The 72089-nt window shown below is 37.8% G+C and overlaps 2 protein-coding genes and 1 pseudogene across 6 annotated transcripts in view; 1 reads left to right on the top strand and 2 right to left on the bottom strand.

Moving 5' to 3' along the window:
• LOC132623516 (uncharacterized) overlaps positions 1-1000 on the bottom strand; it is a 3696-nt gene extending 2696 nt beyond the window's left edge. Inside the window, exon 1 of one of the 4 annotated variants that reach the window (XM_060338291.1) lies at positions 847-1000. The gene's annotated coding sequence lies outside the window, so the exon portion shown is untranslated. The other 3 variants (XM_060338290.1, XM_060338292.1, XM_060338289.1) reach the window with 3 other exon arrangements.
• Positions 1001-13174: 12174 nt separating this feature from the next.
• Positions 13175-19887, bottom strand: LOC132622071 (putative F-box/LRR-repeat protein At4g15060). 2 transcript variants are annotated; one of them, XM_060336591.1, is made up of 5 exons: positions 19732-19887; positions 19450-19622; positions 18026-18946; positions 17796-17939; positions 13175-13703 (listed from the first exon to the last, which is right to left on the bottom strand). In XM_060336591.1, the coding sequence occupies exons 1-5, from the start codon at positions 19757-19759 to the stop codon at positions 13386-13388; spliced, it is 1584 nt and encodes a 527-aa protein (XP_060192574.1). In that variant the 5' UTR covers positions 19760-19887; the 3' UTR covers positions 13175-13385. The 2 variants fall into 2 exon arrangements, with proteins under 2 accessions (XP_060192574.1, XP_060192575.1); XM_060336592.1 differs by having other exon boundaries at positions 17802-17939.
• A 3919-nt stretch (positions 19888-23806) lies between these two features.
• LOC132624706 (probable amino-acid acetyltransferase NAGS1, chloroplastic) lies at positions 23807-40149 on the top strand (annotated as a pseudogene).
• The last annotated feature ends 31940 nt before the right edge of the window (positions 40150-72089 follow it).

The raw sequence follows: 72089 nt of genomic DNA, 5'->3' as shown, positions 1-72089 counted from the left end.
AAGGAGATTCTTTATGCTAATTGCTTTTCCGACAAATTTCTCCGAATTCCTAAAGCTAAATAACATGATTAACTTGTGAATGCAAAAGAGAATATAGAATAAATGGGAAAAAAGAAGAGTAATGCGATTTTAAATCCAATTATACTTACTGGTCCGGTGACAAAGCTATGAGGAAAAAATTACCTTCTAACCAAATATTGAAGCATACAATATTCATGCACTTCAGCAGTTCAACAAAACTTGGAGCATTGTGCAAACGCTGTATATATGTACATATTTTACTCTCCGTAGCTAATCTATATAGTAATATATAGCTCTGATTCACCTCTATCTGCTTAGCGTAGATTAATCATCTCTGAAAACATCTTTACGACTGTTCTAAAATTTGAGGATATGTAGTCGATATCAGTACAATCAATGTTTCCATTACACTAATTCACCTTAATTACAAATTGAAACAAATTCACAGCTCAGGTTTTGCAAAAAATGGATAATGAATCACAAAATTTTCTCGGTTACCAGTACAATTGATGTCTCAATTACACAAATTCATCAAAACTACAAGTTCACAGCTCAGGTTTTGCGGAAAATGGATAATGCATCACAAAATTTCCTCGATTAAACATTTCGCACCTGGATATCAATACAATCAATGTCTCAATACACAAATTCAACGAAATTATAAGTTCGCAGCTCAGTTTTTGCGGGAAATGGATAATGAATCACAAATTATTGTAGATTATACACTTCACACTTGAATAACAGTAAATTCAACGAAATTATGAGGAAATAACAAAATTATGGTAGATTATACACTTCACAGTTGGTATGAAAGAGAGATTATACCAGAATTCACAGCTCAGGTTTTGTGAAAAATGGAATATCCATGCGCTTGAATTTTGGAGTGAAAGAGAGATCACAAATACTGGGTGGGAAATAATAAACCCTTCCCGCTTAAAGTGGGTTTAATGTAGAAGACAATGTTGCAAGGGTATTTTTGGTAATATCCTTCTCAGGAAGATATTTAAATCATCTTTGAGAAAATGTGTTTAGTTGGAAAATTGTTTTTAAGGAACTATGAGAAAAAAGAAGCAAATATTGTCCTCCTCTTTTCTAATCTAACCTCAAAAAAATGGGTATCTTTTTTTTCTTTTTTGTAATTTTAAACACTACAAGCATTCGTATAAACAAAGTAGGAGGATCACATGGTATATTTATATACGGACAGAATATCATTAAATACTGATTATTGCTTCAAGCTCAACACAATTCATTTCTTAAAATTTTAAAAAGCGCTTTTAAATCCTTTATGATACTTACATGATATATATCACATATTGATAAAGTATCATAAAGGCTTGTTTCAATTTTTCAAAATAAGAAGGAAAAGTCACACAAATACAACTTTTAAAAATGGTAATTAAAAAAATTACAACTACACTCTAAAAATTACATAAATACAACTTATTCAAAATTTTAAATTTTAAATTACAAGAATTTAACTTCTACCTTCCTAAAATATCTATAATACCTAATTTTAGAAGCTACTACCATTGATGCATATTCACTTTTTACTTTTTTTTTTTCTTTCAGAACCATCCAATGTAATTTTCCAAATAAACAAAACAAAAATCCCATATTCCATTTTAAAAAAGAATATTTTCTTTCGTTCCCTCCGCTTTATTCTTCTTTTTTATTTTCACTTGATGACTGATGCAATTTTTTTCTTGTGACTGAAAAATATTATTTGAATTTATTAATATTAAAAAAACTACATCAAAAGATATGGTATATGGTATATGGTAAGAGAAGTACATGAAAATATACCTAAAAAGTATAAAGTATATAACAAATCATATTATATGTATATATAGTCTATAACAGTGCAAGATACGTAAAATATAAACACAATAATAGGCAAAAGTCATAGATAGCCCCCTAAACTTTGCCACATTTTCCTCTGAGCCACCTAAACTGAGGGTTGTACCTATTGGGTACCTAAACCAGTCTAAATTGATCCTATTGGGTACCTTTTGCCTATGTGGCGCCTACGTGGCGCAGCAATTGATTCCACTTTTTCTTGGGCGCGTGGACAACCCTTTCATCCTTAAATTTTTTTTTTTTTTTAAGTTTTACCTCTTTTAAATAAAATTTAATAGATAAATTAATAAAAAATTAACCCACCTGTCCAACCCCCACCTCCGCCCGTCTGACCCCACCCCACCCCACCCCCGCCCGTCTGACCCCACCCCACCCCTCTCCTTTTTCCCGTCTGTCACAATCCCTCCTCTTTCTCCACTGTTACGTTCTGTTCAATTCTTCTTCTTTTTTTTTTTTTTTTTTTTTTTTCTCTTCTTCTTCATTGCGTTCAGTTCTCTTCATCTTCTTCTTCCTTTTTTTTTTTTTTTTCTCTTCTTCCTCTTCATTATAACAATTCATTTCTTTTAATTCTTTATATAAAATTAATTTGTGAATTGGATGTTATTTCTTACCATCATTTTTTTTGTCCTTTTTAGATCTGAAAAGTAACATTACCATCTTGTTCACCGGAAAAAATGGAGATTTACCATTACTATGACTCTTTTTTTTCATCTCACCTTTCATTAAAGATTGGTGGGTCTTATAAAGACATTGATAGACCTAAATAAGAGAAGAAAAAGGAAATAAATTATTGGTGGGGTGGGGGGACGGCAGTTAGGGGTGGTGGTGTGGCGTCCAGTGATGGGGGAGCGGCAACTGGTTGCAGTTGAGGGGGGACGAGGTTGGTTGCAGTTCGGGAGGGGGGGGGGGGGGCAGCGAAGGGGATGAAAATTGGGGGGGTGGTTGTATAATTTATTTTTTAATTATTATGATGGACCCCCCCGCCGCCATGTGTCATATTTTCATTTGACAAAGTTGCCACGTCACGGAGAGTGTAATACACTCTCCTAATTTTACTGATTATTGTGAAAAAAGTACCCAATATGATCGAATTTGGACTGATCTAGGTACTCAATAGGTACAACCCTCGGTTTAGGTATCTCAGAGGAAAATGTGGCAAAATTTAGGGGGCTATCTATGACTTTTGCCACAATAATATATATACTTGTTCAAAGAATTGTCGTATAATATACATCATATAAATGGTATACTTGTTTATTGATTAGAACTAGAACGCTAGTTGAGTATGTTGGAGATTTTCAAAAATGTATTTAATGTGTTTTGATATATATTTAATTTCATTAGATCGAATTCTTGAAACTCCTTAGTTTTAGCCTTTTATTAATAGCAACATTTTTCATTTATGGACAATTGGTGAGGAGTGTGCTACAAACACTATTATTGCCTTGAACCTTGAGGACAAGGTTCTTACTGAGGATGGGAGTATTGTTATGAATCAGTCACGGGTCACACTAACAACTATTGACCCGCGAAGAAACAATAGGGTCAAAAGGCTTTCACAAAGGCTGAGTTGGGATGCAGACCCATTTAGCAACTAGATAAAAAAGAACGAGGAGTTAGAAAGAGTTGTTATGCGTATAATGATGTTCAGTATTCTCTCTTGTCTATGCTTTGTATCTCTGAGTTCTCATCCCCTTCTGTATCAATATTCTTCTCGTCTCCTTCTTATTGTGTCTTAGTTACTATTCTATTGCTATTTCTATTCTTGTAATCGACTTTCAGTAGTTAATCAAAGGCTATTGAATGTTCTATGTTTGTTTTTGAGTTAAGCATTTGTTATACGAATTCTCCAATTCAGGCCGTGCAAGGGGTTGATTCGGGTAATTATTTAGCGCCTAAAACGTATTAGTGTATTAGTTTTAGTGGGGGCATCAAAGGATAATATTTTGGATTTTGTGGGTATTTTGTTTTGTTTTCAAAAAATGTACCCTTTTTCCGTAGAAGACCAACTTATTCGGCAATTTGTTATTTTAAGGGAAAAGGGTCAAATATGTCGTTCTACTTTAGTTTATTGGCTAACTTTGTCTTCCGTTAGCAAAAGTAGTCAAATATACCCCTCCGTTAGTCAAAGTACACAGATATACCTCTGAATGGATGGAAAATTCCAAATCAACCAAAATTACCAATTTAACTAAAATTACTCATGCCTCATCACTTAAACCCAACCTGATTCACAAAATTATCTACCCCCACCCACCCTAATATACCTCTCTACGCGAATTGGAAATGCTAAATTGTGCAATAAAGGGTGTGTTCGGTATGGAGGAAAATGTTTTCCAAGGAAAATGGTTTCCTAGAAAATAAGTGAATTTCCACTTATTTTCTCATGTTCGTTTGGGTAGTGAAAAATAAGTGAATTTCTTACTTATTTTCTCAGGTTCGTTTGGTTGATAGAAAACGCTTTCCAAAAAATACTCATTCAAGCCTCACCAACTCCAACCCAACCCCATACCCCCACCCACACCCACACCCCACTCCCACCCACCTACCTATGCCCCCACCCCCCTTAAAAAAAAATTCTTTTGATTTTTTTATTTTGTTTTTTGCACCCCCAACCCTCACCAACTCCAACCCAACCCTATACCCCCACCCCCCACACCTCACTCCCACCAACTCCACGCCCCCACCCCCCTCAATTTTTTTTTTTGATTTTTTTTTTTTGCACCTCCACCCCCAACCACTCCCGTAACCCATACACCACCCCTCCCCCCGCACCGTACCCCACCCCCCACCCACCCTCCCCCACAACATTTTTTTTGAAGTTTTTAATTTTTTTTCTGAATTTTGTACACGACCACATCCCCCATCAGCCCCCTCCCCCCTTGCGTGGAACCCATACCACACCAACAATCCCCTCCCCCCCCCCCCCCCAACCCCAACATTTTTTTTTGAAGTTTTTTATTGTCTTTTGCGGGTTTCTACACCCTCTACCCCAAAAAAAAATCTTTTCACCACCCACCCCCCAATACCCCATCACCCCCTCCAAAAGTTTTAATTTTTAACCACGCAAACATTTAATTTTTATAATTGTCATCTTTTTTTCAATTTTTTTTGGAGGGGGAGTGGGGTGGGGTGGGTGCAAAAAACCAAAACAAATGTCAAAACTTTTTTTTAAAAAAAATATATATTTTTGGGGGGTGGGGGTAGGGTGAGGGGTGAGTGGGGTTGGGGGTGGCAAAAACCAAAAAAAAAAATGTCAAAACTTTTTTTTCAAAAATATTAATTTTTTTGCCCCCAGGGTGGGGGTGGGGGGGGGGGGGTTGGGTGCGGGGTGGCGTGCAAAAAATCAAAACAAATGTCAAAACTTTTTATTAAAAAAAAAAAAATTTTGGGACGGCGGGGGGAGGGGGGGTAGTGTGCGGGGTAAGGTGGAGGTGGGGTGGGGGGTGCAAAAAACCAAAACAAAATGTTAAAACTTTTTTTTTCAAAAATATTAAATTTTTTTTGCGCGGGAGGGTGGGGGTTAGGGGTGCGGGGTGGGGTGCAGAAAACCAAAACAAATGTCAAAACTTTTTATTCAAGAAAAATATTTTGGGAGGGGGTAGGGTGCGGCGTGGGGGTGCAAAAAACCAAAAAAAATGTCAAAACGTTTTTTCCAAAAATATTAATTTTTTTTTTGCGCCAGGGGGGAGGGGTGAGGAGTGGGGTGGGGTGGGGGTAGGGTGCGGGAGTGGGGTGCAAAAAACCAAAACAAATGTCAAAACTTTTTATTCAAAAAAAATATTTTGAGGGGGGGGAGGTAGGGTGCGGGGTAGGGTGGGGGTAGGGGTGCGGGAGTGGCGGAGGGGTAGGGTGCGGGGTGCAAAAAAAAATCAAAACTTTTTTTTTCAAAAAAAATAATTTTTTTGTGTGTGTTTGTGGGGGGGGGGGGGGGGTAGGGTGCGGGGTTTGGGTGGGGGATGCAAAAAATCAAAAATAATGTCAAAACTTTTTTTCCAAAAAAAAATTATTTTTGAGCGGGGTGGGGTGAGGGATGGGGTGGGGTGGTGCGTGGGGGTGGCGTGGGTGGGGGGTTGGGAGTGGTTGGGGTTTGGTGGTTTGTGGAATGAACCTGTGAACTTGTTTTCCCTATTTTTATTAGGGAAGTCATTTTTCCTGATTTTGAGGAAAAAATGTTTTCCAAAATTTTTGACCGAACGAACATAAGAAAATTGAAAAATATTTTCTGGAAAATGTTTTCGTCCATACCGAACACACCCAAAATGAAACAACATCTTCTACTAAGCTGAATTGGAAATGCCTGAAGAAAGAATAGTTGAAATGGATGTGACTGGAGAATACAACTCGAATGAATGAGGTAAAGAAAAGAGCTTATCCTTTTAGAAAAAATCTTTCTGGAATCATAAGGTTTTAGCAAATGTATTGTGGACATTTGCTTGAACGAATGAGTTAAAAAATCTTTTTCTTCTTGTTATTATTACCACTAAAATAATCTTATCATCGTCTGTGCACAGAATAAATTGTTGAACTTTTGATTAAACAACAGGAATTACACACGTCTAATTTGACAACATTGAGTTGTACAATGTTACCGGCATCGAATTGGCAAAATGGTGTGCAAGTGTCAAAATTAATAAGATATTGTAAGAACAAGAAAAACCTGCAGATGTCAAAATTATATTTGTCATTTTCTTGAACATTCAAGTATGTATCCTATGTTCAAGAAAATTATATTTGGAAGACGTGCAGATGTCAAAATCATAAGAATTCACAAAGAATTTTGTGGTGGGGGAATAAATTTTTGGGTCTGGTCGAATCGGGTCTAAGCGGTAGGGCATGAGTAATTTTAGTTAAATGGGTAATTTTAACTGATTTTGGGATTTTCCATCCATTCAGGGTATATTTGTGTAACGGAGGGGTATATTTGACTACTTTGACTAACGGAAAGTAAAGTTAACCAATAAACTAAATTAGAGGGGTATATTTGACCCTTTTCCCTTAATTTAATTATTGTCTTTCAATTTTTTGCGCGGATTGTCCTTCTTTTGAGGTGGTCTTTAATTTTTGGCCTCAAGTTGCTGGTCTTTAATTTTTGTCCTTCGTTTAAAAAGGTGGCCGAAAATATTCCGAGGTTCTGGTTCAAACCCCCGCTCAGTATAAAAAAAAAAAAAAAAAAAAACTTTTGCAAACAGTCTGCCTTATGCGGCAGACTACGCCTTAAGGCATAACTAAAAGTCTGTCGTCTCAAGCATAGATTCTATGTAACTGTCACGCCCCGAACCATGGCCTGGGCGTAACACGGCACTCGGTGCCTGACTGCATGTGACCGAGCGAACCACATGGCTTACTGAATCATCATGAGGCATACATGAGCGGAAATATAACGTGAAGTGCATGATGAGCTTTTATAAAACATAGTAAGTAATAATATTAAACATAAGTACTTGATTAAGTCATGAATGCCGACAATATCATAAATGAGCCAAACCGGCTAACCAACTCTGGAAGTCTAACATGACACTTGTCTTGTCTATGAAACCTCTAACATGAGTCTGAAACACGTAACATACTTGCTGGGACAAGGCCCTCAGCATACCTTTAGATGCAAAACTAAATAAGAAAGACAATGCCTAAACCCCGAATGAGATGGGGCTCACCAATAAGCTGGTACGTGCAGATCCTAATGAGCAGAGGCGTCGTCCTGTAAATCCGTACCTGCATCGTGAAATGCAGGCCCCCGGGCAATAAAAGGGGACGTCAGCACATTGAATGTACTGGTATGTAAAGCAACTGAAAGAATTAACATGGAACATGAAAATAACATAACAGAGACTGAGCTGAAACATGATCATGAACACGAGTACATATACATATATAACATATGTAAAGTATCGTGAGGAGGGAGAGCAGTAAATATAACCGACAACATGGTCTGGTACTTGCGTCCTACCAGCAGAACACTCATACCTTGCCAGGGACATGAGATTTAATAATATTATGAAAGAATCCAGTCATTATGAGAGATTGTTCTAAGCATAGGTGGAGCAATCCTCATCCTGCGGCGGCTATGTAGTTTCACGCTGTTTGAAGCCTTCTCGGTAATTAATGCAACTCCCAAAAACATAAACATGTGAAATAAGTGGTACTTGCTACCCATGGTTTTCATGAATATAACTTGCTTGTACATGGATATCATGAAATAACTTGTAAACGTGGTTTCATGAAATAACTTGTATTTAGCATTTATGTATCTTGTATCATAGCATGAAAGTAATTATATAATATAGTTGGATGAAAACTTGTAGACATATAGGATATTCATGAAATAATCATTTTAGCTAAAACATGCATGCAAGAACCCATGGAATACAAGATATGGGTTTTCATGGATTACGGACTGATTTTCAATAATCATAAGGAGTTATTAAGAACACAATGATAGAATAATAGCAATCCATGCATAATATAATCATGGACATGGGCCTAGGGTTATCATGAGCATTAGGGGTGGGCGTTCGGTTCTTCGGTTCAGTTTTATCGAACTTCGGTTCGGCTATTTCGGTTTCGATTTTTTGAAGATGGACACCGAACACCGAACCAAACTAGTTCGGTTCGGTTCTTTCGGTTTTGATTTTTTGAAGTTTGGTTCGGTTCGGTTTCGATTTTTTCAATTCGATTTTTTTGATATGATATTAGAAGCGATTCCATTTACACTAATTCATATTCTCAAAAGCAACAAAATATAAAACTGACAAATTAAAATCAAAATCAAACAAACAGGATACACAAGAATAGAAAACCATAACAATAATATATGATTATTAGGTGTTATATACATACAGTAAGAATAATTAAGAAAACACATAAAGGACATACATTAATCCTAAAGACACATCCTAGTCACATTTCTTTGTTAAAGATATTTGATTTTCTCAATTGAAGTGGAAAATTAGAGATACAAAAGCAAAAGAGGGTTTGTTACAATTGGGTTTTTTTTGGCTTAAACTTAATGGGCGTGGACTATTTTAATTTTTTTAGGTAATGTATTAAATTTCAATTCTTCGGTTCGATTTTGTCAAAGTTCGGTTTGGCTATTTCGGTTTCGATTTTTTGAAGGTAGACACCGAACACCGAACCAAAATAATTCGGTTCGGTTTCGATTTCTTGAAATTCGGTTCAGTTCTGTTCGATTTTTCAGTTTTCGGTATTTATGCCCAGCCCTAATGAGCATGGTATAGAAACCCTAGTTTTAATAGAAAATCATAATTTATGGATTTTGAGGCGTGGGGAAGAACAATGATGTTCCCACACGTAGATAGTAACTCTACATACCTGGTAATGCTCCAAACTTGAATTAAAGATTTTAACTTTGAAGAAGATTTCCAAAATCTTGAATTCTTGAACCTTGAGATGAGTTTTCTTGAAAACCCTAGTTTATGAACAATGATTTCTTGCTTAGATTCTTAGAGTATACGTTAGAATTAAGTTGGAAGGATTTGGATTGACTTACCTTGATGTTTTGGATTGTTGCTAGGGCTTGGAATTGTGAATAATGAAATAAAAGAACTCAAGGCTTGAATTTATACAAAAGTGAGGCGGAAGTTATATGGACATATTATACGGCCCGTATAAAGTTATACGATCCGTATAATATGACCATATTTTATCATAGCTGAAAACAGAACGTCGATTTGAAGCTTCATGAAGTACGGACGAGTTATACGGTCCGTATAAAATTATATGGGCCATATAACAAGTTCGTATAACATTATCAGTGAACGGACGGCGCTGTAATCCTTCAGTAAAATGGCCATAACTTTTTGTACAGATGTCCCCTTGACCCCCCTAATATACTGTTGGCAAGGTATTTCAAAGGAATACAACTTTCATTTAGGAAGTTTTCCCAAATTTTTTAATTAATAAAGGGGTTATGGTCGTTGGAAGTACGACCTTCTACAAACTCACTTGCAAACATGCCCTGTAGAGTGGCTTCCAACTTTGCTTTGCCCAAAGACATTTTTTATGACTTGATTAGTTTTCAAAACACTTCCTATAACCCTCATATTGGTTCCATTATATTATCATCTTATGAGTCAAACCTTCACCCGAAGCTACGAGGTGTTACAGTAACATCTAGAAACCTACGTCGAAATTATTATTATTATTTCGATTCTGCTGGGTTTAGAATCTGAAACCTCGAGATATTTTCGGATACCTTTTTAAGCGAAGGAGAAAAATTAAAGACCAACGAATTGAGGGACAAAAATTAAAGACCTGTCTGTATGAAGGACAATCAGACAAATTGCCCATTGTCTTTTCCTTTTCTTGGGCCTTTTAATGCTGTTACAAAATGAACACAATCAATGTACCATATATATGGACCACTTCAGGATCTTATTTGGGCTCTGGCCCAACAGTGTTTGGGTTTTAAGGTCATTTGCACAATTGGCTTCAAAGGCACTGGTCTTTAATTTTCTGTCCTTCAAATTGGTGATCTTTAATTTATGTCCTTCGCCTAATATCATAAGTTTTGGATTTGAAATTTGGCTCAGTAAAAAAAAATCGCAAGGTAAAGTTTTGTAGTAAAGTTAGGCTGCAAGGTAGAGTTTTGCAAAAATTTAACTGAATTAAAAAAAAAATGTTGGACTTAATGCAAACTTCTACCTTGCCATCAGGCATGGCAAAACTCTGTCTTGCGAATTTAAACTCTACCATGCGATTTTTTATTTTATTTTGAATAAGCGGGGGTTCGAACCTGAAACCAAGGGTTTTTTAGCGAAGGTTAAAAATTAAAGATCACCAATTTGAGGGACAAAAATTAAGTGAAGGCACTAATTTGACTTTCTCTATCACATCTAGTATTAGTTCATACTAATTTTTAGAAGATTTCTGTTGAAACATCAGACTTACATAATAATCTTTCTAATTTTTTTTTTTGTGTGGCAATTGTACTTTCACCCTGAATCAGACAAAAATTAATAATATTTGGCCTTTGTAACTCCCTTACTTTCTTTCCAGAATTTGTCATCCTGAAAACTGCACCTTATACGCAAGTGTCGGTAAGGTGGCTGAACTACAAATTGACTAGCTCGTAAACTTTGAACTTCAGGACAGGGCCTTGTAATGATTATTGCATTTTACATTGAAGACTGCACTTTCCATTGAGATACCTTGGTACTTTCGAGTTTAGTCATCGACGGCCGCTTTAATCCTCAAGATTTACAATTTCAATTTTAATGTCACAAGTTCAAATTCATAGCCTAATGGTCACTGCTACAAAACTAGACTTCACTACCCCCTCAATTTACTTGTAATTAAAGAAAGAAAATACATTTGTTCTCAAATTATTAGAATGCAAAAGCAAATTCTGGATGGCATCCTAGTTCAAGTCCAAATAGAAGTAAGGACAAAGTCCAAATTCAAACGAAGGGATGGAAGGAACCAGCATCACTGAAGTTCTCTCCAATTATCTTTGCAGAATCTCACTCTGCTTAAGAAATTGCTTTCATGGGGTTGGTTGATCCATCTGTGACTTATCCAAGAAACACAAAGGGTTAATCACAGCGCACTTTCCGGAGATGGCGGGTGCCTGCTTTTGGATGGAAAAATGCTTTCTTTATTACTCAGCACAACAGTATCTAAACCTGAAAGTCTTTAATTTCTCACTATCGAGAAGAATGAAGCACGTATATTCGAAGAAGTTGTCTGTCCGGATCTCGATATTCATTTTAGATTTTGTGACTTAGATCCACTTTTTGTGTGTTTTGGCGACTGTTGAGCTGAACCCAACCATTTTGCTGCTATATCGATGTCGAATTTGAACAGTAAATTTTGACCATCTTTGAACAAGTTTTAAGCAAATTTTAAAATCCATATCTGAAGTCTGTTGATCAAATCATTTGACTACTGTTTCAAAGTGGTGAAAATTAATTCATTGACTCGGGTATGGAGTTTGGGATCAAATAGATCTCGTTTGAATTGGATAGTAACCAAATTTCTGAAGCTGCATCCGAGGGAGACAAGATGCAAAATCTGGGTTCATCGTCCAAAAGTCGCCTCCCGGATTTAGCTGAACTCGTTTCAGATGGGCTCAAACGTATTTATGAATGTCAATAATCTTTGTGAATGCCTAAGAACTGCAATTTTCTCCTAGGCTCGTCTTAGACTTTCGCACATTTCAAAGTGGCATATCCGTTTGACCATGAGAATTTTTCCACTTCTTTCCGGAATATCTTTTCACTTTATTTGAAATGAAAATCAATGTTTGGCCATGAAAATTCAACACCTAAAACCGTTTTTTTTTTATGACAACCTAAAACCATTTTTTCACTCTTTTTTTTTTTTTTTTACTTTCATTACATTCAAACGACCAAATATTCTTTCCAAAAACTATAACAAATTTCAAAATTTCAAATAAAGTGAAATATTTGGTTTTCATGGTCAAACGCTTACTTAGAAAAAGGAGAGAAACACCTCTTTGCCCTTGGAAGCAGAAGGGCAGGCGTTTTATATTATAGTCTATAGAACACTGCGTACAACTGTCAGAAATTTTGTTGAGATGCCCTGTTCATCCCAACTTTACAGTATATATTGTGTCGCTGCTTGCACAATCTTTTGAAGAGTGTTTGCCCTCAGTTTTTTTTTTTTTTTTTTTGTTCTACTAGTCTGTCAGACAACCATTAGACCATCCTCGGCTTGTTCACTTCTAAACATAATATATAATATAAAAGTAAATATGGTGATTTCAGTTGAACCCATAACTCAGAAACCCTCAGCCACTAGATGCAGCCATCTCAGTAAAGGCTTGACAATGTAAGTTGCAGTGTAGCAGTAGCATTTAACAATCTCTTTCTCCCTAAAAGCTAGAATAATAACACTATCAAGTCTTGACGTCACTCATAAAACTAGCACATTGCAACCAGAACAACAATTCTATGAATTTTCAGTTAATGCTAAAGAAAATCAACTCAATGGAAAAAACAGCTATCATGATTAAAAAATAAAAAAGGAGATATACAATTGTTCTTAATATCAACCGAAAGCCACGTGTACTATATGCCTCTAAGCAATAGGGTAATCTGCCAGCACCCAAATAATATTTGACATGTCAAACGGCGAAGGATAGAATGCATCAAAATGGTCTTCAAAACTAGGAGAGGAAGTTACTTATGATACCATGTGCAAAAACACCAAAGGAGAACTTAATACTATTCAAATGAAGAATAAAAAATGAGTGAAACTGTGCATGTGCAGTGGAAGAATAATAGCCTGTTGTCACAAAATTGCACGAGCATTAAGGCCAACTATCCATTCTAAGGGGACAAAAGAAAATGCAATACAAGCAGGCAATGCCTCCTCATTAAAGCATGAGTCTGCTACCATTGAAAAATCATAAAACATAGTCTTTGTTTAGCAATAACAAATAAATAGGTAATTCCATAACCTCTTTAAGTTCACATACCACTGATGACAATGGAGAGCTGATATAGTATTTGTACAAGAACCTATTGGATGATCACCACAGCATTCCTAGAGATAGCTTGGCCATGCAGTTCTTGTTCGATTGAGTTACGTTCTCTTTCAGCTAGCAAAAAATGATGCTCTATCTCCCATGTAAAACTACCAGAGTAACATGTAAAACATGGGCTGAGAAACATTTGTTCAAGTACCATTGCACTTCTTAGAATATAAAGAGCAAATTCGATCTCTGCTCTGGTTCCATAAAATCCCCCGAATGTCACTTCTTTTAGCTCAGTGTGATATATAGGAGATAAAGGAGGCCTTATGCAACTTTCTCTTACGCTCCTTTCTGTCCTCGCTTGCTGAGATCACAATAAGAATGAGATCAACATATTGTTAACTGAATACAGCTACGACTTTTGTATTTAAGCAAAGCTGAAATGCAAACATTTGACTGAACCAAGACTGCTTACTAAAGCAGCACATTATTGGACAGTAAGGAATACACTAAGTAGTTCATTATGTTGTGGATCACAAAAATAGACCTTTTCTAGCACACAGCAAGGCATAACATCTCCCTAGCTATAATGAATGAATGATGGCATATAGTTCTCTAATATATGCAAGACCTCAACGACTTGTGGTTCGCCAACTAAACTTATGTGGCACTTTGTGATCAAATATCAGCATTAACAAGGTGTCAGCACAAATCAGTGATTCCAAGAATATTTAAAAAAAAATAAAAAAATCAAAAGAATCGCACCATCTAAAAATAACTTTTTGTTTGTTGAGAAGGTAAAGTAACTTTATAGATAAACTAGCACAAAGGGTGTGCTATTACAAATATGCCGCTTTTAATCTTTTATGGCTTCTAACATCACTAAGACTGATTCGGTATCTTTTACATGTTCCAATCTACATATTGAGCCGAACAAATTATACAGTTAGATTTTTATCTTCATGATAGAGTTAGCAGTGTCTTCAAAACATCTTTTGTTTCTTCCAATCCATATAGTCCGGCATGAAGCAAAACAATAGATATTTGGAATCCAATTTTAGAGAAATGTGAGAAGAATCTGTCCAGATGGAGATCACAATACTTATCATTAGGAGGTAGAGTTGCTTTGATTAATTCTGTCTTAGATGCTCTTTCAACTTATATGATGTCCCTGTTTCATATGCCTCAGTCAGTTGTTCAAAGGCTGGATAAAATCAGGAGAACTTTTCTGAGGCAACGTAATAAGGAGAAAAAAAGCTACCACTTAGTCAACTGGAAGAACATTATAAGAAGCAAAAGTCAAGGAGGGTTAGGCATCAAAAACCAAAGAACCAAAGCAAAGCTCTTAAGGTGAAATGACTATGGAAATATAGACAAGAACCTCATGCTCTTTGGAGCAATGTCATCAAAACCAAATATGGGGAGATGGACAATTGGGTAACTAGAGAAGTCACTACTCCTTATGGTGTTAGCCTTTGGAGAACCATCAGGTTCTTCTGTCCATTCCTCAAAAGTCCGTCAAATATCAAGGTCCACAATGGTAAAAAGACTCGTTTCTGGAAAGACAAGTGGATGGGTTCTGACAGCTTACAGGGTACTTTACTGATACTTATGCTCAGGCCCAGCACCAACACAATACAGTAGCTGAAATGTGGACACAACAAGGATGGGATTTGGTACTTAGAAGACATCTGAATGACTGGGAGATTCCGAGAGTGGTTGAATAGTACAAGTATCTGGAAAGTTTCCATGGAGTACAGAGTGAAGACGACTGCTTATGGTGGAATGGAAATACCGTTTGGTATATATAAGGTGAAGTAAACAAGGCAAATCAAGTTGAACCTCAGATTACTAACTGTCCTTGGAAACATATTTGGAGAGTTAAAGTGCCCCATAAAGTGGCATGTTTCACTTGGCTCCCACTGTTCTAGCTCTTGACAATCTGGCAAAGAAGGGAATCCCCTTATGCAATAGGTGTTTCTTATGTGGTAGGGATGCTGAGACAGTTAAGACACCTTTTCCTACACTGCAAAGTAACTGACCAACTGTGGCAGATTTTTATCAATCTCAGAGGCATCTCATGGACAATGCCGAGTAAGATTGGTGACACTCTTTTCAGTTGGGAGGAAGCTGGATTTGGTGCTAGAAACAGAGATAGATGGAGGATCATTCCTGCTTGCATTTGGTGGACCACATGAAAGGAAAGCAATGACAGATGTTTGAAAATAGGAGTAGCCGTCCAGGAGATTAAGCTTAACTGTATTTTGTTGTTCTGCTTTTGGTGTCCAAAAGTTTCCCCCAATGAGACTGAGACAATTCTAGATGCTTTAGGTTCTATCTAGTATTGTAGGCTCAGTTTTGGAATTCTTTCTTCCTTTTTATAAATATGGTTTCTCCAGTACCACCTAAGTACTGAATTCAATACAAATATTACCAGTTCCCCGGGGTCGAGTATTTTCTTGGTCCTCTGCTGGTACTTCTGGATTCAAAGGTACGAGAAGAGGAATACCGTTTGCTGTTCAAACCGCAGCAGCAAATGCTATCCGTACCTAAAAAAAAAAAAAAAGGGGGTGGGGTGGGGTGGTGGGGAATATCCCCCGTCTATCTAAAGAAAGATAATATAAAGCTATGCTCTTCCACTTACACAATCTGAGTACTTTTGAAAAGACCAAGTGGTAGAGATGACTCTCTGTAGTTATTCAAAGTCGTATTATTCTAGGATTAGAAGTCAAAAGATTTAACATAAAAAGTTGTACATCGATGTAGCAATTCACAAAAGAATTTAGCAAAGTAACCGTTATACCTAGTCTACCATCGGGTAGTACTTCTTTATTGGTGTAAACATGACTTGACTAGAGCGAACCGGTGATATACTTATCATATTATCTCTCTTCATTAATTCATGTGGACATACCAACCTATGGTAGACAAGCCATTTTCAACACTAAGTTAGCAATCTACAACTCATTCCTTGTCTAACTGATCATCAAGGGCATTTTTTAAAAGTAAACATGACAATGAATAGCGACTAAGTTTAAAAACTTAAGTGCCTATTTATGTGGACATCAAAATAAGGGGACCAGAAATTCACTACATTAGAATTTAGATACCTAGATCTTCATTGTTACCAGTATCAAAAAAGATATCTACATCTTCATTCATTGTTACTAATCATTCATTTCTCTTGGAATAAGCATGCATAATTGAGTTACTTAATCCTTGACTAGTCATTTTATAAACTATTTAGAGTTGAAACCAGCTGTTAGCACTTTTTGACTTATTTTGGTGTTTCGTGACCTTAAAAAGTGCTTTTAAGCCAAAGCAAGCCAAAAGTCATAACTCATAAGCTAGGCAACTTACGGCTTTTTAGCTTAAAAGCTATTTGGTTTGGACCAAGTATTTTACTTTTTTATCCCTTCTAACATTTTATCCAAAAATATCCTTCACAAGAAAAGCCCTAATTCTACTCATTTCTTTATCTTTCTTCTTTCATCACGCTATTCCTCCATCTCTGTCTCTCATACACAGTGCTTTGTTCAAATAAGGTCAACTGTTTACACTCAAATGTGAAGAAACCATTCTCTGCAACTAATCATAAATGTTGGTAAACCATTTTTCTCATTCTTCACAGAAACTTTAACCTGCCAAGGGAATACATGCTGAGATCTTTCAGAGCAGTCCGATATGAACAATTCTAAAATGCGATTCTCAATACAATGATAATTCCTGGCAAAAGTGTCTCAACATCGTTTCCTGTTGTTCTGGTCAAGGGAAACAGTTGCAGTTTCTTCTTTACTATTCTATTTTAAAGATACAGGAAGCCACGTTCTGTAATCTTAAAATTATGCTGTTAAATTATATGTGCACATAAATCATAATACCAAATTTTGCCCATCCAAAATTAATTAATTTGTATTTGAATCACATTACAATTAGAAATCTTTTGGTAATCAACTCTCTTATAGTGTTAGCAGATTTAAGGATATTTTGGTCCTATTAACAGAAAAAGCACTCTTTTACCAAACACATCAATAACTTATTTTCAGCTTCCACACTTCTATACAAACACATAACTATTACAAAACTAACTCCAGCACTTAAAAAAGTGTTTTTCAGCAATTGGTGCTTAAAAGCTATTTAAATTCAGCTAATCCTAACGGTCGACTAGTTCCTAGACTAACTAGATAGTGAAGGTTGTTTTGCCTCATGCAACAAACTAAACACACCAATAGATGAGGGTTATTGACAATTATAATGTTCCCTTTATAAATTGTTTTTGACAGAAAATGCAGGGTGACACATAAACACAAGGAGAATTACCAGTACATCATGCCCGTGGGGGGAGGAGTGTGCACTTATAAATTCAATAAATGATGAAGTCATCAACATATAAGATCAAGCAAAGACTATCCAGAAATTCCAAAAAAGACAAAAAAGATGAATATGGATAACTCACTATTACATGCACATAGCGAAGAAGAGGACAGGCGCCTAAGATAGGGGAAATTTTGACTATGTCAAACTCGTATGTGAACACAAGTACCAAGGTTAGCTCCCTAAGGTTTCTGAACATCTTTATCTCTGTTGGGAAGCAGTTTATCTGAAATAAAGAATGCTTCAAGTGATCAGGGTACTCAGAAACACAAAGATTGAAGGAAATTGAGAAGACAAGACATCATCAAATACCTGAGACCGGTCAGCTTTGACTGTTAAAGATTTAACCTGAGCAGGTAAATCGCTTGCAAAATCACCAAATATGTATGGCATTGCAGTGGCTCCTCTAAAATTAATCATTACATTTTCCAACATGGGAACACAAGAAAAATAAAATCTTACCTTGCTAAAAAATATACACTCAAACAAACGAAGATTTTTAGCCCGAAGGTCAATCTCTTCCAATCCGCCACAAACAAAGAAAACAATGGATGTTACTGTACCAGAGATTTGTAGCTTATCAGGAAGTCTGCAATAGTCTAGCATTAACCGGTTAAGATTCGAACAAGAGGAAAAGATACCCTCAAGCTGTCCTCTTTCTAACAGAACACCCGATAAACTAAGGGTCCTGACGGAGTTAAGATGGACTCCAGTCCTTGGTTGGACAACACAATTTTTCAAAAGCAAATATGTCAATGAGGATGCCGGAGAGAGAAGCTCAAGAGAAAATTTGAACAACTTGTTGGGGTCGCGGATGGGATTGGAGTCGTAGATGGGGTGATTAGTTCCACAATCAAAAGAAAGACATAGTCTTTCAACACCTAATCTTGAAATAGAATGCATCCATTGGTCAAATTCACTAGAAAACTCTCTCCCCAAGCAAAAGGTCATCTCAACATTAGCCACTTTACGACCCAAATAAAGTTGTAATAACTGATTTACTCCTTTCAATAATTTTTGCTGATAATAAGGGCAACGACTGTGTCCGCTAGGGCCAATCCCAAACATGTTAAGGCATCTGAATTCCAATGTAGGCATAGAGGCAAAGAGATATTTCCACCTTTTAGATAAAACGCTCGTCCTAACAGCCTCTGTAACTGTCAAATGTGCGAGAATGGAAGACAAAACATCATCGGGAAGTTGACTGAAGTGATCCTCCTTTGCGTCATGAACCTAATTCCATACAAGTGGCAGCAAGAACTTTTAAGGAGAAATTTTATAGAAGTCATGTTTACTACTAGTATTTTGATTATTGGACAGAAGTTATGTAGCAAAATCCATATAACATGCTTGATACTCCTCAATAACAAGCTTAGTCCTTTAATTTTCTGCCATGTTTCGGTTTAATTTTTGTTTTTGTTTTCAGAAAAACTTAAAATAAGAAAAAGGCATTGATAACTAGTTTCGATTATCATGACATTTTTTTATAATCTTGCCAATTTGTTATCATAAGACACCATCAAAATCAGATCTTGCACATACCTCTGATAAAGCTTTCTCTTTTTCAGTGTTAATTCATCTTGTTCACTTTATTAAAAAAGTCTATGATAACTAATTTCAATTAACTAGATTCGAAGATTCTTTTCACTGGAGATTCAAGGATTACTATGACTCTTTTTTATGATCTTGCCAATGTGTTTTCATGAGACACCATTAAAATCAGACCTTGCACATACCTCTGATAAAGCTTTCTCTTTTTCTTCGTACAAAGGTACCGAATACTTTTCGATAAGTCGACCAGCTCCTGAGCAGAATTGAACTTTACTTCTTGGTCTTTTACCCAAAAATCCGTAGTAACTCATCCAAAGAGCAATCCCGCCCAATGTAATCAGCGGCAGAATTATTCGTCCTAGCAACAGGAAAAGAGAGAAGAATTTGCAATAACAAAACACAAAAGGAATGAACTTTCGTCATCCCAACTTCAACTATCGAGGTGCTAAAAGGAAGAGAGTGTTTACCTGGAAGATCTCCATCAGCAAGCGCCATATCTGTAGAATCTTTTAACCAGCAAATATAAGTACATGTATCAGCAGGGCCGGCTCAAACTTCACAGGGACACCTAAATTTATACAAGTACTGTAGTAAAAGACGTCATATATATTTCGGAAAGGTCAAAAATTACTTTTAACTATTAAAATTGGCTAAAATATTTTCCTTTTCACATTGGGTTAAATTTGGCCCCCCTGCATTTACCCGAAGCAGATGCAGAATATATGAAATATTTTTTAATTAAATATAGGGTAGTATTATTTTTATTGGTCTATGTATATGTATAATTAGACTCAAATTCATTTACAAGTAACTTAGTAACCCAACTTCATAATTCAAAGACCCAACACGTTTTTTCTCTTCAAACAACACGCTATGATCCTCATGGAAAGAAATTAGGTCGTAGGATGTATCATGTTTGATGTGCTACTTATATTTAAAGCTTGTTTTGGTCTGCCTACCTAAACTGGGAAAAGAGCTATCATGAAAGTGTAATGCTGATTTATGAAGGCCTTCGTTATGATGCTTTGGTTGTATCTCTCTTACACATGCACCTTCTTGATCATTCTATTTCTGTTCGGGAAGAACTACAAAAGGAGTGATTCAGCTTTGTGAAGATTTTTAGATCTTGCGAGTAGAAAATTGTAGGCACAATTAGGGGTGCTAGTTTGGAGGTGAGTTACGCTGGTATTAAAATTTTTCATAAGTAATATCAGTTTGATAACTGGTTAGGAGGCAAGTTAGTCATATGTAACATTAAAATACGGTATTTAGTTTGCGATTTAGAAACACGCATAACCAATACATGTATAAATTCATGAGGAAATAACTCATATCTACAACTCACATATCTAGTTTGCAGTTATGTAGCCCATTGTATTGTCGTTGTATAAGTAATGTATAAATTACTCAACTTTTTGTTTGCAACTTTACGTATACATCCTAATACACTATTATACATTTCATATATATTGCATATACATTCTTATGCGCTGTATAATATATATGCTTTGTATAACAATGTATACCCTTGGGGAATCAAAAATTGATTAACCTAGGCGATCGGAGGTAGTCTTGTATAATACAAATTAAACTTTGGAAGCTAAACGTAGAAGTGACAAGCACGTCTGTTACATAATTAGTAGTCTTCTAGGACTCTTTCTTCTTGTGTATAATACACATGTTTGTACTGTTTATTTCACTTAAGAGAAAGCTTTAAGCTATTCACTGTGTCCTTATTTTCTTCATACACAACAACGAAAAAGAAATTTGGGTAAAGGAGAGAGAGAAGATGCAATGAAAGAGAAAAAAGAATATGGATTTGGAGGAAGTCACATGGAAGAGAGAGGAAAGAGGGGTTGGTTGAAGTGCTAAAACAAAGCTAAAGCGGGTAAAAATGTAATAGTTCGGCTAATATTGGTTAACTAAAATATACAGATGGTCATTTGGGTGAAACGCCGAATGACCCAATAAGCTTAATAAACATTTTTAACATTTTAAAAATAATTTCTTTTTGTAGTCTTTTTCAAACTACTCTGTATCAAAAAGGGCTTAAAGTCTCTTATTTTTTTCCAACGAGTCAGGTAGTGTCCTTTTACCTAAAAACAATGCCACATATTTAATTTTAAAAAAATTATATTAGACACCAGTTTATGTTAAAAGGAGCAATTTTAGACTTAAATTTAATGTTAAAGGCATCTTTAATCCAATAGGTGGAAGGAGGGTCTTTTTGAGTTATTTCTAATACGTTAGGGATTTTTTTATGGGATAATTTCAATCATACACAGTCCAGCATAGAAATAGCACATCCATGTAGCCATATTTTCTTATTAATATCCGCATAGCTAGCTTTTTATTTGCAATAATATTTGTACACACGATATATAACATTATACAACATTATGCATTTACTGTAGACATTCTATAAACTTTGTATAAAAGTGTATAATAATATATATAAGAGCCATTTTGAGTAATATTAAAAATATGGGCCGTTTCTGGTTATCTCCAAATAGACATAGAGTGTTATTTTTCGTATTTTAAACTTTTTCTCGTGTTTATTTCTATTTAAAATCTACGAGAGTTTTTATTAAAGCTCGACGAAAGTATGTAAGATTTTTTTTTCTAACTTCTACTTGTGAATCTTATACAACGTTTTAAAAAGATACAAAAATTTAAGCTAACTAGACTGATATCGAAGAAAAACTGAGATGCAGAGATGATTTCGAAAAATTTAATTGTAGTTATATAAAATTAAATAATAAATATAGTTGATATATACTCCCTCCATTTCAATTTATGTGAACCTTTGTGGAGTACGAGGGTTAAAATTTATGACTTTGAGCCTGTTTGGATGAGCTTAAAAAAAGCAGCTTATAAGCTGGAAACAACTTATAAACCAAAAAAAAAAAAAAAAGTTGGTGTAGTCCAACTTATTTTTTTTGGCTTATAAGTTGTTTTCAGCTTATAAGCTGCTTTAGATAAGTTAAGCCAAACAAACCCAATTAATTTTTTGGGCTTATTTTAAGCACAAAATGGCTTTAAGCTGCTCAGCCAAACACTCAAAAAAGCTGAAAACAGCTTATAGGCAACTTATAAGCCAATCCAAACGGGCTCTTTGACAGTAAATTTTGATATAGATATTTGAAATGTGTAGAAATAAATTTTATATATCTAGAAACAACATAAAAATATTACAAGTCATGATAATTTATAATTTAGATAATCTAATAAAATTGTAAGAAAAACATAGTAAAAAAAAAAAAAAACACCTCGTAGATACCCAAATAGTAATAAATTCACGTAAATTAAAACAGAGAGATTATAACATAACTGGTAGATTAGTGGATTGACACCACTAGTCAAACCTATAATACAATACTGGCTTCGCCTCAATTTATGTAGTGCTATTTGACTAGACACGTAATTTAATAAATAAAATATTTTTTTTTAAATTTATGATCCAAAACAAATTTTAAATATTTATGTGCCCTAGTCCCTCCATTCCAATTTATGTGTGGTTGTAGAGAGCAGGGGTATATATGGACCGGGTTAGTTCGAATTTTTTAAATATCAAACTAAACTAATTGTGTCGGGTTTTAAATTTATAAACCAAACCGAACCAATAAAACTTGGGTTTTTTGGGGTTATGCAGTTTTCTCGGATTTTTTCAGGTTATGCGATTTTCTCAGGTTTTTCGAATTGTTTTTTCAAAAAAGTCTTCATACAAAACATATAACTTTTATCTCAACTATTTCTTTAGTCCTAGTAAGATACAACTATATAATTAAGGTGTTTCTTAAGAAAATAACACAAAATATGAGATGAGTGATGACATTGTATTAAAATATTCAACAAAAAAGATAATAAAATCGGTTAAAATAAATGTTGCTAATTAATAAGCCCTAAAGAAAATGACCATAATCTACTAAGTCATGCTAAAATAAGTACGGCTAATAAGTATTAATTACATGACAAAAAAAATAAAATTTTGTCATGTATTTTCACCCTCTAAACCACTTATGCATGCAAAACTAAAAAATAGATATCCAACATTAATTATTGTCATTCCTAATGGTAGAATTGATTTTTTTTTTTGTTAGCATTAGTGTTGAATTGGTTTTGATTTGGACTTTATTTGATTACTAACATCTATAGAATATAAAACTTATTGACATTCAAAATTCTAAGTTCAAGCTTGAAATAATATGATAAAAGACAAAAAACTACTGAAAAATTTAAGAAATATTTATAAATTACATTACAAATAAATATTCTTATGTATAAAATACTTTAAAAATTGAATACATGTAATATCGGGTTATTTTGGTTCGATTTGACTTTATTTAGCTAAAACTAAAATAAAGCAATTACGGTCAATTTTTTTTTCCCAACATCAAACCAAATCAAATCACTAATCAGGTTTTTTTTTATTTGACTGATTTATCAATTTGATGCGGTTTACTTTATACACCCATAGAGCAATTATTTTTAAATTTGAATGTAAATTTTTTTTTTGACAGGCTAAAAAGAAAGCTTAAATTAATGAGGAACGGACAATCCGTACGTGGCGAGTCGTTAGTTGCCGGTTCAAGTCCCCCAACCCCCAAACAAATTCTTCAACGCCACCCCATTCAGCCACAGCCCTCCGCCGCCGAAAAGTCCACTTTCAGTATCGGAGTTCGGCCTCCAATTCCCATTAAGCAATGCCAGCAAAAGATTTTGTGTGGCAGTACTATTTGGACTCCTCATCAAGTTCCATACTGTTTCCAGTGGGGATTAACTGGTTCTAATTCGCTAAAGCTTTTACTTTTTCAAGTTAATCATGGTAATAGGTCATTGAGGTGCAAAGTTTTGGGGGAAACAGACGATGTGGGTTTTGAAATGAGTAGTGCCATTAAAGACGATTTATTTGTTGGGTTTTTCAGAGGGGCGTGGCCTTATTTTCTAGCACATCGAGGAAGCACGTTTGTTGTTTTAATTTCAGCTGAAATTGTTGATAGCCCTCATTTGGATCATCTTCTCATGGCATGTTCCCCCATTTTATTGTTTTTCTCTTGTTCCTTAATTTCATTATAATTTTCTAAGGTGTTGGTTTGTTGGATTTACTTGGATCTTTTTTGCCAAATTATTGCAGGACATGTCCCTCCTTCATTGTCTGGGAATCAAATTTGTTCTTGTACCAGGAACTCATGTTCAGATTGATCAGCTTCTTGCTGAAAGGGGTGCGTGAAATTCTGATATTTTGTTTCGTTATTTCTTCTTTCCTTTATTGGCTAAATACATAGACAACCCCTTAAACTTGCTAGCAAATTCCACTTAGACTCTCGAACTAAGGCTTGTTCCGATTGTCCATTATGTAAATAAGTTAAATACTTAAAATATGTCACCTCCTTTATTTATGTGCATTTGCCTCAACAACCCGTAAAACCTAAAGCCTATTCCAATTGAGGCTGATGTGTATACTTAAAGGAGATGACATATTTTATTTGGTTAACGTAGCTACCTAATACACATTGAGAATATGCGCAAAAGTTTTTTCAAAATTTGAACCGTAAGTATCTAATAAGACTTTTTATCTTGCTATTTTATTGTCATATTTTGCTTGTTACCATGCTTCACATCCCTGTCTCTTCTTTCAAGCCGAGGGTTTATCGGAAACAGCCTCTCTACCCCACAAAGGTAGGGGTAAAGTCTGCGTACATCCTACCCTCCCTAGACCACTCTTGTGGGACTACATTGGGTATGTTGTTGTTGTTGTAAGTGTCTAATAGGAACACATTATTATGTTTTAGGTTCTAAATTGGAACAAGCTTTAGTTCGAGTGTCAAAATGGAATTTGCTGGCAGTCTAAGGGGCTGTCCGTGTATTAGACCCTTTTTATTTTGATATTTCTTGTTCATGGCCAATGACAATGTTTTCTCTCTATTTCTGATACTGAGCAGATATTTACTATTACTGTTCGAAACAAATATGTTATTCTTCATGCTACTAACAGTTTTAGCATCATGTAGATACCTTATATATCAGAACTTACGATTACTTAACTGAAGGTTCTCTCTTGTTAGGAATTTTTGCTTTCATTCTCAAATTGTCTCAGATAGATTTTCTTTTTATAAAAATTCTAATAAAGTAGTGTTGATTAGGAAAAGTGTGGTCAATTATGTATGCACTCTATTTCTCCTTAAGACAATGGTGTATGCATCATTTGTAAAAGGCTTTAATGTTAAAAGGTTACTTTTATTTTTGACAACTATATCTTTGTTTTAAGAATTGTTGCTTGTTCTAGAAACTGACCCTACCCTTGACCCTGCTTACACGGGATGCTTTGTGCACCGGGCTGCCTCCACTGATGCTATGTATCTTCTTACAAGAATATTCTTCTTTTTAAAGGAAGTGAGGCCAAGTATGTAGGCCACTACAGAATCACAGACACTGATTCACTCGAGGCAGCTATGGATACATCTGGAAGAATCCGTCTTACGGTAGAGGCGAAGTTGTCACCTGGCCCTTCATTGACTGATGTCCACAGGAACGGAGAAAACAGTCACTGGCATGAGAGTGTTGGCGTTGCCAGTGGTAATTTTCTATCAGCGAAGGTACAATTTTGACTCCCGCTGCCTGTTTTTCTGTTCATTTTTGTATTCTTTCCAAAATCTACAATAAGTGCCACCTAGTCGCTTTACTAGATGTATAATCATTTTTGGGGTTTATGTTTTTTCATATGTCTCCCACTGAAATGGTGAGTTCATTTAAATTTGCTGGCAGAAAAGAGGAGTTGTCGAAGGAATCGATTATGCTTCAACTGGTGAAGTAAAGAAGATAGATGTCTCTCGAATTCGTGAGAGGCTTGATCAGGATTCCATTGTCCTATTGAACAATCTTGGCTATTCCAGCTCTGGAGAAGTATTAAACTGCAAGTATGCTATATGACTTTTGATAGGTATTTTAGTTGTTGTTTTGCATAATCTGGTGCTGCATCATGTTTTAACTAATTTGTTACCAGCAAATGATAAATGCAGTCAGGCAGCTAGATACTAAAGCTTAGTCATATGCTTCCACTATCTCTTTCTATCAAATTTATGTAAATTCACTTTCTTATTGCTTAATTGTTTGACAAGTACTAAAGGGATTTGTTGAAACTTGTTCACTTGTAAGATGCAAAGCTTAAAGTTCGATATTAAGATCTCTGATGATCAATGTGCATTTAGATACAATTAAAGAAATCTAGGAAGTTCACAAAGAAAGTACACTTCTAACCCTCTGCTCCATGCTTTATTCCTTCTATACAATTTAGTTGTCTTTTCCTATCTATGAATACGTATAGGGCACAGAAACTTTCATCTATTCGAAGGGTGGCATTGATAGCGTTCATTTCGTTGAAGGTTAACTTAGTTGATGACTTCAACATATTACAAAAATACACTTGATAAGAGAAAAAAAAAAACTTACTACAGAACGCTTGTCTGAAGTTGGATTAACCCATCTGGTCACTGGTCAGTTTGATGTTACTTCAACTCATGCGTCATTCACTTATATCTTGCAGAGAGATCAGATGATTCGTTATGCCATTGCGAGACGGCTTAGGTTTATACTGAATATGTAGAAAGCAATTTCTAATTGATCAGACTAAGTAGTTTTCAGTTTAAAATATAAATGCAAGTCCCTTGTTTTGTTGTTCATGCAACTGTAGTTTCTCTTCCCTTTTTTATTTTGCGGTGAGTTGTTAAGACTGATGAAATGCTCTATTCGGAATTGAAGCACACACGGAGTTGCGACAGCTTGTGCCTTGGCTCTAGGAGCAGAAAAACTAATTTGTATCATAGACGGCCCAATTCTTGATGAGTCTAGCCGTCTCATTTGTTTCTTAGCTCTTCAAGATGCTGATTTGCTGGTCCGCAAACGAGCTGAGCAAAGTGAGACTACTACTAACTATGTAAAAGCTGTTAGTCAGGAGGACTTCAATCGTTTAGGTTACAATGGTTCCAACGGATCGCTCCCTTCCCAAAATGGCAATGTTTATAGCCGAAGATATAATCCCACATTTCAAAATGGCATTGGTTTTGACAATGGAAATGGGCTTTGGTCTAGTGAACAAGGTTTTGCAATTGGAGGACAAGAGAAGCTAAGTCGGTCAAACGGTTATCTCTCAGAATTAGCCGCTGCTGCTTTTGTTTGGCGAGTAAGTAACCAAAAAACTTATGTTTTCAGTAGGTAGTAGTCGTTAAATTATTCTTTTACCATGCTTGCCGAGTAAGTAACCTCTACTTATAGTTGCAGAGGTTTTCATTGATTTACTTTCTTAATGTTTCTCCCAGGCACATTTTTCGAAGAAATGTCTTGAAGACACTTTTAGACTCCCCCCTCCATCTCCGGTGATCCCTCTGATCACCGGAAACCTTTTCTCTCTCATCTCTCTCATCTTTTCTCTCTTTCTTCTCTTTCTCCTTTTCTTTTTATTCTCTCTTGATTGCTAACAATGGATGATACTACTTTGCAATAGGTTACAAGTCTTATGATATCACAAAAACCACTGGTACGACAGGAGAATGGTACGACTGGACTGAAAGAAGCAGAAATGCTATAACAAGAACAACTTTCAACAAGAAGACTATGGAATGGATCACTATGACTCTGCGGGAAGCATCCAAGATGAAAGGGAATAGGGTGAGAAGATGGAAGAAAAAGGACAACTTCTCAGAAGTCTTTTGTGCTAGGAACTTCAACAAGTATGGGAGATATATCAGTCTGATTAATGTAAGGGGCAGAAGGAGGTCGCTCATAATTATTCCTGAATTGACATTTAATTCAGGTTGGGTATTCATTGCGGAGAAAGTTGACAGATTCATCTGCAGTCACACAGACAGGAGAATGATGGAAGAAAGCAGACTGGCTGATAGAAACATTCCTTATGCAGAAGTGATAAAGAGCAGTAAATGGATTAACAGGCAGGACAATGTCACAAAAGCAGATTCTACATTGAAGAAGGGAGAAAGAATTTGCATTAATGACAACCCAACAAACCACAGTGTAACATTAAAGAGGAGCTTAGTAGGCCTGTTCGAATTTAAAGCAGGTGAGCCACCAACTTTATCAGAGATTAGAAGATGGGCTAGCAGCTTATGGAAGCAAAGACATGGTTTGAATATATATGAAATGGGTAATGGGTCTTTTCTCTTCGAGTTTGCTTCAAGAGAGATTGCAGAGCAAGTTATTGTAGGAGAATGGGCTTGGAGAAATTTTAAGGTCAAGCTACAATGGTGGAACCCAAGAATAGGTGCAGTGGAGGAAAATAATAGACCAAGCTCAATTTGGATCAGAATAGTAGGTTTACCCTTACATTTCTGGTCTCAGAAAGTATTTAGAACCATCGGCGATCACTGTAGAGGCTGGATGGAGACAGAAGAAGAAACACAGCTAAGGAATCACCTTAAATGGGCTCGGATAAAAATCAAGGGTGATGGGTCTGACATTCCCAAGGAGATGAGTATTGAAGATGATGATTTTTGCTATACCATGCAGATTTGGACTGAAGCACCAGTAGTGGTGGTTACCGGAGCTGGAGATTCAAATCATTTTGCACATCAGTCAAAAAATAAATATCCAGTGGATAAAGAGGTGGGTGACTGCACCTTTGAACAGTTGACAGATGGAAGTGATGGGAGCCCATGTGAGAGCACGGGGGCACGTGGACAGAGAGAGAAAGCTGGTAAAAAGCAAGTGGGCATGGGATTTTTGGGTGCAGTCCCTTCACAGAAACCAAGCCCAAACTTTCTTGTGGGCCAATCATCCAAAGCCCAAGCCGATGTTTCATTTAAACCAACAGGAAAGACATGTGAGAGGCATGAGGAAGCCGTTAAAGGATTAAAAGAGATCCAAACACTGGCCTCAAAATTTCTACTGGCTTTCAATGGATGGGAAAGCACTGCTGCTCCCAACTCTTTAACTGAAACTCAGTTGAGAGAGGAAAATAAGTCACATTCCATGGAAATGGAGCAAAGAAGAGAGGAGAGAATTGATCCTGCTCCCTTACAAGAGAGTGAAGATGCCTCAGACAAAGGTGAGTGCCAAACAGAGGATTTCAACTTATAACTCCAACAAATTCATGATGCTGTACCTGTAGCAATGCATGTTCCAAATGATCAGGAAAGTAATTAAATCAAAGATACAAATTGGGTGAGAGGGGAAATTCTGGATATAAGCAGCAACTATGGAGTAACCATAGAAGGGCTGAGGGAGAAAACACAAGCCTTGCTCATGAAACTTGATGCAAGGAAGGCTGCAAGTGAAAAAGATCAAGAAAGGAGGAAGAAAATAATTGTCTCCCCAAAAAGCAGAGGAATAGGGAAAAATGAACTGAAGAACCTACAATCCAGCCTGTATGAAGAGGTAGAGGGAGTTAGAAGTAGAGGGAGAGTACTTTCCTTGTCTTTCAGATGAATGTCAAAATAATCACTTGGAATGTGAGGGGACTTAACAAGATATCCAACAGAAATTTTGTTAAGACTGCTATGCAAAAATGGAAGGCAGATGTTTATTGCTTTCAAGAAACAAAGGTGAACAAGGAGGTGGAGGCTATTGCTAAACAAGTGTGGCCTTGCAGGTGGATGAAGTGTGGTTTAATTGAAGCTATTGGTAGTAGTGGTGGGATCCTGATTATGTGGGATAGCAGGGTTTGGAGCGGGAAACATATAGAATCTGGGCAATACTCTATTTCCTATAAATTTGAATCAGTCCAGAGTGCCTTCAGTTGGCACCTAATAGGGGTTTATGCTCCACATACAAGAATGGAAAAGCTGGAATGCTGGGAAGAAATTGCAGCTGTCAGAGAGTTTTGTGAAGGGCCTTGGGTAACCTGTGGAGACTTCAACACTGTCCGATTCATGGTGGAAAGAAGAGGCTGTATCAGGATCACAAATGTGATGAATGATTTTTCCAGCTGGATAGAAAAACTAGAACGACATGATCCCCACTTAAATGGTGGGAGCTTTACTTGGTTTAGGGGAATTAATCACCGCACTGCAGTGAGAATAGACAAATTCCTAGATTCTATGGAATGGGAGGAAAGCTTCAAGAACATCAGACAGAGAATTCTGCCTAGAATTGTATCTGATCACAGTCCCATTGTCCTTGAATGTGGGAACTGGGAATAGAAGAAAGCAAGTTTCAAGTTTGAAAACTGGTGGCTAAAGGTGGAGGGATTTAATGAGTTGATCCAGAACTGGTGGAATGATTTCCTGGTAGAAGGGTGCCCTGATTATATTTTTTGTTCAAAGTTAAAGATGCTCAAACAGAAACTCAAGGACTGGAGCAAAACAACCTTTGGGGAACTCACAAACAGGAAGAACAGTCTTCTCAATGAACTAACTGAGATTGACTTGGCTCAGGACCAAAGAGAGCTGTCTGAAGATGAGATGATGATAAGGGCAACAGTTCTTGCTGAATTGGAAGAATTGGCTAAGAATGAGGAAAGCAGTTGGAGGCAGAAGTCTAGAATACAATGGCTAAAGCAGGGGGATAACAATACAATTTTTCTTCAGAGAATGGCAACTACTCACAGGAGATATGGGTGGTAAGGGGGGAGGAAATAACAGAACCAGCAGAAATTAAAATGGAAATGATAGAGTTCTACAAGAAACTTTATTCAGAAACTGAAGAATGGAGGCCATCTTTTGAACTTGTAGACTGCCCAAAGATTTCAACTGAAGAGAAAAACTGGCTCCAAAGGCCATTTACAGAAGGAGAAGTTTTGCAAATTGTAGACCACTGTGATGGTGACAAAATGGGACATCCTCTCTCCTCTCTCTAACTTTCTCTCTCCTCTCTCTCCTCTTCCCTTCACCATTAGATCTTAGATTTAGATCAGATTAGATCTGATATCTGATATTTCAGATCCTATTCCGGCCACTATCACATTCAGGTAATACCGGCGACCAGGTAACGCCGGCGACTTTTCCGGCTACATTTACTTTGCTTTCGCTTTTTCCTTTTTCTTCTCCTCTTCTTCTTCTCTTCTACTTTTTTCCCTTTTTATCTGCTGGATAGCCGCTGCTCAGTCGCCGGCGAATTTTTCCGGCAGCTTTTCTGGTTTTTTCGCTGTGAACAGTACTCCGACGTGAACAGTATTTTCCGGCGGCGAACAGGTCATTTCGACTGGAGTTGGTACCTCCAGTTCTCATATCTATGCTTTGTTCATACATTTGTAGCTACATTTGCAGACTTTAGACCTTTGACTAATTTATTAGTTCAAACGCGTTTTCGTGGCTTTGGATATTGATGGTAGACTAGGGTCATGTTCTCGTTCAGGGACGGGGACGGGGACGAGGGTTAGGAGGAGTAAGTGGGTTAAAGGAGCATCTCGACTGAGAGTAGGTTCTTGGAACATTGGGACGTTAACGGGAAAGTCCATAGAGCTAGTTAAGACCCTTAAGAGGAGGAAGATTAATATAGCTTGTGTCCAAGAGACCAAATGGGTAGGACCTAAAGCTAAGGAGGTAGACGGGTATAAGCTTTGGTTCTCTGGTAGATCGAAGTATAGGAATGGGGTAGGCATTTTAGTAGATAGTGATTTAAGGGATCAGGTGGTGGAGGTTAGGAGAGTCAACGATAGGATGATGTCGATTAAGGTAATCGTTGAAGGGACCACTTTGAACATTATTAGTGCTTATGCGCCGCAAGCGGGCTTACGCGAGGAGGAGAAGAGGCGCTTTTGGGAGGATTTGGACGAGTTAGTGGGAGGCATACCTCCTACTGAGAAACTTTTCGTGGGAGGGGATTTCAATGGGCACATCGGGTCTATTTCGGGAGGTTATGATGATGTGCATGGAGGCTTTGGCTTCGGGGACAGAAATGGAGGAGGAGTTTCACTTTTGGATTTCGCAAGAGCTTTTGGGTTGGTGATAGCCAATTCGAGTTTTCCAAAGAAGGAAGAGCACTTGGTAACCTTCCGTAGTTCGGCGGCTAAGACTCAGATAGATTTTTTACTTCTTAGGAAGGATGATAAAGGTTTGTGTAAAGATTGTAAGGTCATTCCGAGGGACAACCTTACAACCCGACATAAGCTCTTGGTGATGGATTTAGGGATCAAGATGACGAGGAAGAAGAGGGTCGGGGATGATCGACCTAGGATCAGATGGGGGAGTTTGACCACAGCTAGTGCCCTGAAGATGGAAGAGAAATTGAAGGATATGGGGGCCTGGGATAGTAGTGGGGATGCGACCAGTATGTGGGATAGGACGGCTAGTTGTATTAGGGTTGTAGCAAGGGAAGTGTTGGGAGTCTCGACAGGTAGTCGTGGTCGGCATCGAGGGGACTGGTGGAAGCAAAGAAGATGGCGTATGCGAAGCTGATAGAAAGCAAGGATGAGGTGGAGATGTGGACGAATAGGGAACTTTATAAGATAGCGAGGAAGGAGGCGAAGTCGGCGGTTTCGACGGCAAAAACGGCAGCTTTTGAACGCCTCTATGCTGAACTAGAAGAGAAAGGTGGGGATAGGAAATTGTTCAGGCTAGCCAGGGTGCGGGAGAGAAGGGCGCGCGATGTGGATCAAGTGAAGTGCATTAAAGATGAGCATGGAAAAGTATTGGTAGAGGAGACTCTCATTAAACAGAGATGGCAGTCATATTTTCACAAACTCTTGAATGAAGAAGGGGAGAGAGACATCGTGTTGGGAGATTTGGAGCATACAGGGAGGCGTCACGATTTTGGGTATTGCAGGAGTATTAAGGTCGAGGAGGTTAAGGGTGCTGTCCGTAGGATGCGCAGGGGAAGAGCGACCGGACCTGACGAGATCTCTGGGGAATTTTGGAAGAGCGCGAGCTCGGCAGGTTTGGAGTGGCTGACTAGGTTGTTTAATGTCATCTTTAAGACGGCAACAATGCCCGAAGAATGGAGGTCGAGCGTAATGATCCCTCTATACAAAAACAAAGGGGATGTCCAGAGTTGCGAAAACTATAGAGGTATCAAGCTACTAAGCCATACTATGAAAGTGTGGGAAAGAGTGGTGGAGATGAGGGTGAGGAGAGACGTGTCTATTTCAGAGAACCAGTTCGGATTTATGACGGGACGCTCAACTACAGAAGCCATTCATCTTGTGAGGAGACTGGTGGAGCAGTATAGGGAGAGGAAGAGGGACTTGCATATGGTATTCATCGACCTAGAAAAGGCTTACGATAAAGTTCCAAGAGAAATCCTATGGAGATGTTTGGAGGCTAAAGGTGTACCTGTAGCATACATTAGGGTGATCAAGGACATGTATGAGGAAGCCAAAACTAGAGTAAGGACAGTAGGAGGGGACTCAGAGCACTTTCCAGTTGTGATGGGGTTGCATCAAGGATCAGCTCTTAGTCCGTTTTTATTTGCCTTGGTGATGGATAGATTGACGCGACAAATTCAAGGTGAGGTGCCATGGTGTATGCTTTTCGCGGACGACATAGTCCTGATCGATGAGACTCGTAGCGGAGTTAACGCTAAGCTGGAGGATTGGAGACATACCTTGGAGTCTAAAGGATTTAAGCTGAGTAGGACCAAGACAGAGTACTTAGAGTGTAAGTTCAGTGAGACACCCCAGGAAGTTGGCGTGGAAGTTAGGCTTGGTGCTCAGGCCATCCAAAAGAAAAGTAGTTTCAAGTACCTTGGGTCTATCATGCAAGGCAGCGGGGAGATTGACGATGATGTCACACATCGTATTGGGGTAGGGTGGATGAAATGGAGGCTAGCTTCAGGAGTGCTATGTGACAAGAAGGTTCCACCACAACTGAAGTTCTACAGAGTGGTGGTTAGACCGGCTATGTTGTATGGGGCGGAGTGTTGGCCAGTTAAGATCTCTCACGTTCAAAAGATGAAAGTTGCCGAGATGAGAATGTTGAGATGGATGTGTGGGCACACTAGGAGCGACAGGATTAGAAATGAGGCTATTCGGGATAAGGTGGGAGTGGCCTCGGTGGAAGACAAGATGCGGGAAATGCGACTGAGATGGTTTGGGCATGTGAAGAGGAGAGACATAGATGCCCCAGTGCGGAGGTGTGAGAGGTTAGCCATGGATGGTTTCAGAAGAGGTAGGGGTAGGCCAAAGAAATATTGGGGAGAGGTGATTAGACAGGACATGACGCAGTTACAGCTTACCGAGGACATGACCTTAGATAGGAAGGTGTGGAGGACCCACATTAGGGTAGAAGGCTAGTATATAAGTCTCGTTATCTTTCCTTATTAGTAGGCGCATTAGCGCATTATAATTTCTTGTGCTTTGATTTATGTTATTATTTGCTACTTTCTGTACTTTGATTACTCTATTTTATCTGTGCCGCTTTCGTGATTTGCATTTCCATATCGCTTTGAATTCCTTGATTATCCTGTTTTACTGTGTCGCTTGCATTATTTCATTGCAATATCGTTTTAAATCTTTTAACCTTATCTGACCCCCTTTTTATGCTTCTATTGAGCCGAGGGTCTCTCGGAAACAGCCATCCTACCTTGGTAGGAGTAAGGTCTGCGTACATTATACCCTCCCCAGACCCCAAGATGTGGGATTTCACTGGGCTGTTGTTGTTGTTGTGATGGTGACAAAGTAGCTGGGCCTGATGGTTTCACTATGAGTTTCTTCAAAGCATGCTGGACAACAATAAAAGATGAACTGATGTTGACTATCCAAAACTTCCATCAGAATGAGTTTTTTGAGAAATCCCTTAATGCTACATCTATAGCTCTTATCCCCAAGAAGCATGGAGCAGAGGAACTAAAAGATTTTAGACCTATAAGTCTGATTGGGGGGGGGGGGGGGGGAGGTGTACAAAATAATCTCCAAGTTGCTTACTGAGAGGCTGAAAACAGTGATGGATAAATTGGTGGATGTCCACCAAATGGCTTTCTTGAAAGGAAGACAAATTTTGGATGCAGCTTTGCTAGCAAATGAGCTGATGGACTCTAGGGTGAGGCAGAATACTCCAGGAATTCTAGTTTAATATAGAGAAGGCTTATGACCATGTAAACTGGAGATATCTCTTGAAGATTCTCAAGGATATGGGATTTGGCAACAAGTGGTTGAATTGGATTAAATTCTGCATATCCAATGTTAAATTTTCACTTATCATCAATGGGAATACTGAAGGATTTTTTAATTCTCAAAGAGGACTGAGATAGGGAGATCCTCTCTCTCTCTTCCTCTTCATTTTAGCCATGGAGGAGCTCAATCACATGATCAAGAAAGCTAAAGACAAATGGTTGCATGAAGGGTTTCAGGGCTCTAACAAATAGGGGTCATGCCATGGAAGTAACTCATCTGCTGTATGCAGATGATGCTCTGGTCTTTTGTGAAGCCGAGGTATTACAAGTCAGGCATCTGAGGGTTATTCTTACCATTTTTGAAGGTATTTCTGGGCTGCATGTAAATTGGCACAAAAGCCATCTTTTTCCAGTGAATCAAGTTGGGAACCCACAGGAGATAGCTGAGAACTTAGGCTGCCAAGTGGGATCTCTGCCCACAAAATACCTGGGCCTGCCCTTGGGTGCTAAAAACAAAGAATTGGAAATTTGGTGTGAGGTGCTGGAAAAATGTGAAAGGAAGCTGGCTAGATGGAAGAGCCAGTATCTATCTTTGGGGGGCAGAGTGACACTGATAAAATCTGTGGTGGATGGTCTTCCTTCTTACATGATGAGCCTATTCCCAGTCCCAAAAAGCATTGAAAAGAAGTTTAACCAACTGAGAAGAAATTTCCTCTGGCATGGTAACAAAGAAAAGAAAGGTCATAATGTGGTGAATTGGGATGATGTGACTCTTAGTAACACTCAAGGAGGTTTGGGGATAAAGAACTTAAGTATACAGAATAACTGTCTACTACTTAAGTGGCTATGGAGATTCTGCTTTGAAGATAGGGCTCTCTGGAAAAGATTCATTGCACAGAAATATGGTCTTCTAAATCAGTGGACCACTTTAGAAGTTGATGGAACCTTTGGGTGTAGTGTATGGAAGACAATTAGAAGGTTGTGGCCCTTGCTAAAAAGTATAATGCACATAAAAGTGAGGAATGGACTAAAAATAGATTTTTGGAATGAAAAATGGATAGGAGATACTAGTCTAAAAAAGATGTTCCCAGACTTATACATCATAAGCCTTCAGAAAAATGCCACTGTCTTTCAATTGTGGAGCAATCAAGGGTGGAACTTGATTTTTAGAAGAGCCTTGAACGATTGGGAAATAGACAGAGTAACAAACTTGCTCCAGATTTTAGGTACCTTCCAGGGCACCTCAATTGGCCCTGATAGACCTGTCTGGGAGCTGCATAACAAGGGAGATTTCACAGTAAAATCTTGTTATTGGAACATGAATAGTAATCAGTTAATGCTAGTAGACTGACCTTGGGAACTAATCTGGAAGGTCAAAGTTCCTCATAAGGTTGCCTGCTGTACATGGTTGGTGATCAAAAGAGCATGCCTAACTCATGAAGTGTTACAGAGAAGAGGTACTCAGATTTGCTCAAGGTGTTTTATGTGTGGACAAGAAACAGAGATCAATGGTCACCTGTTCCTACATTGCAAAACAGCTGTAAATCTGTGGAGCATGTTCTTATGTTTACTTGGAGTGAGTTGGGTCATGCCAAAGACCACTTTTGAACTTTTGAACAGCTGGAAAGGAATTGGAAAAAGAAGATCTAAGGAGAACTGGTGGGAGAATATACCGGCATGCATCTGGTGGACACTACGGAAAGAAAGGAATGCAAGATGTTTTCATGATAATGGCAGCAACACTCAAAAGATCAAGATGAAGTGCCTTAGTTTACTTTATTTTTGGTGTAAACAGGATATGGTGGGGGAAGTAGAATCTTTAGTTGATTTTATAGGACATCTGTGAGCTCTGGTTTTTTTTGTTGTTTCAGGGTAGTTTCAGCCTACCAAGGGATGTAAGATTATACCTCATCACCATATGATGAGTTTTTTGTGTGAATACAAAGTTACCTTTTACTCAAAAAAAAAAAAAAACTGTTACTGATGAATCTAGAAGATACTATGGAAGATTACAGTTTCTCATGTAAAGTAGCATCTTTTTGTTATTAAATTTCTTATGATAAGCCTTTGCATTTCATGAATGGAGAACTCTCTATATTTTACATTAGTGTTTGACATTGTGCAGGTTATTTTAAATTTCCACCTTCCCAGTGGTCTTCCATCTCAGTTGCTTTAAACGTGGAAATTTTCATTGTCTAGAATATTGTCACCTCGCTTATTAGCGTGATCTCTTTTTCTTATCAAAACTCATTCAAATTATACATTCCCATTTCCATCAGGGAGGTGTTCAAAGAGTGCACCTGCTGGATGGCACTATTGGTGGAGTTTTTACTAAAGGAATTGTTCCAAAGAGATTTGGGACAATGGTTGCTAGGTATGAACATTCTGAAGAATACTAGTTGTGATTACTGTTTCAAGATCTGTTAATTTTCAATTGCCAAATTTGGATCATTACCTGGATAAGCTGATCAGATAGGGTCCTGTATATGTCAGGCCATTTGGGTCAGGCTAAGCCTCCTTTGCTTTCACGCTTAAAATACGAGGGTAGAAGCATAGCGGGGATGTGTAGTAATCATGCTATTATTTGGTCCAATTTTTCTCATGTAACTTAATATATCTGATAACCTAATGAACCATACGTATATTAGAAGTTATCAATGAAAAGATTCAGAAGTTATTGAGATGTTTAACCAGCTATATGTCTTGGGTCAAATTAAGCATCCTACATTTTAGTGCTTAAAGTTCCATGCGTTGGAAGCTTAGCGGAATATATATTTGTTTGCTATTGTTCAATCCAATCCGGACACTTATACTTATCAGAAATTTCTATGCAACTTAAAGCTCCCGTCACCAAATATGCCCATATAATAACACCCAAGGGTGTGGCCTAGTGGTCAATGAAGTAGGTTGAGAACCATGAGGTCTCAAGTTCAAATTCTAGCAGAGAAAAAAACGCACTAGGTCATTTCTTCCCATCTATGCTAGTCTTGGTGGACAGAGTTACTTGGTACTTGTTGTTGGTGGGAGGTGGCAGATATCCCGTGGAATTAGTCGAGGTGCGCGCAAATTGGCCTGAACACCACGGTTATTCAGAAGTATGGAATGTTTAACCAGCTCTCCATTTAAAAAAAGAAAAGAAAAAAAAAAGACCCGGTTCATATTTTGTAAAACGAAACCTTAACCTACTTTTACTTCGGCTCTGCACTATACTTAGAACTGCATGACCAGTGAGAACCAGGATGTTATCATGACTTTGAGTGTCAATACCTTCCAAAAGTTTCCAGAGTACTTCATATGACACAAGTTTGTGATGCAAGATGAGGGACCAGGTCACCACCAAATACTAGAATGAGCATTTTTTTTCTTGCCAGATCATTATCTTAATCTTTGGACATACCTAGTTTATATTTGTGTTTAACCCATCAGCTAAGCTGACACGTGCATGAATCTGTGGCTCAGCTGATCTTTACGAAGGAGCACAGATGGCCAGGGTATCAGATATTCCTGGAATAAAGCAGTTGTTACAACCGTTAGAAAAGTCTGGAACATTGATCATCAGGAGTGAGGAAGATGTTACACCTTATGCTTGTCTTTACTCAGATTTTATCTAGTCAGCTTCTGTTTTATCTTTGTTGGCTTATGTCCTCCTTTTACCATAATATTTCATTGTTCAACTTGTTCTAGCTAGTGAAAGCGCTGCACTCATTCATTATTGTGGATAGAGAGGGCCACATTATAGCTTGTGCGGCTCTCTTTCCTTACTTTGAAGAAAAATATGGGGAGGTTGCTGCTATTGCTGTTTCTCCTGATTGTCGTGGCCAAGGACAGGGAGACAAGATACTGGGTATGATGACTCTTTTCTCATAATAGAACCATTTGTTCTTCCATATTGAACTCATATGAGCAGCTGTAAGGACATTTTAGTTATCCTATTTAATCCTTATTGGAATTGTAAACACATTCCCTTAAGAGCCTTTAAATACTTGATAAGCCTGTAACAGAAGGAAAGTCACTTTTAAGCTGGTATACTTGTTGGTTTTCCATGTTGCATTGTATGCTTGGATAAACGTATTAAGAGATGGTGAACAAATCTAAGTGTTTTCGTTGTTCCATATTATCGGCCACCTCGGAGTATGTCCCAAAGACGGCTGCACTGGTCCATGATGGAATGACCATTATAATCATATAGTTGACTCGATCACCAGATTATTAGTTTGTTCAACCAAGCTTCTAAAAACTGCTTATTTTGAGAAACACTTTTGTCAAAATAGCTTTTCGAAGAATTATTTTTGGGGAGAAACAATTTTTGTCGGATTTTCAACTTATATTGCTGAGCTTGTTACCATATTTTCCAATTACTTTGTATTCCAAAATTTTGCAGATTATATTGAAAAGAAGGCATCTTCCCTTGGATTGCAAATGCTCTTCTTACTAACAACTCGCACAGCCAGTGGCAACAGAGTTATGGAATATGTTTATTACACTTTTTGGAGTCAATTGGATCATGCCACAAAGTATCAGGGATGTTTTTGAAAGCTGGAGTTGCTGGAAAGTTGATAGCACCATCAAGAGAATCTGGAAGATGACACCTGCTGCTATTTTTTGGAGCATCTGGAATGAAAGGAATAGGAGATGCTTTGATGGAATATCAACTTCCTTCCAATCTTTAAAAGCTAAATGTCTTTATGTTTTTGTATATTTATGTTTACTTGTCCCCGGTAGATTCCCCTGTTACCTTTATGAACTTTATCAACTCCTTAGCTCTTAACTACACATGTACTGGAGATGATAAGTTCCTTTTGCTACTCTACTTCTGTAACTACCGTGCATCCACTTGATGCCAGCAATGAAATTAATTACTTCATCAAAAAAAAAAAAAAACAGCTGATTGGTACTCTCCTTTCACCTTTCTGCCTTTTATTCCCATGGCATTCACTGTTTTGCAGGTTGTGTCATACATTCTACTTCCAATTGAGCAAGTGCCCATAGTTTTGTCCATTTGAACCGACTTAACTAATTGCAATGGCCCAAAAGACGGCTGATTAGGGTATGTTTGAAGCCCAAAATCACGGGTATTTTTTATAAAACTGACATATGTCGAAAAGAACAAAAATATGTTTCTATTACTTTTTGACGTACTACACATAATTGTTTGGACTCACTCTACTGTTACTGATTTAGCATGCATGGTCACCTTAAACTGGGCAACATATGTGTTAGGCATCTATAAACCAGTTGGGACTTTTGATCCATTTACATCATCCCTCCTATATTCCTCGTTCTTTTTTTGCTCGAAGTAAAAAAGTAAACTTGATACTTTTGGCTACTTCATGGATTCTTGTTGAGTCCCCCTAAAGTGTGCTTAAAAGTTGTCTCTTTCAGATATTAGTTGTCTGTTAGTCATTATCTGAGAAGAAAAAACTTGTACGTTTCACCTTTTCAAAATAAATAAATAATAATAATAAAAAAAGGTTGTACGCTTCTGAGATGAAAAAGAAATTCAAACTACAAAGAGTCGTTAAATTAGAGGATAGCGACAATGTTGTTAGAACCAGACCACAACAATCAAAAAAAGGAAATAAAAAATATGAACACTTTGATTGATGCAAAATCTAATGGAAGTTAGACCAAGAGAAGGATAAGAGGGCTGGCGGTAATTTCGTTTGACTTTGAATGCTTAGTAAAGTCAAAAGGCATTTAATGGTTCTTCAATTCAGCAAGCTTATTGGTCATGATATTCATATGTTATGCAGTTTTATATTCCAGAGATCAGTCCCAGTTTGCCATTCGATAAAAAGTGAATTTTTAATTCTGTCTACCTCATTTTGCAGCAACTAAGTTATTGATCAAAGTTCTTCATTGTATTACATTCTTCTCTTTATCTGAAAGGTTTGCAATTGCAAGGCTTAGATAGTCAATATTCCTTCTATAAATGAACGTTGGACGAATCATATTCACCTCCCTCAACTTTACCATAATTGTAGAACACCTGCCTAATTCTTTAAACTAGTCTACAATATGCCGATGTTCTATTGATGCCAAGATCTCCAATGTTTTTTTTTTTTTTTGGAAATATCTGATTATTCAAATGTTCAACATTTTGCTTAAAATTTAACTGGACACGAAGAGCAAATGTTATTAACCGTAATGAAAAGAGAAAGCTTTGCTTTTTCTCTGTTTTATGAATCTTTATTAGGATTACAGTTTACAAGAATTTCCTGGAAACGATGATTCAATGAAATGGAGGTATCTGTGACAAATAAGATATGGATATTGAATCAGCAAATTGCCTGTCTTTTCTATACATATTTATTCAAGAACAAATACAGTCATTAATTTTTTGATAAGGAACAAATAGAGTCATTGATATTGGCTCAACATCTTGAGTTGAAACTTGAAAGACAAGTATTACATGAAGAAGCTGCTACCCGATAAGAGCGGTATACATATCGATTGCACTTTGCATAGGAATTGAAGGTTTTTCATCTGTCTGTGTACTAGATCTGCGACAAGTCATATTTAGTGAAGTGGACAGTCGTTACATCACAGTCTAGTGGTACTACAGGAGTCTCTCACGCGAAAGGACTGGGCTCTATTCTTGCTATCCTATTTACCGTTTCCCTTCCATGATCCCAATGCAACAGGGGAAAAAATAATAAGTGGACAATCCTTGTTCATTCTGCCATGGTGACGCGACAGAATAAGAGGAGGCGAGATGGAGAATCAACCAATTGTTCCCGACAACTGAAGTCATTATATAGGCGGACGATTGATCTTTGCTGTTACTGGCTGCTATTTTCTTTGTGGGTTTGGGAGTAGGCATTGAAGAGAATTTTTTATCTGATGTATGCTAATCTAAGTTAATTGATCTCAATTTACAGACAGCCATTGCTTTCTCTTCTCTTGTGTAATGACTGGCTTCTCCCACACCAAATTTCGTAGAGTCTAATAGGGTTTCTGAACTTAATTAAAGCTCTAAATTTTGGCTCTATTCTGACGAACATTTAACATGCTTTTTGGCTTCGTTCAATTCTTCAGGCACTTATTTTTCCCCCTGGTTTTTTCACGAGATTTCCACTTCCGTGCTTCCATAATATACGACCAGTCGAGATAACTAGGGATTCACAAACAGACGATCAGTTCCAATGATTTCTATTTGATAGTGTCACTCAGGCACTCAATGTTTGTATTCTCTCTTTGATATTGTCATTCATCCAATCGCGTTCTTATTCTCTTTTGATTTCACCATTCAAGCCATTCATTCGACATGAGAATATTACCACTTCAGAGTTCAGAGTAGAGAAATTTATGTTCAAACAACGATAATTTAAACTAGATTAAATTCCAGCGTATCTCTTTCTAGAGCGTGATGATTGGTACACCAAAAGATGATGTCTCATCTGTTACGTCCCGTATTTTTATACATTGGAACAACCCGGATTAACTATGATAATTTAAGGCCAAGATTATTCCGGGATTTGAAGTCGGGACTTTTGACCATTTGATTTTAATTTGAGATATAAGTCATGTATGAAATTGATGGCATTGAACACTTAGGGAAAATTGGAACTACAATTCATAAAATTGGAATTAAAATGTTGTGCAAAAAAAAAAAAAAAAAAATTCCTTGGTGGCCTTGTAAATGGGAATTGGTCACCAAAAACAAAATGCAGCAGTTAACCAAAAGGCATGATAACTCCTCTCTCCTCCATGACTTTTGAAAAACCCTAGAGCAGCCATGGCTGCAACGCCCTCTCCCCAGCCTTTGGCTGTGGGAGAGACAAATCCAACCTCTAATACATCCATTTCTTATGCAAATCTCCTAAATCCTAAACAATTTGCCCAAGTTACCACAAAAACCATACTAAAACCCATCAAAACAGTTCACGGAGAACCTACTATCACATTTTTAATAGAGGAAAGACAAGATTTTGCCATCGAAAAAGGATTGCATCAAGCAGTGGTGGTTAAATTATCTCATGGAGCGCCAGATTTAAAGGACTTAAGGTCACTTCTGCCAAAACATCTTGGTACCAAGGCCAATTGCTTAATTGGTTTACTTGCTCCAAGGCAAATCTTGTTGAGGTTTGACCAATATGAAGATTTTGTACTAGCTCTATCTCGCTCAGTTAACTATCTGCTCTACAATGGACAAGAACATCAATATAGGGTATTTCCATGGTCCATTGGATTTAATCCTGAGGAGGAAACGACTAAGGCTGTGGTATGGATTTCTTTACCTGATTTATCTCCTGATTTGTTTGCAAAGAAGTCTTTATTGTCTATAGCGTCTGCTGTTGGGAAACCAATAGCTATAGATAAAGCAACTCAAATTAAATCAAGACCTAGCACAGCTAGGGTAAAGGTCATACTCGATCTATTAGATAAGCTTCCAAATCGTATAAGGCTGCAGTTCGTGGATGGAAAATCTGGTAAAGTTGTCGAGATTTTCCAGGAGATTGTCTATGATAATTTGCCTTTGTATTGCAACTATTGTAAGCACCAAGGTCATGATGAAGGTAGTTGTCGTCTGTTATTGAAAAGACATAAAAATAACAATCAAGCTAATGGGGAAGATGATGGAAGTGTTGAAAAATTTCAAGGCGATTTGCGTACAATTTTAGATGTGAAAAAATTTAAAAAAGGGACTAATCAGGCAGTAAAAGGAGTAGATCTTTCGAGTCCCACTGTTAGTAATGCATTATTTGAAATTCAAAATAATGATGCGAATTTGAATGGTGTGTCGATTAGCAAAGCAGGGTAGCAACAACTTGGAAACGGAGGAACTAGTGCACTGGTTGCTTCCACTTATGAGCAAAATTGTGCATCAGGTGAAAATTATGGAAATAGAGGTGTCTCGGAGGTGCTTTCGCAAAATTCTGGGCAGCAATTGACGACAGTTAGGGAAGCGGCGAAAGCGCAATCTGAAGTCGCAAACGTCGATCGAATTGAGGTAGTGGGTGCTGCCAATTCTGAGCAAAATCGTGCAGTCACAATGGAGGTTGATACAAGTAATATTGTTCATGAAATAGCTTCTGGAAAAGGAGGTGTATCAGAGAGTCCATTGCAAAATCGTGCAGCCACAATGGAGGCGGACTTGGATACTGGTTTAGTGTCAAAACCAGTTGGTGCTACAGTAGATAAATCGCCATTAATGGCTCTTAATATTGGTGCTACTGATATGGAAGAATTTGGTCAGCAATTAAATAGCAATGCAATTGAAAAAGCAGGGGCAACACCAAGAGTTGTGGTCGATGCGTCACGACTTGATTCGGGGCAAAAACTTATTGATACAGGTGATGTTAAAATTGCTGAAAAATCTGGGCAGCATGTTTTGCAAGTTGAAAACGAGAATGGAATTAAAAATTGGACATTGGTTGCACACAAAAATTCAGGCGGAAGTCGTATTGGCTCCTCAGCTAGTTCTCCAAGTCGGGGAAAGGGTGCGACAGGAAATGTTCAGTCGTGCATCGATCCTAATTTAATTCTACCAACTCAAAATGTTTTTGAACCATTGTCCAGTACTGAAAAATTTCAACTGGAGCAGTGTGTGGAGAAAAATAATACTTTTATGCAAGCTACAAACAATTTAATTGTTTCGGAGGAAAAACCAGGGGAAACGAGCCCTCATAGGTGGGCAGATTCAGTTGAGGAAGAGGAGCATATTACTTCTCCTCCTAGGAGTAAGTTAAGTCCTCAAGCACCCGTATTTGTGCCTTCAAGTAAGGCAAATCCATCTATGACAATTAGAGATACATTAAAGGTAATTGATAACTCTACCAAGAGCTTGTCCATTACCAACAAGGATATGGGAGTATTGGCAAAGAGCCCTGAGCTAAGAACTGTAGTTTCAGGAGTTAATTCAACTACAACTTATGATATTGACTTGGGCTATGACATGTTCGATGGGGATGATGAGGAGGATATGCTGGATATATGTTTTAATAAGGTGGCTAAGGATGGGGATCTCTCACCTAGGCAACAAAGAAGTGAAAGCAACAAAAGCAAAAAGAAGCCACATGGAAGACAACATAGTTGGGATGGTAAGGTGAACGAGGAATTTGTTCCAAGGCACCTACCAATGCGACTGGCAAAGCAGAATCATATGATAGTGTCAACAACTTTAACAAGATCCAATAAATCTCAGAAGAAGTGATGAACTATCAAGTGTTGTTAGACAGATTTGAAGAAGAAAACAAAAAGAAAATACTTCAAGTTACTTTAGACGGGCAAGCTATCTTTTTTAGGTCATACATATATAACATAAAGTTTGAGAAAATATTAAAATCTTGAAAAAAAAAAAATGGGAATTGGTCCCACACATTGTGTGGCCAATTTTAATTGGTCCACCCCATGTGTGGGCCATGGACACTTGGACAATATTCATATAAGCACAAAAGATGACCAAGTAGTCATCTTTTCTACCATTCCATCAAAAAAAAAAAGAGCAAGAAGTTGAAGAACAACTTCAACCACACGGCCAAGAACAAAAAACAAAAAACCAAATCCAATTCAAGCCATCCCAAAATTATTTCTTTGGTGTAAACCCACTATTTTGAGGTCCCTAAGTAGTGTGGAAGTGTTGTTGGGGCGATCAAATCATCCGTTTGGCAAGATCACAAACCCTAACTATTTGTGGGATTGAAGAAGAAAGGTAAGAATTTCTCTTGTTTTATGAGTTGTGAATGTTATATGCTTGTTGCAGTATGTTAATATGGGTGAAATTTGTGAGATATGGTGGGTTTGAAGTTAGCCGTGTAAATGGGTATTTTGATTGGGTGTTGAATAAATTCCTTGCAGCAAGTTAAATTGTTGTAGTGTGTAGGATGACTAAGAATCATCAATATATGTATATGTGTAGTGATAGATGAATATGGGTCATGCTATATGCCAAAGAACACTAATGTCGCTTAGCGTTTTAATGGTTGTTGTGATGACTTTTATGTTGGAAATGAGAGTTTAATGTCCCAAAATGATATGGTGAATTGTTGCGGACTGATTTGAGGCTTATTGTGCGTTTGACGTAAGTTGTATATTTATGAGAATTATATCGTTACATTGTGGATTGTTGACACAAATCATGAATAGAAGTTGAGAAGTGTGGCATAGGGGGCTGCTCTCGGTTTGGGGCTGTTTTCGGCCACATTGGATTAAATTATTGAATTGTTGGAAAAATTATGTAAACTGTTTAGAAAGTTCTTGAATGTTGTTGGTAAGAATTCGGGTTGACAATTGAATGTATGAGCTATATTGTGGCTTGAATGTAAGCCGTTGAAACGAATAGTTGGAAAGTTGTTGAATGATGTAAAAGAAAGTTACTATTGTTATTTTGCCTTTCGAATTGATTATCGATGTTGCTAGGTTGGTTGTTGTTGTTGTTGTTGTTGTTGATTTTGAGCGAGTTAAATTCTCGGGATGTCCTATTTATAGAGGAAATGCTGCCGAATTTTCTGTAAAATTTAATGAATAGTTGGAATGAATGGCTTAAGTGCCCTTAGCTAATGTTTGGTATTCGTTGGCGTATTTGTAGACCTTGGGGAGCCCGAGGCGTAGATTTGGATTAGCTTTAGATTGGTTCGCTTGGAGTGCGTACGAGGTATGTAAAGTAACCTTTCTTTTGGCATGCCTTAGTTAAAGTAGGCCATGATACGAGCCTCTAGGAAACTCTATTCTCGCAAATCCGAGCTTGTCTATGATTCGTATTTGTTTCCTTGGTATTCTTGGGCGCATATGCCATAACATTGATCCTTTTATCCTCGGAGTTTATAATTTGTAAAGATTTCATGAAAGTTGATTTTTGGTTTCAAAGCTCGTTCTTTAGCGATTCCAAAAGTTCAAACGCCCATAACTTCCTCAGAAAAGCTCGGATTGCTTCGAAATTTCGTAGGAGTTTGTATGATATAAAATGAGTATGTTTTTCATAGGCGGGCTCAGTTCGGGTCTATACTCGTCCGTGGGTCCCGCGACGCCCTTTATGTAATTTCGGTAACTTTGGGAAGAAAATGTTGTAATTATTGTTCCGATTTCAAATATGACTATTTTGCTTATCTTTTGGATTTATGATAATGATTTTATGCATATGATTCCTCACTACTCCGCTCGTGCCCTATGATATCGTTCGTCGGTTCCCGGGCCGGTTCTGTTGTCGTGCGCTTTTTGATACATTCCGGTGTTATGCTGTGTTTATGGTTCACCGTGCTCCTCGCTCGAGGGCCGGGTTCCACTTATGTTTGGCGTTATGCTGTGTTTGGCGTTATGCTCTGTTGTGATGTGTGACGGGGATTCGGAGATTTGAAACTTTCTGGTGTTATGCTGTGTTGTGGCGCCATCGACAGGCGGGCGACCACATTTTCCAGTGCCCTATGCATAATTTATACTTTGGAAATAAATATTTTGATATGTATTATTTTCTATATATCTGATTCGATTATTATTCTGATTTATTTCTGTACCTTCTGCTTTGCATACTCAGTACATATTTCGTACTGACCCCCTTCTCCGGGGGCTGCGTTTCATGCCCGCAGGTACAGACGCACAGCCTGGTGATCCACCTGTTTAGGACACCCTTTCTGCTATTCGGAGTGCTCCTCTCTTTCCGGAGCTTATACTTTTGGTATATATATTTATTAGTGCATTTGTATATATTCGTTCATGGGTACGGCGGGGCCCTGTCCCGTCATATGATTCTGTCGGTCTGTTTAGAGGTCTGTGGACATGTTTGTGGGTTAGGGTCTTTCTGTATGGATGTATGTACATGTCGTTTGGGCGATCCCATACGCCGAGGCGGCCGGTCCGCATATGTTGTTTGGGCGATCCTATACGCCGAGGCGGCCGGTCCGCATATGTTTATATATTGCTTGGTTAGCCCTGTGTGGCTCTTGTTGGTATTTTCTGCGTGCAGGGTATATTGGATAGTCCGTAAAACAAAGGAAACTCTGCCGAAATTTCTGGAAATTACCTAAATTTGAAATAAAGTCTTGTCGGCTTCCGCCATATACTAGAATGAGTTGATAGAATTTGAGATAATATTTGATAGATGGGTTCGGGTGCCCAGATCGGGCACTAGTCACGGCCTACGGGGTTGGGTCGTGACAGAAGTGGTATCAGAGCGGTTTGTCCTCGGAATGTCTACAGACCGTGTCTAGTAGAGTCTTGTTTATCGGTGTGTTGTGCACCACATCTATAAACAGGAAGCTACAGGACATTTAGGATGTTTCCTTTCTTTGAATCTTAGATCGTGCGATAGAGCTGTGCTATTAGGATGATTCTGTTCTGATCTGTTGTTGTTTTTCTTTCAGTGATGCCTCCGAAAAAAGCGATGGCCGCCCAGAAGAAAAAGGGCGTAGTAGGAGAGACCAGGCGGGCTCAGAAGGATACTCGGACCCTTGCTCAGATGATGCGTGATATTACGTCCCGGCCAGCCGACTCTGCTACGTCTTCATCGTCAGAGGAGTCTGGAGCAGCTTCACCATTAGCTCCAGGGGCTCCAGCTCCCGCGCCTCCAGCTCCTCAGCCAGGGGCGGAGGACAGGACGCTGAGAGAGGCTGTGCAGTTATTGACCACTCTGGTAGCGGGACAGGCTCGCAGACGCGGGCGGAGAGAAGATGATGATGACGATAGGCGTGACAGCCTGAGGGTTCGAGAGTTTCTATTATGTGGCCCTCCAGAGTTTTACGGGTCTAAGCCCGACGAGGACCCCCATGACTTTATTCGGGGGATGCGGCGCTCACTAGATTTGGTCAGGGCTTCAGAGACTGTCTGTTGAGTTGGCTTCGCATAGACTACGGGATGTTGCTGCTCACTGGTATGAGTCCTGGGAGCTATCCAGGGGTGAGGGTGCTACCCCAGCTACTTGGGACGAGTTCGTGACTGCTTTTACTCACCACTTTTTGCCCCCAGAGTTACGACGGGCGCGGGTTGACCGATTTTTGCATCTGCAGCAAAGGGGTCGGAGCGTCCGTGAGTATAATATGGAGTTTGATTCTTTGGCCCGGTATGCACCTGCCATAGTAGCAGATATGGCCGATCGGATGCACAGATACGTGATGGGGTTAGACCGCTATTTGATTGATGGTTGTATGGCGGTGGCATTGCAGGCAGACATGGATATTGCCCGACTACAGGCATATGCCCTGGGTATGGAGGACCGACATAGAGCTGATTATTCTAGCAGAGATCGGGACAGGAGGCCGCCCAAGAGGGCCAGATTCGCAGGTTATTCTGGAGATTCTCGAGGCGGACAGCCTCAGCAGCAGCAGTCAGGCAGACATCCTCCTCCGTCAGGCCGGGGTACACCCCCACAGTTTACCGGCAGGAGATCTGAGGGTGCCGGATATTCAGGGGCAGGCCCGAGCTCCAGGGCTTCAGGTTCACAGTTGGACAGAGGTTCCAGCAGTCAGATGAGGCCACCCAGACCTTTGTGTTCCTACTGTGGGAGACAGCACTCGGGAGAGTGTTTCCGAGCTACGGGTGCATGCTTTGTGTGCGGCCGTCAGGGCCATCAGATGAGAGACTGTCCGGCTAGAGGTGGTACAGGCAGTTCAGCTCAGTCTACCGGGTCAGCAGGTGGTTCATCTTCAGCCTCGGTGGCGATGCGCCCTGCGGGGCGAGGTACTCCAGCACCAGCAGGCCGCGGCAGGGGTCGTGGAGGAGCTTCGGGTTCTAGCGGTCCTTCGAACCGCATTTATGCCTTAGCCAGCAGACAGGACCAGGAGGCTTCGCCTAATGTCGTCACAGGTATATTACTGGTTTTCTCTCGTGATGTGTATGCATTGATTGATCCTGGTTCTACATTATCATTTATATCTCCACTCGTTGCTGATAAAATTGGGATAGAATCCGAACCGATAGAGCCTTTTGAGGTAGCTACACCAGTAGGGGATTCTGTTATAGCCAGTCAGATTTATAGAGATTGTTCTGTGATTATCTGTGGCCGCTGCACTAAGGCGGATTTGGTAGAGTTAGATATGATCGAGTTTGACGTGATTATGGGTATGGATTGGCTAGCTTCTTGCTATGCTAATGTTGATTGTCAAAAGAAGATAGTCCGATTCCAATTCCCAGGGGAGCCAGTTATAGAGTGGGCAGGTAATACAGTATCGCCGAGGGGTAAGTTTATTTCATACCTCAAGGCTGAGAAAATGATCAGAAAGGGGTATATTTATCATCTGGTCCGTGTTCACGATTTAGAGGCAGAGGCACCGACTCTTCAGTCAGTCCCAGTGGTTAATGAATTTGTAGATGTATTCCCAGATGAGCTTCCGGGTCTTCCTCCCGAACGGGAGATAGAGTTTGCTATTGATCTGTTGCCAGACACTCAGCCTATCTCTATTCCTCTGTACAGAATGGCACCTGTAGAATTGAAAGAATTGAAAGAGCAGCTGAGAGATTTATTGGAGAAGGGTTTCATTCGGCCTAGTGCGTCACCCTGGGGAGCTCCGATATTATTTGTGAGGAAGAAAGACGGCTCGCTGCGGATGTGCATTGATTATCGGCAGTTGAATAAGGTAACCATCAAGAATAAATATCCCCTCCCCAGGATTGATGATTTGTTTGATCAGCTGCAGGGTGCGAGGTACTTCTCGAAGATAGACCTGCGATCGGGTTACCATCAGGTACGGGTACGAGAGGCTGATATTCCCAAGACAGCATTCAGGACCCGATATGGGCACTATGAGTTCAGAGTTATGTCTTTTGGGCTGACAAATGCCCCAGCAGTATTTATGGACCTGATGAATCGGGTATTCAGACCGTTCTTGGATATGTTTGTGATCGTATTTATCGATGATATTCTGGTTTATTCTCGGTCAGAGGCAGAGCATGCGGACCATTTGAGGACGGTACTTGGCACACTTCGGCACCAGGAATTATATGCTAAATTTTCTAAGTGTGAATTCTGGTTATCTTCAGTGGCATTTCTGGGACATATTATTGGGGCTGATGGCGTCCGGGTGGATACCCAGAAGATCGAGGCCGTAAAGAATTAGCCTAGACCTACGACGCCGACAGAGGTGCGTAGCTTTCTGGGATTGGCTGGTTATTATCGGAGATTCGTGGAGAAGTTTGCTTCCATTTCAGCGCCTTTGACAAGGCTGACTCAGAAGGGAGCTAAGTTTCAGTGGTCAGATGCTTGCGAGCGTAGCTTCCAGTTGCTGAAAGAGAAGTTGACTACGGCTCCAGTCCTGACTCTTCCGGAGGGTCCAGATGGGTATGTGATTTATTGTGATGCCTCTGGTATTGGTTTGGGATGTGTGTTGATGCAGCACGGCAGGGTGATAGCTTATGCTTCCCGGCAGCTCAGAAAACATGAAAAGAATTATCCTACTCACGATTTGGAGCTGGCTGCGGTCATTCATGCTTTGAAGATGTGGAGACATTATTTATATGGGGTTCACGTTGACATTTATACAGATCATAAGAGCCTTCAGTACATCTTTAGCCAAAAGGAGCTGAACTTGCGGCAGCGGAGGTGGTTAGAGTTGCTGAAAGATTATGATGTTGACATTCTCTACCATCCTGGGAAAGCTAATGTTGTGGCGGATGCACTCAGCCGCAAGTCTATGGGCAGCCTAGCAGATGTGCCATCAGAGAGTAAAGAAATGGTTCGCGATATTCATCAGTTGGCTAGTCTTGGAGTTCGCTTGGCTGATTCTGGAGATGTTGGGGTTTCTGTTCGAGGTATTGCTGAGTCCTCTATTACAGAAGATATTAAGCGGCATCAGTATGAGGATCCTATTCTGGCAAAGTACAGAGACGCAGCGCTGGCACAGGAGAAGACTCCGTTTGAGATTTCACCTAATGGAGTGTTATTTCACAGACGCAGATTGTGTGTACCTGACGTTGCAGGGTTGCGGCGACAGGTTATGGGCGAGGCACATTACACCCGATATTCTGTTCACCCAGGGTCGACGAAGATGTACCATGATATCAGATGCCTATATTGGTGGGACGGTATGAAAAGAGATATAGCAGAGTTCGTTGCTCAGTGTCCAAATTGCCAACAGGTTAAGATTGAGCACCAGAAGCCCGGTGGGCTATTGCAGGAGATGGAGATACCGACGTGGAAGTGGGAGATCATTAATATAGACTTTATTACAGGTCTACCTCGCACTCCACGGAGGTATGATTCTATTTGGGTTATTGTTGATCGGCTGACGAAATCAGCCCATTTTCTTCCGGTTCGGACCACCTATTCAGCTGAGGATTATGCCAGGCTTTATGTCAGGGAGATTGTACGACTTCATGGAGTTCCTGTGTCTGTTATTTCCGATAGAGGTGCCCAGTTTACAGCTAAGTTCTGGAGATCGTTTCAGGAGGGATTGGGGACCCAGGTGAGCCTGAGTACAACCTTCCATCCCCAGTCCGACGGACAGGCCGAGCGCACTATTCAGACATTGGAAGATATGTTGCGTGCCTGTGTTATTGATTTCAGGGGTAGCTGGGACGACCATTTACCGCTTGTTGAGTTTGCGTATAATAACAGCTACCACTCCAGTATTCAGATGGCACCATATGAGGCTTTGTATGGCAGGAAGTGTAGATCACCGATCGGTTGGTTTGATGTTGGGGACACCCCCAACTTAAAGTATTTGCTTGTCCTCAAGCAAGCCATACAAACCACGACTCAATCTAATACCTAGATATCATAGAATAACAATGTCTATATTGGTTTTGACTCTGAACTACCGGCATGCATGTTTTTCTTCCAAGGACCACCCTAATTTCTGTTTTAAAACAACATACACAACTCAAGAACACTACGACTAACCATGAAGCTTCAATGAATGACATCATATTATCGAACATATTATGGTGCACACAAACGCTACTTTAGGCGGTCACTTTATTTTGTTCAATTTTCATCCTTATGCCCTCACATAGACCAAAGAATGTCCCAACACACATATATACGACAAGAATGGGACGAAGACGAAAGAGAAGAGAAAAACACTCACACTCACAAAGAAAATTCATATTTACACATGCAAATACCATAGGCTTGCCCTTATTTTCTATGTTCTCATCCTAGGATTGTTCGGTTGTGATCTCATTAGGACTTGTTTCGGCTTGTAATGTAGGTTTAGGGACGGGTCAGATACTTTTTGGATATTAGTGACTCACCCTCCTTGAACACTACAACATCTTTTCACCTTAGTTCGCCTCTTTTCTTTCCACCCCTTTATTTTCTTTCAGTTTTCAACCTCGATGTGGTTTTACTTCTAACCAACCTAGAATTCTTTTTGCGTTACAGTTTTCTGTTTTTTTTTTATATATATATATATATATATATATATATATATATATATATATATATGCAGCTACCACATCGAATCTTCACTAGCAAACTCCACCACCCCCAACTTATGTTTTGAACATGTACTCCACATTTAATTCACCTCCAACTTAGACATTTTGGCTCATCTAATTAATAGCATCAAGGAGGGAACGGGTGTGAAGATGAATTAATTTCACAAAGGGTAAGGTTTCATAATTGGCTAGCCAAGAAAAAGGTCAAAAAGGCTCAAAAGGGGAAACTAGGGGTATTTTCAGCTTTTGGAGAGGCTTATTTAGGCACAGTGACTTATTTACCCAAAGAAAGCCTAAGATCATTTCACAACCAAACTAACTTTCGTATTTCAAACAAGACCAACCGGGCAAGTTCTAGATTATACATGCATAAACAGAATCAAACTAACACTTCACACACACATCGGCATAAGGACAATAATTTTTACACTTGTGACCTCCTAAGTAGTAATTCATCACACACAACACCCCAATAATCACAATGTCATATAAAGAATCAATCATGTCAGACAATAACTGTTCTAAGTATGCATTTTTTAATTTTTCGAGGGGTCCAAAAATTTCAACAAACACAATACATGCCATTAGTTATCAAGTAGTACCAAATAAAACAAAATTATTCTATTCAACCTAAGCAACATCCTAAACATGCCAGTTTCAACAAAATAAAACTCCCCTCAGGAAAAGAACTCTGGCAAAGAAAAGCCGAGGAGGTTCCTACCCCTAACCAAAAAACTTGCAGTGTCCTCACTGCAGTACATCAACACAGAAAAAACTTTTTTTTTCATACCTCCTAGCACTGCGTGCTATGGTCATCTCTGCTCACTCTCTGAACTGGAGCTGCTGGGCTCTGGCAGGACAAAATCGTCCTCATTTTCCTCCTCGTCGTGCTGTGCTCCGCATACACTCCTCAGAATGCTCATCATTTTGTTCAGGAATTTGCTTTGCTTCTTGGAATGCTCCCTTGCCTTTTTCTGCCGCCTCTCTATTTTTCCTTGCTTTTCTTTGATATGCTTCATGTCCTCCACCACACCTGCTAATGTCGGACCAATAGGAACAGAGGGAGCTATAGATGTGACTTCGCCATGTGGGCCCGCAGGGAGACTAGCTACTAGCTGCTGGATCCGATTGTCCACCCCATGGACCTGGGTGGAGATATATTGGAAAGGCCTGGCGGCTTCTTGCAGTGGTGGCAAGATTGGTATAGCCATGGGAGGGGCTGATGCCCCACCAATAGAATCTGATGCAGTAGATGTGAACTGCTCAAATGATGATGTTGCTATATCAATCTTCCTCTTCTTCTGTACATTACCAGGCCCTCTCTTTTTCAACGGATAAATCGGTCCAGCAGGCCCTTTTTCTCTGTCGCCTGGTCTCGTGGGCACTCCATCAGTGGAGCACAAGTAAGTGATCAATGATGGGAAGAATAAGCTCTTGGTCCGTTCAAGCACCACCTCCCGTATTTCCTGCATAATGAGTCTCCCCACGTCAACAGGCAATCCTTCCATCACAGCACAAATTACTTTAGCCCTCTCAAGCGGCACCTCTGAATCATGTTTTGAAGGCAGCACCCTGGATGTGACAATATCAAGCCAAGTTTTGGCTTCAGCGGTGAACTCTGCAGAGTCAATCCTTTTCTGCATTGTGTTTAGCCACTTTGGTTGTTCCCCACCGTGAAGGTGGGTCACAAACCATTGTTGCCGCAGGTTTTCGTACAACTGTGCCATCTCGCTGTTGTCACCATCCTGCAGATTATAATAGGCATTGATTCTTGAGGCATTGCACAGGACATCCACACCTCTGACTTTGACAATTGCCCTATGTGTAATGTCTGCCTCTGCAGCATTTGCGTAGAATTCCCGCACCAGGGTATGATTTGCCCTGATTGGTTCATCTGCAAAGCGTATCCAACCGCTTGTCACCAACCTTCCATAGAACTCGGGCATCTTTTCTTCCAAACTTTCTGTTACAAAGCCCCTCTCTTCAATGAAGCTCTTTCCCAGCAGTCTATCATATAGCTTTGAACATTTTGCTGACTGGAAGGTGGTGGTGTCATAATATTCAATCAATGGTACTTGGGCAGCACTGGATGATGAAGCCATTTTTGAAGTTTAAGTACCTACAAAGCAAACACAATGCATATGAACACCGATAATGATGTATAATGAGGAGTTGGGTTAAGGACATTTGGGCACCCAAGTTTGGAACAGCTCTGTGCGAGCATTCTGTCTGTGAACTGGGACTTTTCCTTCAACGCGATCGCGTGACAAGGCAGCGCGATCGCGCCATTTGCGGTATTCCTCTAGCGCGATCGCGCGAGGAACTGGCGCGATCGCGACATTTTTATTGTCTCATTAACCGCGATCGCGGTTCAACATTACGCGTTCGCGTCAGTTTTGGTCATTTACTCAGCGCGATTGCGCCAGTACAGGCCGCGATCGCGCTGGATCGTTTCAGATTCAGCGAAGCATTTTCACAAACAGGTTATGGGCATCAATTTTGTGCCTTCAATTCAACGATTTTAAGCTTGTGTTTTGCCCAATTTTTTTCTTATATCAGCAACCAACACTCAACTCACATCACTCAACAACAAACAACAATTTATATAACAAGAATTTCAACAATTTCATCACATTTTCATGCTTAAATAAATGGAGAAAAAAATAATTTAACTCACAATTTCTAACATGGAAAGATGATAAAAACAACCCTGGGGACAAGATAATGGAGGAATCACATACCTTGTGGTTGCAAGTTGAAGAAATTTTCCGAATTTTTGAAGTTGAATTTGAGAGAAAAATGAGATTTTTTTAGGAAAAGTGAAGAAAATGATGTTTTAAGCCGTTATGCCCTTTTTGATCTGTTTTGATACCTGGAAACGCGCCTCAGTGCGTTCGCGTGACCTTCGGTCGCGATCGCGCTGAGTTAATTTTTTTTTTTTTTTTTTAAAACCGCGATCGCGTGAGGTTGTTGCGCGATAGCGTAGAGTAAATTTCGGCAAAAACCAGCAGTTCAGAAAATAAGCAGAAACCAGCAGCTACTGATTTGTGGCTGTTCTGAAAACTCCACCTATTCAAAACAACTCCAAAAATTGTGAAATTTTGCAGATTAGTCACAAATCATAAACTAAACAATTCTAAAAAAATCAAATTTCAAAAATGATTAAAAAAAAAAAATTAAAAACGATGGGTTGCCTCCCACCAAGCGCTTAAGTTAACGTCGCGGCACGACGGATACCAACTTTACCGCTTTTCTCGCCATTTGGAGCTTTTGAATTGGGCACCTAACTTGGAATCAAGTTTGTGACCACGAGCAGTGGGGGGTGGTAAATATCTGATCACGCCAAGTAAAATATTGTTCATTCTACACTTCTTGGCTTTCAAGTGAGGAATGTCATTTTGCCTTGTTGAATTTTCAAATTGCAGAATATAAGGCTCTTGAACTTTTTGAACTATGACATCCTCTTTTCCCCCCGGATTGGGGTCAACACCAACCATATTGTACAGAACAATGGTTGACTCCCGTTCATTTTTTTCTTTGGCATTCCCAATAAACTCATCTTCATGATTTACCCTTTTATCTTGAGCATTGGGTAGTTCATAATGATTTGCCCGTGGAGCATTTTCTTCTTCTTTCATCAAACCAAGTTGGAGACTAGTTTCCAAGTACTCTTCAAAAGCTTTTTGGTTTTCATTACCCTCACCTAGTAGACACTCCATCATGAATTTGAACTCACCAATTTGGCCATGCTCACAATAAAAGTCATTACTAAACAAGTTTTCATGGAAAGATGCCATTTTTTTTTATATAAAATAAAACACAGAAAACAACTACACAAATATTTACGGGTTCGGATCAAATCAAGTTAGCTTATTTCCTAGATTAGCCAAAATACACCAATTGATCCCCGGCAACGGCGCCATTTTTGATAACGTCCAAATCCACCCTATTAATTAGAATGGGCACGGTCGTATGCAAATATAATTTACCCAACTATGAGTCGAGGTCGAATCCCACAGAGAACAATATGTAGGTGATTTAAGCAGATTAGGAATTATCACTAACAATAGCTATGCCCGAACGCATCAATGGTTGTTTTTGATAAGGTTTTTATAAAATATGGAAATATAAATTCTAATCTACAAAGCAAGTAAATTGATCAATGGCAACAAGAATGGAAGAAGGGAAACTACTTCTCAAGTAACGATCCAATCTATTTCACGAATTGTAAATAATAGCAAGTTTATGTTATTTAGCCTCGGATAATGACTCTAAATTAACTTCTTCCGAAGATTAACTAGACTACCCAATTGAAGATCCCTCAAGCAATTAGGAGCATTAAGAACACCCGAATATGGCTACAAGTGGTATTGCCTATTCCTAGGTCAACTTCCATTAGATGAGGGTTAACACCCCAAATTCATGTTAATTATTCTATCCCAACTCCGTTCTTCCTCTTCCGAGTTTCAAACAAAGTAAATGGGCGAGTTCAAAGGTTAGCTAATCCAATGAAAACATTCAAGAACAAGAATAAATAAAATATCAAAAACTTACTTGATTAAGAACAATGCAAATGAATAAATAAGCACAACAAGAGTATCAATCTTAATTGTCACCAAGAGATTTCCATCAACAAGGATTAAAAAGAAGAGAGAACATTTTTGTAGGAACCCTAGCCTCCAACTTGTGGGAGCTGCCAAAGATAATCTGATATTTTGCCCTAGTTTTCTATTTATATGAACTGGGATGGAAGGCATCGTCAAAATCCGAGTTCTGGTCGAAAACGCTGAAAAATCCTTCCATGCGATCGCGCCACGTCACTGCGCGATCGCGTGTAATTGCTTCGTTTACGAATCGCGAACGCGCGAAGAGGAACCGCGATCGCGCAGGGTCACGGACGCGCGTGACCGCGACCGCGTGAACTAACTGCGCGTTCGCGCGGTGTCACGGACGCGCGTCACCGCGAGCGCGTGATCTTGCCGCGCGATCGCGAAGAGCAATATTTCGCGAAAATTTCCAGAACTTCCAGTTATCCCCAGTTTTGCAACTTTTTTGCTTGTTTTCCACACTTAGGCTCTAGGGACCTCGTATAACCTGAAACATGACAAAAACCACGTAAAATAATACAGACTTGCTTAAAAACAAGTAAAACTTATAGTTAAAAAGCATCGATTATGGTGTAAATTCACGCCACATCAGGAGACTGAGTTGATTGGCCCAGATGTGGTCCAGCAGGCCGTGGATAAGGTGAAACTTATTCGAGAAAGATTGTTGGTAGCCCAGAGCCGACAGAAATCTTATGCCGATAAGCGACGTCGACCGTTAGAGTTTCAGATTGGCGTTGGGTGTTCCTGAAAGTGTCACCGATGAAAGGTGTTATGCGATTTGGCAAGAAAGGAAAGCTCAGTCCGAGATATATTGGGCCCTATCTGATTATTCGCAAAATAGGCAAGGTGGCCTACGAATTGGATTTGCCAGCTGACTTGGGAGCGGTACACCCGGTATTTCATGTTTCTATGCTTCGTAAGTGTATTGGTGACCCTTCCAGAGTCTTTCCTGTAGATGATATTCAGGTCACCGAGGAGCTATATTATGAGGAGCAGCCTATAGCCATATTGGATCGCCAGGTAAAAAGGTTGCGGAACAAAGATATGGCTTCTGTTAAAGTGCTGTGGCGGAATAATAACCGAGAGGAAATGACCTGGGAAGCTGAGGAGCAGATGAAGAAAAAGTATCCTCACCTATTTCCAGTACCTTCAGGTAATCCAATTTCTATGTTTGACTATATTGATTTGTGAATCATTCGTATATGATGGCTATAAAAGAAACTCCCCCGAATTTGAGTAAGATCCGTAGCATTAATCCAACATTCGAGGACGAATGCTCTTAAGGGGGGGAGGATGTTACGTCCCGTATTTTTATACATTGGAACAACCCGGATTAACTATGATAATTTAAGGCCAAGATTATTCCGGGATTTGAAGTCGGGACTTTTGACCATTTGATTTTAATTTGAGATATAAGTCATGTATGAAATTGATGGCATTGAACACTTAGGGAAAATTGGAACTACAATTCATAAAATTGGAATTAAAATGTTGTGCAAAAAAAAAAAAAAAAAATTCCTTGGTGGCCATGTAAATGGGAATTGGTCCCACACATTGTGTGGCCAATTTTAATTGGTCCACCCCATGTGTGGGCCATGGACACTTGGACAATATTCATATAAGCACAAAAGATGACCAAGTAGTCATCTTTTCTACCATTCCATCAAAAAAAAAAAAGAGCAAGAAGTTGAAGAACAACTTCAACCACACGGCCAAGAACAAAAAAAAAAAAATCCAAATCCAATTCAAGCCATCCCAAAATTATTTTTTTGGTGTAAACCCACTACTTTGAGGTCCCTAAGTAGTGTGGAAGTGTTGTTGGGGCGATCAAATCATCCGTTTGGCAAGATCACAAACCCTAACTATTTGTGGGATTGAAGAAGAAAGGTAAGAATTTCTCTTGTTTTATGAGTTGTGAATGTTATATGCTTGTTGCAGTATGTTAATATGGGTGAAATTTGTGAGATATGGTGGGTTTGAAGTTAGCCGTGTAAATGGGTATTTGGATTGGGTGTTGAATAAATTCCTTGCAGCAAGTTAAATTGTTGTAGTGTGTAGGATGGCTAAGAATCATCAATATATGTATATGTGTAGTGATAGATGAATATGGGTCATGCTATATGCCAAAGAACACTAATGTCGCTTAGCGTTTTAATGGTTGTTGTGATGACTTTTATGTTGGAAATGAGAGTTTAATGTCCCAAAATGATATGGTGAATTGTTGCGGACTGATTTGAGGCTTATTGTGCGTTTGACGTAATTTGTATATTTATGAGAATTATATCGTTACATTGTGGATTGTTGACACAAATCATGAATAGAAGTTGAGAAGTGTGGCATAGGGGGCTGCTCTCGGTTTGGGGCTGTTTTCGGCCACATTGGATTAAATTATTGGATTGTTGGAAAAATTATGTAAACTGTTTAGAAAGTTCTTGAATGTTGTTGGTAAGAATTCGGGTTGACAATTGAATGTATGAGCTATATTGTGGCTTGAATGTAAGCCGTTGAAACGAATAGTTGGAAAGTTGTTGAATGATGTAAAAGAAAGTTACTATTGTTATTTTGCCTTTCGAATTGATTATCGATGTTGCTAGGTTGGTTGTTGTTGTTGTTGTTGTTGTTGTTGTTGATTTTGAGCGAGTTAAATTCTCGGGATGGCCTATTTATAGAGGAAATGCTGCCGAATTTTCTGTAAAATTTAATGAATAGTTGGAATGAATGGCTTAAGTGCCCTTAGCTAATGTTTGGTATTCGTTGGCGTATTTGTAGACCTTGGGGAGCCCGAGGCGTAGATTTGGATTAGCTTTAGATTGGTTCGCTTGGAGTGCGTACGAGGTATGTAAAGTAACCTTTCTTTTGGCATGCCTTAGTTAAAGTAGGCCATGATACGAGCCTCTAGGAAACTCTATTCTCGCAAATCCGAGCTTGTCTATGATTCGTATTTGTTTCCTTGGTATTCTTGGGCGCATATGCCATAACATTGATCCTTTTATCCTCGGAGTTTATAATTTGTAAAGATTTCATGAAAGTTGATTTTTGGTTTCAAAGCTCGTTCTTTAGCGATTCCAAAAGTTCAAACGCCCATAACTTCCTCAGAAAAGCTCGGATTGCTTCGAAATTTCGTAGGAGTTTGTATGATATAAAATGAGTATGTTTTTCATAGGCGGGCTCAGTTCGGGTCTATACTCGTCCGTGGGTCCCGCGACGCCCTTTATGTAATTTCGGTAACTTTGGGAAGAAAATGTTGTAATTATTGTTCCGATTTCAAATATGACTATTTTACTTATCTTTTGGATTTATGATAATGATTTTATGCATATGATTCCTCACTACTCCGCTCGTGCCCTATGATATCGTTCGTCGGTTCCCGGGCCGGTTCTGTTGTCGTGCGCTTTTTGATACATTCCGGTGTTATGCTGTGTTTATGGTTCACCGTGCTCCTCGCTCGAGGGCCGGGTTCCACTTATGTTTGGCGTTATGCTGTGTTTGGCGTTATGCTGTGTTGTGATGTGTGACGGGGATTCGGAGATTTGAAACTTTCTGGTGTTATGCTGTGTTGTGGCGCCATCGACAGGCGGGCGACCACATTTTCCAGTGCCCTATGCATAATTTATACTTTGGAAATAAACATTTTGATATGTATTATTTTCAAATATGAGTTGAATATAAATATTTGTATATAAATCTCACTTGGAAATAAAAGTAAAAAATTGTGAGAAAAATTATTACTTCACTTGGTAAAATTTTCAAACAAGTTTTTGTGATATTCAAATTTATCAAATTTTCGAAATACTGAACTTCAGTACTCGCAAATGTTGAAATATTATTATTCAAAGCGGACAGGACGAATAGCTTATGGTGTTAATTTTTGCAAAATGAGTCTTATTTTTTGTCTTCTAAAACATTCACTAGAAATTTTTTAATTCGTATTTACTTTGTTTCCCCAGTAACCTTTTCAGTGACTAGTGTTTCCTTAAAAGAAATTCTGCCGTGGATTACTCACTAACTGTGAAACAATGTGATTAAACCATCTTAGCAATTAGATTTAGCGGGTGCAAGTAACATATCGTACATCCCTATAACTCAAATGAAACGTAAAGTTTAATTTAGTGATCGGCATTCTTGTATCTTCCCTAATATAATATACAGACCAGAATCAGCCAATATTTTTTGTCATTGACAGTGAAAACAAAGGTGTTGCTCGCTAATTAGTCTCAATTTCGTTATAATTTGTCGGGGAAAAGCCTTTATCACGCGAACACTAAGTCATAAGCTCTTCGATGAGGGAGGCGACAAGCTGGAAATTTTGTTTCATAGTGGTACCAATTACCAAATCTAATTTTACGGACCAAGTTAATAGCTTCTACTTGGTACCTCCAACCAACCTGCTTGCTTAAGGCGCAATTTAACGTGCAATTGCCAGTTTAACCATCACCTTTCACATATGTTTTTATATCTATGTAATGATTTCGCTGTTGGAGTAGTTGTTACCAAACCTTATCTTAAAAGCAGAAAATTAGGTCGTAATGTTAGCTGATAAAAACAAAATTTACAATTCACCAACTCTAGTGAAGCCTCAACTCTCAACTCTAAGGAACTAGAGTATCTCCTTTTCAAGTTCTCAAGTTGAATTAACTAGATGATGTAAATTAAGACGGTACAATATCATTCTCTGTTTTCTAAATGGAAAACTGTTTGCATTTTTGCTTTACAGCAGATAAAAGAGCTTGATGGCGAAGGCACAACAAGCTATTCAAATTAATTTCATAATCTACATGCAACTAGAAAATGCTTAGCCTCCTTGGTGGGCTTCCACAACCTAAACCCTGAATTAGCCAAGTTAGCGAATTTCGGATACCAAATGCTTAAATAAAAGAAAAAGATATATATATATATATAACAAATGGAGTATATATCATATACTCGTCTCCCACATTTTATGTCCGCTATATTATTCAAGAAGTCAAATAACTTTTTATCTCACATTATGAATTTTCTACCTGTTCTTAAAATGTTTTAATCATAAAAAAATTTAATTTAGGGTATTTTAGTACAAATGCTACATATATAAGAAATAAAATTTAAATAATCATACTCCATATGTTGCTAGCTTTTCACTGGAAATTAAAATTTTTGCTAGTCGTATGCGATCTTATCGATGGCATTCTGTTTTAGACCATAAAAGTCATTAAAGTAATTATTACAAGAAAAGTTCAGTTAAGAGCATCATCCATCTTACCTAAAGATGCCCTGAAAGGGAAGAAAGGAAAACAAATAGTGACATTTTACCTTAGTGTTTTGGGACGCATATGCTTTCCATAAGTAACCACTTAATGAAAGAAACAGAAGTTGGTCCCTGTCAATAAAACTATTGTTGACTAAAAAAAAGATTTGACCAAAAAAAAAAAATCATATTATTTTAGTTTCGGCACTCTTTTCTTGTTTATATATATACTAGCAATATATGCCCGTGTGATGCACAAGCCAAATATGTCTATTCACTTTAATTAGTCAGTCTTTAAGATTTGTATTTTGAAAATAACTTTTAAAAACATTCTAATTGTTATTATATATACAAAATGTATTTTATGTACCATCACTTTAGTTGTAATTAAAAGTCTTTGAGATGGAAAGAGTAAGACTTTTTTATCATTATCATGACAATGAAAGTTGTTCATTAATGTAAAAGAAAATTAGTAAGAATATGAGGAAAAAATAATATTTTGATTCTAAATTTTTTATTTTAAATTCTTTAATATTTTATATGTATACCGACAGATTGATATCTATTTCAATTAAGTAACTATTCAGATCCAAACATAAAAACCATTTTGTTGTATATATTGGATTAAAATATTTTTATTAAATTAATTAAAAAATATATTATAATTTTTTATATTAATTGTTACAAAGAAATCAAAATTAGAAAGATATATGTTATATCATTAATCACCAAATTTTAACTCTGAAATGAAAATATAAAGTAATACATTTTATAAATGTAAAGAAACAATAATCAGAGACCGCAAAGAAGAATAAATAAGTAAAGTATTGACAATGAAGGAAAACGGGGATAAATGTCACTCCCTCCCTTTACTTTTACTTGTCGATATTAACATATCAAGGAAAAAGAATTATTCTTCTTATTTTACCCTTCACATTAATTATTCATTTTCAAATCATTTTCTGATGCTATTGAGACTATATACCAATAAATATGGATATTATGATAAAATATATAATTGATTTATTAATTTTCAAAAAACGTGAAAAGTCAAAAGTGAACAAGTTATGTGTAGGAGCATTAAAATAACTTTTGGTGCAAATTTATATTGCTATTATTCGTCCTCTCTTTACATTTAAAGTATTAACAAAGAAGGAAAATGGAGATAATAAAAATAGAAAAGAAGATAAATATAGAATAGAAAAATAGACATATATTTTTAACAATGTGGCCAAGTAATATGGACGAAGGAAGTACTTCATTTTTATTAATTTTTAAGGAACGTAAAAAGTTAAATATAGTAATGTGGCCAAGTAATATGGGACGGAAGGAGTAATTCATTTATTAATTCTTAAATAACGTGAAAAGTAAAAAATGAACAAGTAAAAGTGCACGGACAAAATAAATATGTGTCGGAGAGTTAAAATAGAAGTGCACACGTGTATACATGAGAAGAGAATAAATATTCAGTACTATGACATATATCCACGTGAGATTTATTAATTGTCAAAGAATGTGAAAAGTAAAAAATGAACAAATTAAAGTGCACGGAGAAAATAAATTTGTGTAGGAGAATTAAAATTGAATTACATATGTCTATATATGAGAAGAGAATAAATATTTAGCTAGAACACGAAAATCAAAAGTGAACAAGTAAAAGTGCACGGACGAAATAAATGTGTCGGATAATTAAATTTAAAGTGCATACGTCTATACATGAAAAGAGAATTAAATATTAAGTAATATGACACATGTCTACGTTAATATGGACGAAGGGAGTACTTCATTTTTATTAATTCTTAAATAACGTGAAAAGTCAAGTATAGTAAGGGGTACTTCATTTATTAATTCTTAAATAACGTTGTAGACATAAGAATTTTGTGGACTTAAAATCCATATTAAATCTGGATAAATTCCTAAGTTCATGAAATACCAAGTCCAAATCAAGATCAAATTATCTAATCCAAGACGCGGATTTAAAGTAAAATCCAATTTTATTTGGGTTACTACATTGAGTTGGTCTTTGTTGACACTCAATTTTGTCCCGCCTCTCCTCCGAAATACCTAGTTACACTTCTGGTATTTCGAGAAATTGATAAAATACGCATTTAAGTCTTACTATAATTATTAAGTCTTTTATTAACACCCACGTTTATTATCCTACTGCAATTATAATAATAATAATAATAATAATAATAATAATAATAATAATAATAATTATTATTATTATTATTATTATCATTATTATTATCACTATTATTAATTATTGTTACTATTCTTAAATTATTATTATTACTAATTGTCATTAATTATTATTATTCTGGTTATTCCCAATTACCATCATTATCATTATTATTATTAATTAGTATTATCAGTGTTATGTTGTTATTAATTATTAATCATCATTATCATCGTTGTTTTATTATGATCATTGTTTTCATCGACAATTGTTATTTATTATTATTATTTTATTAGCATTATTATCATTATCATATCATTTTATTACTGTCATTATTATTATTATTAATTATCACTTTTGTTATCATCAATAACTGTTATTCTTTTATTATTATTATCATTAATTTATTACCATTTACTGTTATTTTTATTATCAATAATTGTTGTTTATTATTATCATTATTTTTTATTATTATTAATTACCATCTTTAGTATTATTATTAATTATTATCATCATTATTATTGCTACTTTGTTATTAATCATCAATATTTGTTATCCATTATTGTTGTTGTTATTATTATTATTATTATTATTATTATTATTATTACTACTACTATTAGTATTATTATTGTTATTATTATTATTATTATTATTATTATTATTATTATTATTATTATTATTATTATTATTATTATTATTATTATTATTATTATTATTATTATTATTATTATTACCACTACAATCATTATTAGGGGCATCAGTATTATCATCATCATTTATCGTTATCATTGTTATTGATTATTAATACTATTATTATTATTACTATTATTATTATCATTATTTGCAGTGTTATCACCGCTAGTTATTCGTTACGGTATTTAGTATCATTGAAACTGGCATTTCTCGGCATTTTATCAACTCCCGCATACACATCGCATTTATTTTCGCGCATTTAAAATGATAGCTTTATTTATTGTTAAAATTTTTATCACACGGTCATTGCAACAACATAAATTTTATTATCCGGGTCTTTTTACAATCACACATTTTTTTCGTACCAGGTGATATTCTGGCACCCTTAGTACATCGTTGATCAAAATCGGTCTCTTATTCAAATTTAGAAGTCAAACTATTTCTTGCACTCGATCCGCATTTTGACTTACCGGACTCCAAATTAAAGCCCGATTGACTCCTGATAATTTTGGACTAGTCCATATCCCTTATCTCAATTTTTAGAATAATCCGTGTTTTAATTTATTAGCCTATTCTTTTAACGAAAGAAAGAACGAAAAAAAAAACCTCTGGAAAAACCAGGTTTTCTAGTGACCAAAACGCCCTATTTTGTAGCTTTTTTTTACAGAGCCCCTTCTGAAAAAATTAAGATTCTGGAATCGGAAAACCCTTAAGAGCGAGTTCTTGAAACCCCTCAAATCTCCATAAAAAAATCAGTTTTTTTTTCTTCAGCAAAATCATAATCTTGTTTTAATCGAGTCAAATACTAGGTCCCGATTTATGTTCGTTTGCTTCATTTGCTTGTTGTGATTCCGAGCCTTGCAAGCCCGGAGTTGATAGTGTTCGAGAGAATCGAAGATCCTGCCTCACGTCGCTGCCCCCGGAGAAGGTAAATTTCCTTCCCTTTAAATTATTTTAGTATTCGTTGTGAGCTGTTCTGTTGAGTTGTATACCAGTTTTCGTTCGTAGTCATTTTAGTTGTATAAAGCATGGTTAGTTTTGTTGAGTTCAGGTCGGGGTGGTTGCAGTTTCAATATTCGAGTTAGGATTAACTGATTTGCTTTAAATCCATCCCTGTTTGCTTATATGTCTTTGAATTAATCCCGAATCATACGTTTTTTTTCTGGGTGAAACTGATTAGTTAGGGAGATGTTATGTCTTTGGATCAGATGAAGTTAAATTTGCTATTGATGTGGTCTGTAGGTTTTATTTAGTATTGAGGTAGCCTGGGGATGCTATGTTGATTTTTGTTCACTGAATCAGAGTACCATATCGACTCATAATTCATAAAACATAGTCAGTTTAAACTTCAATAATATAGAGGGATCTACCTAGTCTAGTCTAGTTTGCATACGTCCTTCTAAATTGGTCTTTGATGTCCAAGTTCATATGATGAATCACCTGTCATTTTGCGGTATATTCGATTAAGACCTTCTGCCTGATTTTCATACTGCTGCTGTTTTTATTCTTATCATGCTATGCTTTCTCCTTCTTTCTCTGATATTCCCCTCTGTGGCTAAATAGCTGGATCATGCCCCTGTTAAATAGGAGTCCAGTGTGTGAATATGTTAGTTTGTCTGTGGTGTGTTGTCTTTTTGAGTGCTTGTTATAGTATCTTAAAATGGTGCCTTCAATATGCCAACAAGTTTGGAATTTGCTGCTGTTTGAATATTCTTTGTCATTATAGATAGTGCATTACTGAACATCTTTCTTATGTTTGAACATAGGTTCGGCGGATATCAGTATATTTAGTTGTATCGGTGCTCTCTATGCTTTATTTTGCTATTCGACCCCGCTGCCCCTGTTTTGGTTTATATTTATAATTTAAAATACTCAGTTGGTTTATATTTATAATTTAAAATACTCAGTTGGTTTATATCCAGTTTAGCTTAGCTCAGCATCTTTATGCATATTCCTGTTTTAGTTAGCTTAGTTTCGGTTCAGTAGTTAAAATGCTTAGACATTCATGTTCAATATGGTTCAATTTCTAGGCTGGTAGTTAATAGAATCTGCCTGTTCACGCCCTAATTCAGTTTCAGATGATTCTTAATCTCGTTAGCAGGTTTGTGCCCATATGTAGTTCGTGTGGCTATGTTGAATACTCAGGCCTTTGTACGACTGTAATGCACATGCCTAGTTTCAGTTCCTTAATCTCTTTTTCCCTTAATTTTAGTACTGATTCATGTTTTTTAAGGTGATTAATGTACTCAGTATCTGTTTGCGTGGTTGTTTGATTAGTTTAAAGTATTGAAACTGCTTAGTTATGTGGTGAAGGTTATTTGTGCACTGGTTTGGTGGCTAACTGTTAAGATGAATTAGTTTCAGTTCCGATAGGTTTGGGCAAATATGGACGTGGGAACCTAATTATAAATTAGGTGTCTAAGTTCAAAGTATTCACTATTTAACCAAAACTGTGTAAGTAGCCATTTTCCAGTTTCTTTGTTCTATGCACCAAAATTTGAAATGTCATCTAGATTTAGCTTAAGTGAAGCATTTATTAAATAGATTGTCCCGTTGAATTGTTTCAAGTACTAAATCTATTCTTGGAAAGCAAAGGGAATGTCTATGAGGGAAAGGATTTTAACTTTGGACTTAGTATGATCACAACCTTTTAATTCCTCGATTCTGTATAGGATGTTCTTATCTTCTCCTTGGTTTACTGAATGTGGCATAAAAGAAAGGATTCTGTAGTTATCATGACAATTATAGTTCAAAATCAGCCACCATTTCATACGCTTAAAAAATGAAAAAAGAAAAGAAAAGTGCCACTCCTATTTTCTTATTCCCTTTTTTTCATCGCCATGATCTGTTTTGAATTTATGTTTTATATTTTACATGTTTAACTTTATTCATTGATTAGATACTAATTCTTTTCCTTTCGTTTATGCATGACCTTCGCATACGGGTCCGAGGGACTCGTCTCCCGCATTCGGTGTTGGGCCAAGGCCCAATGAGATACAATTTCCCCTCTGTTCAGTTCCGTCCGTAATCAGAAAAAATAGGGAAGATTTTTGGGCCAAAGCCCAATGGCAAAATACAGTAGCAGCAGCAGTCCAGTCCACAGAAATAAAAAGACTGTTGGGCCGAAGCCCAACAGCGGAGAAAATCCAACAGCCCGTTTTGGGCTAGGCCCAATTAATTTGCACTTTCTTATTTTATTATCATTGATTTGTATTATGTGACTAACTTTATATTTTGTTTTAATTTCTTAATTTAGGTGAATCTTAGCAAGTTTAGTGGATTAGTCTTAGTTATGGGTAGTTAACTTAAAAGGAAACTAACAATTAAATTTTCTCTCCTTTCCATGCTCTATTTCATTTGAAATAATCAGTTTTGCAAAAATGATAGGACTATATATTTTAAATAAAAGGAACTACATTCTATCATAAAACGTTTCAAAAACGTCATTAGTACGCAATTATAAGTATAATCTATAGATAACCTTCCAAGTTCGAATCAATCAAGCATTTAATTAAACATAGTCAATAAAAGATAATTAAAAGAAAACTCACTTCTTTCTGCTCTCCATTTAAAGAATCGTCTTCTAGATTTTTCTACATTGTCATATTTATATCACACTATCTTATTCAAAGTTCAAATTTGCGAAATCTTCTATTAAAACTATTATTCATATGCGAGTTGTTTTTTTTTTATATAAGTTTTTTTTTTTTATAGTATTAGTATTTAAAATTATATCAATATGTTCTTAAGTGTTACTTAACGTTTCAAACCTTCTTTGCCAAACGATAGTTGAAATTTCCTTTCTATATAAATTATCATATTTTCTACTCGTCTTATTCTAGCTAATATTTCTCGTTTAAAACCTTAGTGATATCTATAAGCATTATGTTAAATAGCATTATTATATTTTATCCTTTTTTCATCTTTAGTAACAAATTACAAAGTTATTTTCTTAAATATTATATTCGCATTTAATTTAATTAATTAACCTAAGTTTTAGTCGGATAACCGTAAGTTAACGGATTCTAAAGGATGTCTAATCCCTTCCCTTTAGGATAATATAGAACCCTTACCTAGAATCACACTGGTTTAAGCAGGCTATTAACGGAGGTTTAATTAGTTTGACCTTAGTTAATAATTAGGTGTCCTAATTCACCGAAAAAATCAATTAGGTGGCGACTCTTTAAAACAAAGCAATAAAGAATCTCCAATATGTTGTACTTTCGCTCTAACCCCGGGTTAAAATGGGGTATAACAGTCTTCACATGATGAGCCCGCTCTATTAACCTAAGGTCCATGCCACGTATCAAATGACGTGGTACGCCAAGTGTCACGACCCAGCCCCGTGGGCCGCGACTGGCACCCTACCTGGGTACCCAGACCAAATCGCATATTCATTTTCCGAATCCAATCTTATTTCAAAATTTTATAAAAATCATATCAAACATAGTTTATATCAAAATATGTCTTAAGCGGTCGCACAAATCAAAATTTCATATCGAAACCAAACGGAGCGGCGGAATAGACATCGCCGGTCATAAGTGCAAATGTAAGCATAAGGGCCATTTAGGGCCATCATAACAAACGGACCGCTTTAAGACCAGAAAACAAAATCGAACAAACATACATAGGACCCTCGCCCCACATATATGACTACAGGCCTCTACAAACTCAAAACAAAGACATATGGCGAGACAGGGCCCCGCCGTACCCAAATAGCCAAATGTACAAAGTATATACATATCAGAGAGTGTCTGTACCAAAAGTGGACTCCGGATCAAATAGGAGTACTCCAAAATAGCAGAGAGTGAAGCCTACAGTGGAGGATCACCAATATCTGTACCTGCGGGCATGAAACGCAACCCCCGAAGAGAGGGGGTCAGTACGAAATATGTACTGAGTATGTAAAGCACGGAGTACAGAAATATGGGCCAAAACTGAAAGCAAATCAGATAACAAAGGGGAGTACAAATCGGTATGTCAAAATCCGTATCAAAATCATATACATATACATAATGCAGACGAAATCATGCAAACGCTCAAGAACGTGGTCGCCACTCCGACGCTGGCGCCACACACAGCATAACACCAGAAGGTTTCAAATCTCCGTATATCCTCGAACACAAACAAAGGTGAGCGTATCGCATCACTAGCCATATCACAGCATAACTCCAAACGGAACCCGGCCCTATGGCGAGGCCTCGGGAACCGGATCACAGCATACGGCCGAATTATCATAGGGCGCACGAATCATAACCGGCCCGGGAACCGGTGAACGAAGTCATAATAAGGCACGAGCGGAGTCGTGAGCAGACAAATGCAAATCATATTTCAAAATAGTCTTTCAAAACATAATAGTTTCATAAGTCATTTCATAAGCCCAAAATAGTCGAATCATTAGTTGATACAAAAGTTTGTTTCAAAAAATGTTTCCAAAATGGTACGTATGGCTCAAAACGTAACTTAGCATATCATAATATTCAAAACATATCTCATAGGAGGAGGTTTCAAAATCGAAGATCTCGTATCGAACCTTATCCAAAAAGAGTGCCCAATAGGACAAATAGGGCATCTCAGGGTTAGCGGGCCCACCTCGGATCGAATCGAGGCGGCGAACAAAGTTTACGGACATTTAGAGGCTAAAAGGTCATACATAATGATTTCAAAGCGACCCGATCACATTTCGATAGGTTTCAGACATTTGGTCGCATTCTGGCCAAAATAGAGCCTTTAGGCTTCAATCGAATTGAATGAATAGTAACTTTTCTGTGGATCGGGTTTCGAGGAGCAGATTTGCTCCGGAGGTTCCGATATTCACAT

This window comes from Lycium barbarum, chromosome 12 (genome assembly GCF_019175385.1).
Source record: "Lycium barbarum isolate Lr01 chromosome 12, ASM1917538v2, whole genome shotgun sequence".
Lineage (NCBI taxonomy): Eukaryota > Viridiplantae > Streptophyta > Magnoliopsida > Solanales > Solanaceae > Lycium > Lycium barbarum.
Note: the sequence above shows the minus strand (reverse complement) of the source record. Positions and strands in the feature narration are given on the sequence as shown.

Coding starts and splice junctions, on each gene's coding strand:
- LOC132622071 (XM_060336591.1), bottom strand. CDS start 19,759: ATGGCGCTTGCTGATGGAGATCTTCCAG. Junction 19,623..19,731: donor TGCTGATGGAGATCTTCCAG/GTAAACACTCTC, acceptor TCCTGTTGCTAG/GACGAATAATTCTGCCGCTG. Junction 13,704..17,795: donor TTCGCTATGTGCATGTAATA/GTGAGTTATCCA, acceptor TTGTGATCTCAG/CAAGCGAGGACAGAAAGGAG.